Source organism: Zalophus californianus, chromosome 4 (genome assembly GCF_009762305.2).
Source record: "Zalophus californianus isolate mZalCal1 chromosome 4, mZalCal1.pri.v2, whole genome shotgun sequence".
Lineage (NCBI taxonomy): Eukaryota > Metazoa > Chordata > Mammalia > Carnivora > Otariidae > Zalophus > Zalophus californianus.
In genome coordinates, this window is record NC_045598.1 from 86,573,637 (window position 1) to 86,645,725 (window position 72,089).

The window sequence follows — 72,089 nt, forward strand, 5'->3', positions numbered from 1 at the left end:
GACCCCATGGCTGCATTAATTTAGATGCTGCTTTTAGTTCTAAGAGGTACATAGATAATGGTCCTTCTGCATCTGTAGGGAAGAGGAGCCTTACATCCATATAGACCTTTTCACTGAGATGACCCATTGCTCTAGCAAGGCCAGGTGTTATCACATTTACTTTTAGTAGTTAGTCCATGAGTTGAACTTTTTCACCTGTCACTGATCATATGCATCTAAGTTTGTGATTCTGAAACTCCATGTATGTATCCTTTTTTCTATTAAAATTTTTAAAATTTAAATGCAATTGATTCATCAGTCTTATATAACACCCATATATAACATCATGTGCCCTCCCTAATGTCTAGCACCCAGTTACCCCATTCCCCCACCCCCCTCCACTCCAGCACCCTCAGTTTGTTTCCTATGGTTAAGAGTCTTTTATGGTTTGTCTCCCTCTCTGTTTTTGTCTTATTTTATTTTTCCTTTGCCTCCCCTATGTTCATCTGTTTTGTTCCTTAAATTCCACATATGAGTGAAATCACATAATAATTGTCTAGCTGATTATTTCACTTAGTTAGCATAATACCCTCTTGTTTCATCCATGTTGTTGCAAATGGCAAGATTTCACTTTTTTGATGTTTGAGTAATATTCCATTGTATATATATATAACATCTTCTTTATCCATTCGTGTCCATCATGTGTCGTTGGACATCTGGGCTCTTTCCATAGTTTGGCTATTGTGAACATTGCTGCTATAAACATTGGGGTGCAGGTGCCCCTTTGGATCACTACATTTGTATCTTTGGGGTAAATACCTACTAGTGCAATTGCTGGGTTGTAGGGTAGCTCTATTTTCAACTTTTTGAGGAACCTCCATACTCTTTTCCAGAGTGGCTGCACTGGCTTGCATTCTTACCAACAGTGTAAGAGGGTTCCCTTTTCATCTTTTTTTCCTGACTTAATTTTAGACATTCTGACCGGTGTAAGATGGTATCTCATTGTGGTTTTGATTTGTATTTCCCTGATGCCGAATGATATGGAGCACTTTTTCATGTGTCTGTTGGACATTTGTATGTCTTCTTTGGAGAAATGCCTGTTCATGTCTTCTGCCCATTTCTTGATTGGATTATTTGTTCTTTGGGTGTTGAATTTGATAAGTTCTTTATAAATTTTTGATACTAGCCCTTTATCTGATAAGACATTTGCAAACATCTTCTCCCATTCTGTTGGTTGCCTTTTGGTTTTGAGGACTGTTTCCTTTGTTGTGTAAAAGCTTTTTATCTTGATGAAGTACCAATAGTTAATTTTTGCCTTTGTTTCCCTTGCCTTCGGAGACATGTCTAGCAGAAAGCTGATGTGGCCAAGGTCAAAGAGATTGCTGCCTGTGTTCTCCTCTAGGATTTTGATGGATTCCTATCTCACATTTAGGTCTTCAATCCATTTTGAGTCTATTTTTGTGTGTGGTGTAAGGAAATGGTCCAGTTTCATTCTTCTGCATGTGGCTGTCCAATTTTCCCAATCCATGTGTGTATCATTAATTTAAAAAATGAATCTTACAAAAAGAAAGCATTTTTTGGCAAGATTGATGTGCAACTCCAGTAAGATATTTGTAAAAGTTTTTAAACGTTTTGAAGCATGAGACCAGTTAGTACCATCCATACAACCAAGTCACTCTTCCTATCACAAAATTATTTAACTGTTTCCTTAAATAGAGAACTGAAGGCATTATATGTTTTAGACATTATGGAGAAACTAAAAATAATATCCCTGCCACTATTTCCTCATTACGGAATGCTAGCCATTTAGTCGCCATAGTAGAGATAGTAGTGTAAAAAGTAGAGTTAAATGATTTCTTTGAATGCACCAGCATGGTTAATTCTCCAAGATATTTTCAGATATCCTTTTTGCCACATATAAATAACATATTTTAAGGGAGAAAGAGTGAAACAAATAGATCATCGATTAAAAATGTAATTTCAATAGATGAATAAAAAGTAGAAAACCTTGATTATTTATAGCAATGGATACATTATTATTACCTGACTTGAAAATTATTGAATCAATTTTCAATTCAGACAGTATTTCCAAGGACAGTAGAAATCTGTAGGGAATTTTAGGAAAATCTGCAATAAACTATGTTTATACTAGAGAGATTTAATTAGAGATTTTTATCTAAAATCTATTGGAGTTTTACCAGTTAGTCATTAAATTTTATCCCTGTTTGGAAGCCATCCTAAAATGTAGTGCTATGATCCCCTGTAAGATACTGTGACATTCTAAATCTAGCATATTAAAGTGAGAAGCAAAAATTTCAAGCACACTTTTTAGATTTTGAGAACATTAAAAATTTCTCTGAATAATTAACACCCTGGCACCAAGAACACTAATTTTTAGTCCCTTTTTAAATAAAATTCATCCTTAGTTTATCATCTTATTCCTAGCAAAAGTGTCATTATATATTGCTAAAACAGGTCTCATCTATGTTTTGTGTTGACTCTTCATATGATTCCCATTACAGGATGAACTCGAGAAAACAGGAATCTTTCTTGAGGTGTCTTGCAAGAATTTTATGTCCCTAACCTAGAACTATTACATTATGATGTCTTAGGAAAGTCCCAAGACTCTTCAGTTTCAAAAACTTTCCCTGACTTTTCTACATTTTGATGGAGATTTAAACTTTCTTTTCCTTGAGTTTGCACTACGCTTTATGTTTGCACTATCAATTGCATAGCCATTATTTGTTTACAGGGCAATTATTTGTTTATGGCTTCCCTAGTAAGACTATGAGATCTTTGAAGAAGCAATTTTATTAATTTATGAATATTTGAAATATAGTAAATCCAGTGTGTAATACAAAGCATATGTCTGTGAAGACAATGAAATTATACAAATATAGATGTGCAAAGAATAACTTGGGAAAAATAGATTCATTTGAGGACCACAGCATATAAAACACTGCAGAAGTAGTTACAAGAATGACATAAAAATGATATGATAGGCAAAAAAACTGTATTGTATTAGAAATTCATCATTGAGAGAAGAGTGGGAAATATACTTGGGATGATGGGCTGAGGTGAATGGAAATGCAAAGAGCTTTGAATGAGAGCCTGGAGAATTTTAACTTTAACTCAAGCAGTGAGAAACTATTTACTAAGGGGGAAGTAATAGGTTGAAAATGGTATTATTAAAAAAATGGTTTTATAGAAAAAATCTAGTGTGGCAAAATATATCTAACATAATAGTGTGGGATAACCTGGACACAAGAAAATTTAGAAGCCACTCTAAGTATCATGAATAAGGAAATGGCAGAATAGTGAAATCAGCAACTTGGATGTTGTTTGTTCCATATACATATTTATATTTAGAAAAATATACATTTTTAAATTTTACATAAAATATAAGTATTTAAAAGAGCTAAATCAGTCACAGAAACAGAATACTTTTTTAACTGATAATCATTGTTTCATTTGTTTGAAACCTCTTATCTTAAAAGTATGATCTGAATGATAGCATTCAGTCATAGCTATAAAATTACATTATGATGTCTTTCCTAAATTTTGGGGTCCAAAAAATATATACCATAAGAGCACTTGAAACAAAAAAACTTTCAACTTTTAAAGAATAAAAGAAGAGAAATCCCAATCAATTATCAGACTTAAAGAAATGATTCATGGAGGGGATGTTGAAGGATTAGAAATATTTTAAACCTAATATTAGAATCACATTTTACCATTTGACTTATACATAAGAATTATGAAAACATTGGAAAATTTTTAAAAAGTGCTCTCTACAGTAAGAAACAAAGATAATCATCCATACTCTTGAGAAGTTGGCAGTGAAGATAAGGTTTTTATTTATTTGTGTTAGGTTGAAAAACTTGAACATTGTGTAATTGTATTTTCCAGAAAGAAAATGAGTACTGTCAGAAGGGGAAACTCTTTATGTTTATCCTCAGAGTTATAAAATGGATGGTTAGATATGAAAGAGGTTATAGTTCATGAAGAGACTAAGGATGTAAATTGAGAAGAAGGTGGACAATTGAAATAACAATGTCCTGGAGGAGATGGGATTAGATAGTTGCAGAAGTAAAAAGATGAGTAGAAGTAGAAGCAATTTTTCTTTATTTTATATGAAAGGAATAGGGCCTTTTTAATAGCTTTGGGTATGCTTTATTGAGATGAATGGTTAAGTAATCATATGAAAACAAAATAAGTGATAGACCAAGAGAAAAGATAAGAGTTAAGAGACAGGAGTACTTTTTGAAAACATTTTGGAAACAGATAATATCCTGATTTGAAATGTTGGATGTATAACAAATTCAGATGAATAGTAGGTCTCATGGGTTGTTCCACTATAACTGTCCTAAACTGGAAAGAATCTAGAGTTGAGGTTAAAGTAAGAGGCCAAGACATTAATGGTAGCACTTTACTTATCAAGTTACAGAAATTATACAACAGTCTTTTTATCATTTAACCTATTTTGGTGAATAGAATATTTTATCAGAGTTGAAAATTACTTTGAATATCACTTTGTCTGCCATACATACAAATTGGAATTGTCTTCTACTCACAAGATTTTCCCAGAGGCCAACCCGTGCAAATTTTCTGTCCAAGTGAGCATAACTGATTGATCTAGGGCTAGGGATCTCTGTCTTAAGAGGGGAGGGACAACCTCTTGAGAAATTAAGTCTTTAATGATGAAACACAAGAATTCAGTAGTATACAGCACTGAACAATTTTATGGCAATACTTGAGAAAGCCTATGAACACTGATAAAGCCGTTGTGTGTGTGTTTCTTGCAATCGAAAGAACTATAATTAATAATCATTTATATCTGAAGCTATCTAAGAATAAAATATGAAGAGACTTCCCCAATATCACACATTGCATGGGTGACAAAGCTACCAATTTACAATGTAAAATGGGCAAAGAAATTATTATAAATCATTTTACACAGGTGAATTTAGGAAAGTGCTAACAATAAGTAACAACTAGATTAGAGCTACTTCTTAGATTACTACCACTTTGTGAAACTTCAAATAATTCATCTAGATTTGGTCCCTCCTTTGGAATCCTAACCTAATTGGAATAATTATTATTCATTGAACAAAAATATCCATAAAGTATATAATCAATATTGATAATAAAATTTATATATTATCATTCTCTTTCGCAAGGGTATTGTCACTTCAAAAGTCAGGATGGAAATTAAAAATGTAAAAGTTTATATAGAAGAGAAGTAGAATTTATTAAGAGTTTGTTTTACAGTGAATAAGCAGATTGCCTATTATGTTTTAACAGTATCTGATCCTAAGCCTTTGTGCTTCCTTTGCACATTTCTTGAAAGGATTCAGGAAATTCATTTATCGTATTTTTTATCATCATTAAAAAATCCATTATTAGTTTTAGAATGACAAATATCACTCACTGAAAACAATGTTTCATTGCTTTAGGTTACACTATATGATGGTTACATTTTAAATAATGTACCTCTTGAGAAGTAAGCATATTTGATCTCATTGATATGAGGAATTCTTAATCTCAGGAAACAAACTGAGGGTTGCTGGAGTGGTGGGGGATGGGAGGGACAGGGTGGCTGTGTGATAGACATTGGGGAAGGTATGTGCTAATGGTGAGCGCTGTGAATACTGATGAATCACAGACCTGTACCTCTGAAACAAATAATACATTATATGTTAAAAAAAAAAAAGAGGATAGTAGGAAGGGAAAAACGAAGTGGGGGAAGCTGAGGGGGAGACGAACCATGAGAGACTATGGACTCTGGGAAACAAACTGAGGTTTCTAGAGGGGAGGCGGGTGGGGGGATGTGTTAGCCTGGTGATGGGTATTAAAGAGGGCACATATTGAATGGAGCACTGGGTGTTATATGCAAACAATGAATCATGGAACACTACATCAAAAACTAATGATGTAATGTATGGTGATTAACATAACATAATAAAATAAAATTAAAAAAACGTATTTGAGAAATGTATGTGGATGTGTGTGTGTGTGTGTGTGTGTGTGTGTGTGTATTTATCAATCTTTCTATTTATCTAGGTATAAATGCATACCATAATCTTGCACTGTGAAGAGAAAAGTAGAAATAAAATATATTTTTGAAGCTATCAGTATGGAAATGGTTGCATTAGTAGAAACTACCATACTGTCTGGTGGACTATTGACACACAGCTTGCTGGTTGGGACAAGGACATTTACAGCTCTGTTGGAGTAGAAGCTCCTTCACATGAATTCACTGAGCTAAATTTTCAACTGAAAAGGTGTTTAGAGTGTCATACAACCAGGAGAATACAAGGATTCAGTGAAAGATTTGCAGCTGTAAGAGACATAGGAGTCAGAATTCTGAGCACATAAAATGGGTACTAAATGAAACTCTGAGACATAGAGGTGTGTTAACTACTAGGATAAAGACTAAAGAAAATAAAAATACAAAACAAGAAGGACAGTTACATGAAGGAAAGTCAATTACTTCAGAAACATGATGTAAGATTTCCTTTTTGAGGAAATGGCCAAGAGCATCTCTATCTGAAGTACAGCCTAATGATTAAAACAATGGTCACTCAATGGGTGATGGGTTTTAAGGAGTGCACTTGTGATGAGCACTGGGTGTTACATATAAGTGATGAATCACTAAATTCTACTCCTGAAATCAAAATTACACTATATGTTAACTAACTAAAATTTAAATAAAAATTTGGAACTAAAAAACAAAAACAACAAAGACAACAAGTGGTCTCTGAAGCAAAGCAGCCTGAGTTTGAATTCTGCCTCCTGGGTAATCTAATTAACTTCCACATTGTGCCTCAGGGGGTTGTTATGAGAATTAAATGAAGTAATATGTGCAAATTTGTTGGCATATTAAATATTTTAAAATGTTAACTATCATCATCATAATCATTATTAGCTTTCTCATTTGTTTTCAATAGGTCATCTCTTGGTGGAACTTGGATAAAAGATATGACTTTTCAGTTATAATCTTTCTTAATTAAAATAATTGATGATATTTCTACCCATTTCTTTTCACACACTTAGCATTTTTCATGAGAAAATGAAAAAAAAGAGTGTTGGGCTAAAAGAACAAAACGAAAATTTGCCCTTTTTTTTTTTTTTAAGATTTTATTCATTTATTCATGAGAGAGACAGAGGGAGAGAGAGAGGGAGAGAGAAGCAGAGGGAGAAGCAGGCTCCCAAGGAGCAGGGAGCCCGATGCGGGACTCGATCCCAGGACCCTGGGATCATGACCTGAGCCGAAGGCAGACGCTTAACCATCTGAGCCACCCAGGCACCCAAAATTTGCCCTTTAAATTGAATGGCTAGCCTTGGCCTAAAGTCTGTGATTCTTTGATTACATTCAAGAGCAACAAAATGGACAATACTTAGATGCTTACAGGTTAACCTCTTACTGAAGGTTTCTCAAATGAAGATAGTGATTTGCTTTTCAAGGATCTCAACTATATTCTTTCTGTCAGTAACACTTAATTTCAGCCTTTAATTAAATGATGACATATGGCTTGTGGTATCTAAATGAAAAAACATTGAAATAAATACGTTGCTAAGTCAGTTGTTATTCTAAGAACCTCATTTATTGTAACACTACCTACAAACCTCTGCAAAAATAAATCAGTAAGTTTTCTATAAACAAAAGAGGATTTTTATCACACCACAGTTTAAAAATCTAGGGACAATATTCCATAGACTATTTTTTTTTCCTGTATGACTATGGGGATCAACAACACAAGAAAAGCAAAGCAAAGGAGTGTGGGGAATAATACAATTTTAAAAGTGATATGGATGAAATAATCAGGTGAATGTAAATATATGGTATTGCACTTTTCCTATATACCATGGCCTTTGATTGGAAATGAATGGTATGGGACTTGAATTTCTCAGCACTATCGAAACCAGCATTAAATAATACTGAATTTGGCAGTGTTTGCCTGTATTTCCTTGGATAGCCCCTTTAAGTTTACTTTTCTTCTTTCTTGTCTCATTTTGTCGTTATTGTGGTTTTAATGATTATCGACCACAACTCTCACCTCCAGTTTCTAGTTTATTAGTGCTAATGTGCAATTACATTAATTGTCCTATTTTACATATATTGGTATCCTTTATAAGTAATGTGTTGAGCACAAAGAGAAACTAATAGTGGGAATGTCAATTTCCATGAAAAATATTCACGTGAGGTTGTCTGTCTCATCACCCTTCAACCTACAGCATCTTGATAACTGCTGATCATTGCATCTCCATAACATTTTTCTCATCTATCATTTTGAACAGATAATAGACCTTTCTCAGATGGCCACAGATACCATAGATGTTGTTGTAAGATGCTGTTGATTTCATTTGCATCTATTTGTTGTAAGAATTCAGTATGTTCTAACATTTATCAACCGATTTGTCATCTACAACGTTGTAAATTTCCAGTGTTTGTAGTCTCCTTATTTTTCCTTATGTAGTGAAAATATAGTCAGTTTTGAAATGTGTGAATTTGTCCTACAATGCAAAATTTGGGGAAAACCATTTCAAACTGTTTGGTGGGGGAAAAACAATTAAGAGTAGCTCTTATTTAATGGTAAAAGAGATGAGTAAGAAACAGTAAATAATAAATGAATAAGTAAAAGAATAAGAAAATATTTGATAAGCTCACCATGGACACTGAGCTCCTAGTTTGCATTGCTTTTTAGAATACCGATTAGTTAGGAGATAAAAAGGGAACTGAACCAATAGACTCCATGCATTCTTTAGAGACATATATGATAAAGAGACACATATGCCTTCTCTTTGAAAGAAATTTATTACAGAACCGTCTCTAATTTATGAGTTTATGAAATCAAGTAAAAAGGTACCAATAGGGGAGCATAATTTTGCCTGCTGGAAGAGAAATGGAAGTTACCATTAAGAATAAGGAAAATGCAAGGGCAATGTTATTTCTGAAGTTACCATTGTCCTTCACTGAAATTTAAAAATATATGTAAAAGTGCAAAAGAAAACAGATTGACTTAGTAAACCATGGTCATCATTTTGAACAAGATTAACTTCCTCATTTCAGTTCTTCTAATCTCCAGTCTTGTTCTAGACAAGATGACATGACTTGATATACTGGGGTTGCAGCTGTGAAAGAATTTTCAGTAAAAAAGTAATTGGTTAAGTCCACAAATCTAGGATCAGAGATCTCTAACATGCATGCCATGGGGAATTCAAGTCTCCTGAGACTCATACTTACCTGGTCCTTCTCATTTAGACAGTTTTATTTGTCCCCTTTGAGTCCAAAATCCCCCTTGGGAACTCAACTGTTCTTTTTCTCAGTGAGCTTGACTTGACCCGCAGTGAATGGAGATGGGTTGGCATTCCAGTACAATAACATCATTGTTGGCCCCACCTGTATTCATCAGGATCGAAGCAGAAAATTATTAATATACACAAAATGGGTAATTTGGGGAAAGCTTAACAGAAGTATTATTTCTATATGGGTTATTTATAGTAAAACCAGGAAAGATAGTGCAATATCTTGAATCTAGTAAGGAGAAAAGGGGCCATAGTTATCCTCAGGCCAGAAGTGGCAATGGAGGGCCAAGGTCACCAAAACCTGGATTAAAGGAATTCAAGTGGAAAGGGAACCCTAAAGGGAAAGATGACCTTGGGATGAATTATGCAGTCAGCCAAGGGGGTCCCAGAAGGAAGGATCCAGAAAAATAAATAACTCAAACTTCTCCTTCTGCCCTGATATTTTCTTCTGGATGTCTCATTTTAAGGATTTAACCAAAAGCGGTATAATAGTGTCCATACAGATAAAGCTTTTGGGATCAAAAGTATAGTGGGGAAGGGTGAAGAATGAACCTATGGGAACAACTAAAAAATATCCTGTATCCTCTGGCCCAATACCCCAGCAGCATCAACCATGGAAGTGTCCCAAGCGTATCACCAACCCCTTCTACTGCCTGATGTTCTCTGAGCCTTTACTTTCTAATTACTGAAACTCTGCTTTTAACTTTTTCACCACTGCCATCTGAGTTCCATACTATTATCTCTGCTTTAGGTACTGTTGTGGGCTCCATTTGCCAATGTTCCAATGCTGCTTAATTATAGCCATTGATTATACAGGAGAATTTCCAGTGGCTATAGTGGAGTAGTACTAATCTGACTCCTCCTTTGCTGCCCAATGAATCAATTGCCAGCCACACTCTATGTGATTCCACTCCATTGGACTGCTGCCCCATGTTAGGCATACATACTGATTTATATTCTTGCTCCACTATCACTGCCTCTTCTTATTCCTGCTTCAATACTATCAAGTGTTTACACCTCAGTTGGGGCTGTCATTTCTGTACTTTCCCTCCAGTGCCCTCTGGCATGACTGCAAGAACACCACTGCAGAAATGGGCCCTCACTAGTGCCTCTGCTTCTGTTATTGATAATTCTTGTTTCATTTTCCTCCACTATTGCCTTTACGTTTTTAAAATCTCTAACAGTGATCACATCTGATCACAATCCTTCCTTGCAGTTGCTGTCACTATTTGCCCACTGAAATCCACCAAATACATAGCTTGATAGACTACTAAAATTTAGCTAGGGGAAACTCTTCAGGAAATTTCTCAAAACTGATTCTTATCAGGTTAATGGCTATAATCCCTTTTCATGTTTCATACTTCAATGCAATTTGACACATTAAGTATTATTTGAGGGTTTGTATTGTCTGTACTGGGCCATAGTATGATTTGTGAACAGGATAATCACATTCCTTGTCCTCTTGGAGATTATAGTCTAGTAGATGATACAGACAAGTGTGCACTTGTTATGGATTGAATTGTGTCCCCCTGCAAATTCATATGTTGCAGCTCTAACCTGTAATGTGACCATATTTAGAGATAAGGTCTTTAAGGAGGTAATTAAGATTAAATGAAACCATAAGAGAGGGTCATAAACCAATAAGAATGACATTCTTATAAAAAGAGGAAGAGACCCCAGAATTGTTCATACACAGAGGAAAGGTCATCTAAGGGCAGAGAGAAAGTGATCATCTGTAAGCCAAGAGGAAAGAGCTCATCAGAAACCAAACCTGATGGTCTTTTGATCTTAGGGTTCCAGAACTGTGAGAAAATAAATTTCTGTTGTTTAAGCCAACCAATCTGTGATATTTTGTTATGGCAGCCCAAGCACATTATCACAGATTTTGGTACCAAGAAGTGGGGCACTTCTGTAACAAATACATAAAAACAGGGAAGTGGTCTTGGAACTGAGTGATGAACAGAGTCTGGAAGAATTTCTGTGTTACTTGTTGGAAATAAACTAGATCACTTCAAGGAGACTGCTGATAAAAAACATGGATGTTAAAGATGCTTCTGGGTGAGATCTTAGATGGAAATGAAGAACATGTTACTGGAAACTGGAAGAAAGGTGGTCCTTGTTATAAAGTGGTGGAGAACTTAGCTGGATTACGTTCCAGTGTTTTGTGGAAGATAGACTTAGTGAGGGACCACCTTGGACATCCAGCAGAGGAGATTCCTAAGCAAAGTTTTGAAGGTATGTCTGGCTCCTCCTTACTGCTTATAGAAAAATATAAGAAGAAAGAGATGAACTGAAGATATTGTTAAGCAAAAAGGAACCATGAAGTTGTAGAGGGTTCTCAGATTATCCATTTTTCGAAAAATGAGGAAGTGTATTCTGGAGAGAGCATCAAGGGATGGCCAATCACTCCATAAGAGATGATCCATTGATTTAACCAGCCATCTCAGCTGAAGCCAGTAATAGAGATGGGGTTATACCACTGGAGGTTTGGATTAAAGGAGAAAAGACAGGAGAATATAAAAAGAAAGCTTTTGGAGTTTGGGGATTCTGCTGGACAGGACAATAGAGATGGTTGAGTGCAAATAAGTGTTAACCTTCAAGAAAAAAGAAGAATGATCCCAAGGGCTATGTAAACAAGGCTGCTATTGCCTCACTGATCTTTTTGGGGCAAGGATGTCTCCCCCTTGCTTTCACGAAGTGGGGCCTCCTCTGCATTTTCGATAGGACATGCCTCCTTCACTGAGATTTCAGGGCATGGCTGCATCCATGGTCAAGGAGGGCAAAGCCACCACCTTGTGGACTTGGAAGGCAAAAATCCAAACCAAAGAAGATTATTTTCAAGGCATAAAATCTAATGGAATTTGTCTTGCCAGGTTTGGAGTTTGCTTCTGACCTTTCCCCCTTTTCTTCCTTACATGCAGTTTCTCCCTTTTGGAATGAGAATGTCTAGACTGTGCTTGTCTCACCATTATATTTTGGAAGCAAATAACTTACCTGGTTTCACTACACAGCTAGAGAGGAATTTTGCCTCAAGATGAATCATATTTCGAGTCTCACCCATACCTAATTTAGATGCTATTTGGATGAGACTTTGGATTTGGAGTTGATACTAGAATAGGTTAAGAATTTTGAGGATGTTGGGATGAGGTGTTTTTATTTTGCATGCAAGAAGAACATGACTTGGTGAGGGTAGCAGGGGAAAATATACAAGCTGAATTATGTCTTCCCCAAATTCATATGCTGAAGCCCAAACCCCCAATGTGTCTATATTTAGAAATAAGGACTTTTAGGTTAAATAAAGTTGTAAGAGTGGAACCCCATCCTTACAACCCCATTATAAGCACTGATGTCCTTATAAGAAGAGACATCAGGAGTTTATGTGCAGAGAGAAAAGGCCATGTGAGGACACAGCCATAAGGCATCTCTCTGCAAGCCAGGAGGAAATGTCTCACCAGAAACTAACCCTGCTGGCACCTTACCTTGGACTTCTAATCTCCAAAACATGAGAAAAAAAAATTGCTATTATTTAAGCCACCCAGTCTGTGGTATTCTATTATGGAAGCCTGAATAGACAATAGTCAATTACAAAATAAAAATGTGGTAAGTGCTAGTGAAGGAAATGAAAATATAGCACACAATAGAAACATGGTAGGACAGAAGTCAGACTTGGCAGATCAAGATATGCTTCTTGTAGGAAATTTCCCTATGAGCTGAATCTTGAAAATTTTGTAGAAATTTTCCAGGCAAAAATATAGTGAGGAAGGGGGGTAGAAAACACTGTGAACAGTTGGAAGTTGGGCATGCTTCCTGGCAAATATATATGAATAATTCTAGCATTGGACAGATCATGGCACTGTGAAGAAATGGGAATCATTTAAATATGGGGATAATCTAGAATTGAGGATTGGCATCTGCCAAGAAAAAAATCTGTAGTGATTATTATACGTCACATCTTTGTAGTTGTAAACTCAAATATATAATTACATTACATATGCATGGTTACTCCAATTAAAAGGCAGAGATTGGTATCTCATTGAGGTTTTGATTTGGATTTCCCTGATGCCGAGCGATGTTGAGCACTTTTTCATGTGTCTGTTGGCCATTTGGATGTCTTCTTTGGAAAAATGTCTGTTCACGTCTTCTGCCCATTTCTTGATTGGATCATTTGTTTTTTGGGTGTTGAGTTTGATAAGTTCTTTAAAGATTTTGGATACTAGCCCTTTATCTGATATGTCATTTGCTAATATCTTCTCCCATTCTGTCTGTTGTCTTTTGGTTTTGTTGACTGTTTCTTTTGCTGTGCAAAAGCTTTTTATCTTGATGAAGTCCCAAGAGTTCATTTTTGCCCTTGCTTCCCTTGCCTTTGATGATGTTTCTAGGAAGAAGTTGCTGCGGCTGAGGTCGAAGAGGTTGTTGCCTGTGTTCTCCTTTAGGATTTTGATGGACTTTTGTCTCACATTATGTCTTTCAACTATTTGGAGTCTGTTTTTGTGTGTGGTGTAAGGAAATGGTCCAGTTTCATTCTTCTGCATGTGGCTGTCCAATTTTCCCAACACCTGAGGGTTGCTGGAGTAGGGGTGGGGTGGGAGGGATGAGGTGGCTGCGTGATAGACATTGGGGAGGGTATATGCTATGGTGAGTGCTGTGAATTGTGCAAGACTGTTGAATCACAGATCTGTACCTCTGAAACAAATAATGCAATATATGTTAAGAAGAGGAAAAAGATAGCAGGAGGGGAAGAATGAAGGGGGTAAATCGGAGTGGGAGACGAACCATGAGAGATGATGAACTCTGAAAAACAAACTGAGGGCTCTAGAGGGGAGGGGGGTGGGGGGATGGGTTAGCCTGGTGATGGGTATTAAAGAGGGCACGTTCTGCATGGAGCACTGGGTGTTATGCACAAACAATGAATCATGGAACACTATATCGAAAACTAATAATGTAATGTATGGTGATTAACATAACAATAAAAAATTTAAAAAAAGAAAATAAGCATGTATCTCATATTATCCTTCTCTTCAAAAAAAATAAATAAAAGGCAGAGATTGTCAGAATGGATAAAAGAATAAGACACAAACAAATGCTGCCCATAATATCTGACCTCTAAATAAAAAGACACAGATAAGTTAAAAGTAAGAAGAGAAAATTGTATTATGTAAATACTAATGATAAGAAAGGTGGCTATATTAACATCATACAGAATAGACTGCAGAACAAGAGACATTACCAGAAATAAAAAGGAGCATTTCTTAATGATAAAAGAGTCTATTCATCAAGAGCATATAACCATCTTAAATGTTTATATACTTAACAAAAGTGTTTTAAAATATGTAAAACAAAAAATGATAGGTATAAAGAGATAAATGAACAATTCAAAATTACAGCTTGAGATTTTAACATTTTTCTCTCAGAAACTGAAAGCACAGGTAGACAGAAAATCAATACAGATATAGAAGAATGGAACATCACACTCAACCAACTTAACCTAATTGACATTTATATAACACTATACCCAACAATGACAGAATATACATTCTTTTCAAGTGAACATGGAAACTTTATGAAGATGGGCCATAAAACAAGTCTCCATGAATTTAAAAGGATTGACATTATAGATAGTATATTTTCTCACTGAAATGGAATTCAATTTTAAGTCAATAAAAATAAGGTATTTGGATAAATCCCCAGAAATTGGAAAGTTAACAATTGCGGCACTACTCACTCAGGGATTATTATTTCTATTTTCTCTAACTTGATTTAGATATTCAACACTAGTTCCATCGAAACCCCCATGGGCAAGGCTGCACCCATGGTCAAGGAGAGCAGGACCACCACCTTGTGGACTTGGAAGGCAGAGTATCTAACCAAAGAGGATTTATTTTCAAGCCATAAGATCTAATGGAATTTGTCTTGCCAGATTTGGAGTTTGCTTGGGACCTTTCCCCCTTTTCTTCCTTACATCCAATTTCTCCCTTTTGGAATGAGAATGTCTTTTTTTTTGGTAGAAATTAATAAGTTGATTTTAAAATTCATATGGAACGCAAAGGATGTAGGCCAGCCAAAACAATTTTTATTATTATTTCAAGACTTAATTTGGAGCTATTATAATCCGTACAGTGTAATACCCACTGTATGGATAAGTAGACATATAAACCAACGTACCAACCAATGGAATAAACTCAAGAGTCAAAAAAATGATGTGTGTGTGTGTTTGACAATGCCAAAGAATTTCAATTTGAAATGATGATAGTTTCCCTCAATGACTGGAAAACTTGATATCCATAGGAGAAAAATGAACCTCAAAATTTACTTTACCCCATGCACAAAAATCATTTTGAAATGGATGGTAGACTTAAATGAAAAGCTCAAACTATATGTCACCTAAAAAAACGTAAAATTATTGTCATATTGGTTTAGCAAAGATTTCTCAGACCAGCACTAAACATAACTTTTTAAAAAATGATGAATTATGTATTGATTATTAAAAACTTACGTCTTCAAAGAAACCGATTAAAATGAGTAAGCAGTCTATAGATTGGGAGAAAGTATTTTTCAGTGTTTATATTTGACCAACAGTCACTGTTAGAGCGACCAACTTTCCTGGTTTGCCTGGGACTGGGGGCTCTGAAATGCTGCTATTTTCCTTTGGATGGCTCTCATTTTGTTGCTGATGCTGCTAGGTGTCACTTGGTTTGCTAGTCAAAAAATATCATTTGCCTCACATCTCCCACTGTAGCTTATTATACACATTGCAAACCTTACTACACTAACATAAAAACATTAACATAAAAAATGACACCATTCGGGATACTTCTGAATCAAAGCTTTTTGATAGAAAAGTCAATGTATAAATCAGGCCATCATAAAATTATAAACACAACACAATATTAATTTTTACTGAATATTGATTATGTGACCAACACAGTTATATGTACGCACACATACACACATATAGGCACATGTTGTCTCATTGGTTTAGCATTACCTCATGAGGAAAATACTGGTATTATCTCCATTTTATAGTTGAGGTAAACAAAGTAAGAAGATTGAGTGGAAAAGATGGAGTTTGAGTTTGTGTTTTGGCTCCACTACCAACTTGTTACAAACTTGATCTCTTTGACGAGGATTTCTCTTTTCCTGCCTTTTAGTACTTACTGAGTTAAAATCTATGCCAGATTTTTAATCAAAGCCCACATTTGTGTAAATTATCTAGGAAGCAAAGGAGTGCAATGTTAAAAAAATTTAACAGGACGTGTTTTAGAATTAGACTGAGCTGATTTTAAATTCTGGTTCTTTGACTAACTAGCTGTGAAATAGGAAGTAAATTATTCAACATTTGCAGGGATCAAATGGCCTCATCAACAAAATAGAAGTTTTTGAATATTAAATAATTGTACTTATACATGTATATTTTATATATATACACATACTTATATATATTTATTATCTATACATGTTTACGTGTGTAACTCAATATTATTCTAAATTCCAGACCAGCCTGTAAGATCTAGAAAGATTTAAATAATAATCTATGTGTAGTTTGGCAAATTGCTTGTATGCTATCAATTTCTTTTTGTTAAAAAACATGTAATTACATTCCCCCAAAGACTCATATAATTACATGAATTATTATAAATTTTAGAAAACATGAATTGCCAGTTGCACTTTAATTTTTAGTCTGAAATTTTATTAACTCAGCTATGTGTAAGAAATAGTAAGAGATATGATATTATATAAAAGATTCAAACATAATCCCTAAAGCAATAGCCTAAAAAGTAGTTTATTTTTTGTTAAAGAAAATATAAGAATCATTTCAGAGTCTTAATTTGTTGGCTCCAATTTAGTCTTCTAAGAGTGGCTCAATGTGTTGGGTCTAAGGGATATTTCTGTACCACTGGGGTGGATGAGACAGGAGCTGGTCAGGGAGACATGTTTAGATCTCAACCTTGGAATTTTCTGGTGATAAAGGAGGTTGGTTTCCTCTGATCTAACTCTCTTGAATCCTGCCAACCAATAAAAAGGCTTGTCCTTGGAAAACACCAAAATATAACATGAAATTGACTCCCTATCTCTACCCTAATAACCATGAATATGCAGTTATTGTTTTCTGTTGCATTTAAATTATTTTATTAGAATTATATTTAGTTGAACTTATTTTACAGTTCTTCTCATCATTTTTTTAATAATACCATTAACAATGAAGTTTTTAACCATGAGTCATGACATTAGGGAGCATCACCTTATTAACAGGTAATTTGTTGGAACTTGAAAAAAGTAAAAATCATAAATATTTTAAAGATTTAAAAATTCTAACTACTCTTTCCTCATTGTCTAATTTTCTCATTCTAAAAGTCACATTTTAATCTGCAGGATCATTTAAGCTGGCAGAACTAATTTAATCATGATCCAAACTCTATAGGACATATGTGATCTTACCTTTTGTCCTAAAAATAAAATGCTATGTGATTCCAATCATAAGTATATGAAGAAACTTCCTATATTGTAAATTGAAAAAAAGGAATAGTATTCATGACTAAGGGTGTAAAGAAGCCAGTTTCCAAATGATGCTCTTGAGTCTTGAAAAATTAAATCTCAAAACATTTAATTGATAAATGAAGATTGTACTTCAACATGCTGCATTCATTTATTAATAATGAGAAGAAAGGAAATGGAGGTTATGTAGGGTATGATTTCAATGTTATAGGAGTGAGACAGAGAAGATTTTTATTTATATAAGAAAGTTGGCATGAGCTTATTTAGATACACTGTAGAGAGGAAAGGTTAAGGTATTTTAGCAAATGTCATTGTAATATTTGAAAGCCTTAAAAAGAAAAAATGAGTTAGAATTTGTTAAACTATTGAGAGTGATGTTTTATATTCTGTAAAAAAGGTGTGGCTGTGGAGACATTGGGGAGGGTATGTGCTATGGTGAGCACTGTGAAGTGTGCAAGACTGTTGAATCATAGATCTGTACCTCTGAAGCAAATAATACATTATATGTAAAAAAAAAAAAAAGAAGAAGAAGAAGAAGAAGATAGCAGGAGGGGAAGAGTGAAGGGGGGGAAATCGGAGAGGGAGACGAACCGTGAGAGACTATGGACTCTGAAAAACAAACAGGGTTCTAGAGGGGAGGGGGTGGGGGATGTGTTAGCCTGGTGATGGGTATTAAAGAGGGCACGTTCTGCATGGAGCACTGGGTGTTATACCCAAACAATGAATCACGGAACACTACATCAAAAACTTATGATGTAATGTATGGTGATTAACATAACATAATAAAACAAAAACAAAAACAAAAAAACAAAAATATATTTTAAAACCAGACAGTAGTCTAGGGAATGACAAAATTTGCTTGGCTAAGAGACTCAGCTTAGAAGAACTTAAGTTGGTATTAGCAGATGTTTTAATTAGTTAATTAATAACTATCTTATATAAGAAAAACTCTAGACCTTAGAATATATATGCTCAGACTTGTTTCTTGAATTCTGATCTTATCTGCGTATATATCAAATCAGTCACAAAATTCTATTAATAGTATCTTTGCAATATAGTTTGATTCTTCTTGTTTCAATTTTGTTTACTTCTATTATATGCTTCTGAAATATTCTGATATGACAGGAATATGAAGAAGATTAAATATTTAAGAGAGGTAAATTAATTTATTGGAGAATATTTACCTTGTCACATCAATACACAATGCTTCAACTATTTTGTTATAGTGAGAGCTAACTGTAGACTGTAGAAACTACAGTCAGGATTTAACCTAATTTCAACTATGTGTTTTCAGTTTGAGTGTTTATACATTTTCTTTTCTTGTAAGAGGAATGAAGTACATGTCTGCTAGTTTCCTTCCACAATAAAATCCAGCAGATGCCACAGGAATACTGGTATAATTTGGGGGAGAATTTTTTGACTCGTTTTCATATTTCTTTCCTGTCCTGCCATCAGTGGGTCATTGCCTGGCCAGTTACCACTAAAAGGGAAAAAAAAAAAAAAGGAAAAGAAAAAGCATCCCTGGTCAGCACCAGCAGCTGGAGGCACTAGTATTCAGCTGGAACAGGGGTCAGATAATAAACAGATGCAACAACAGGTCCCTCCCCTAGCTCTCCGTTCACAGCCTATGTGCTTGGTGATTACAAACACCCATCAGGTTCCCTGAATGTGCAAGCTTCTTAAACTCGATGTGGAAGACCCAGCTGTTGTGTGGCCTATAGTTTACTATCTACCCTCCCTTCCCCTCTGCATTACAAACATCATCCTAGAGGACTATGTGTTCCCAGAAGATGTAAGAAAATACCTAAGCAGCATATAAAAGGCTATAAAAGGAAAATGACAAACTGGAACTCTATAACTGATTATGCTATGAATGGACCAGTAGTAGTAAAATTATACCATACCTTACAGAGTTTTCCCAATCAATACACAGACTTGCTCAATTTTCTTTTTTTTTTTTAACATTTAAGACAAATCATTCCTTCTTTCTAAGTCATAGGTGGTTAAAGAATAATTTACATAAGTTAACATTTAGATGTACATTTAGATGTACAACTCAATGAGTTTTGATAAGTGGATATAATTAGGACTCCATGACACAATCAAGAAAAAACATTCCCATCACCTCCATAATGTTCTTCCTGCTACTTGTAGTGAAACTCTTCCCTACTACTAGCTCTTGTCACCCACCGATCTGATTTTTGTTCCTCCAGTAGCATTGTTTCTTCCAGAATCTGATCCAAATGGAAATAAGCAGTATCTACTTTTTTAGTCTTCAACTACATAGCACAATGCTGCTGATATTCATTTATATTGTTGCATGAATCAGTAATCCAGTATTTTCATTGCTGAATAGTATTCCACCATATGGATATACCACCATTTGTTTATCTGTTCACAGTTTGACAGACATCTGGTTTGTTTCCAATAAATTATTATGAACAAAACTTCTATAAATATTTATGAATAAGTATTGGTGTGGATGTATGTTTTCATTTCTCTTAAGTAAACATCTGGAGTGGGGTAATTTGGTTAATTTACAAGTGTACAAGTGAACATTTAACTTTATAAGAAACTGCAAAACTGTTTTCCTAAATAGCTATACTCTTTCTACATTCCAATGAACAACAACAGTTCCAGTCACTTGTTTTTGCTTGTATTGTTTTAATTTAAGCCATCCTAGAGGTCTGTGATTATATCCCATTGTGGTTTTTAATTTGCATTATCTTAATGGCTAATGATGCTAAACATTCTTAAATGTGCCTATTTGCCTTTTATATCTATTCTTTGGTGAAGTGTCTGTGCAAATATTTTTCTACTTTCTTCTTGGTTTGTCTTCTTATTGTTGAGTTCTAAGAGTTTTTTAAATATTCTGTCTGCCAGAACCTTCTCAAATGTATGTTTTGTAAATACTTTTTTCCCAATCTGTGGCTTATCTGTCAATTTTTTTAAAGATATTTTGAAGAGCAGACTTTTTTATTTTGATGAAATCCAAGTGATCATTTTTTTTCCTCTTCTGATATGTGCTTTTGCGTCCGATTTTAAGAATATTTCTCTAACCCACTGTCACACAGATTTCCTCCTATTTTCTCAGAGGAGTTTTGTAGTTGTAGATTTTTACATTTAGGATGCCTTTCAAATAACTATTTGTATTTTTGCATACAGTGCAAGGTATGAGTTGCAGTATATTTCATTGTTTGCATAAAAGCACCCAATTTTTCCAGCACCATTTGTTAAAAAGACTACCCTTTTTCCATAGAGCTACCTTCACAACTTAGTTGGATATCAATTGAACATATAAAAATGGAAACAGCATATACTCTTTCTGTCTGGATTTTTTCAACTTAGCATATTATTAATATTCATCCATGTTGTTACATATATTATTACTTCAGTACCTTCATGTTGCTGAATAGTATTTCATTATATGGATGTGCCATCTGGTGGATTGCACCACACCGTGTACAATGGACGATTATACTTCTCAACTCTCCATTTCAGTTCCATTGATCTTTGTGTTAATTTTTATACCAGTGCCGCACGAGATTAATTTAACTGTATAATAAGTCTTGAAATCAGGGAGTGTGAGTTCTCTAAATGTGTTCCTCTTTTCTAAAATTGTTTTGGCTATTCTAGATCCTTTGCTTCTCCTTATAAATTTTGCAATCAGCTTGAATCTACAAAAAACTTTGCTGAGATTTTTACTGTTATTATATGTAAGGATCAATTTGAAGAGATCTGATATCTTAACAATACTGTTTTCCAATACTTTCGGTCACACTGTATCTCTCCATTTATTTAGGATGTCTTTAATTTCTGTCATTAATGTTATAAATTGTAGCACACAAATCCTGCACATACTTTTGGATTTGTCTTTATGATATCTTGTTTTTGGTACTAATGAAAATGATATTCCATTTTCATTTAAATTTCTGGTTGTCTATTACTAGCATATAATAATACATTTAATTGTAATATATTGACCTGTTATTCTGCAACCTGGCTAAGCTCATGTATTCATTTTAGCAGCTTTTTTGATTAGTTCTTTTGGTTTTTCTATAGACAATTTAGCATTTTCTTCCTTTTCATTCTCTGTGCCATCTGCTGTATTTTTTCTTTATCATATTACATTTCTAGTGTAATAATGTCATATCAACTATGTCTTTGCCCTATTATGCTGTCATACTATACTTTTCAGTAAGAGTTGAAAAGAAGTGGTGACATGTACGTTCTTGAAATGTTTCTGATTTTAGAAAGAAAGTCTTGTCTTTTACCATGAAGAATAATATTAGATGCTAATTTCCAACATTCACTTTATCAGTTTGAAGAAGTTTCCTTCTATTCCTAGTTTAGTGAAAATTTTGATCTGGAATGGATGTTAACTTCTGTCGAATTTTTTTTTTGCTTCTATTCAGGTAATTATATGGATTTCCTTTACAGTCTGTAAATATGGTGGGTTACTTTAATTGGTTTTTGAATACTGAACCAACTTCAGATAACTCAGATATACTGCACTTGGTTATGAGGTAGTGTTTTTTTTAATGCATGTCTTGCTGATATTTCATGAAAGAGCTTTGGTTTATGTTCATGAGGGCTATCGGTCTGCAATTTTCTCTTACTATTATTGTATCAGCTTTTGGTATTAAGATAATGCTAGCTTCAGAAGTATGAACTGGAAAGTATTTCCTCCTCTGCTATTTATTTGTTTGTTTGTTTGCTTATTTATTTACTTTTATTACAGTGTTTTCTTCTGTAACTCTTTTTTATAGATTGATAGATACTGAACTGCCTACCCAACAAAATTCATTAAGAGGTTTTTTTATCTGTTTTATCTATGAGAAACTGTCAAGCTGAATGATTTCCCAGCTGTCAGTGAGCCATTCTCTAATCTGATCATTAAGTTTTTATCCTACACTCCTCTGGAATGTGCTCCATGACCAATTGCACATCTTCTGACAATATATATCAAAATTATTGGTTTCGGTCTTTTGATATCTGTTTCCAAGACCTGTATTAACAAATATCTCATTAGGTTGAACGAATTTCCTAGGTATTTATAAATATCATTAGATATTTTCTGTTTGATATTTTTTGCATCCTTCATGTATCTTCATGACAAAAAGGAGATTGACAAATACTATAGCTATTACAAACATTTGTTTTTCCACATTTCTATATCATTAACTCTCATGTTTTGCCACTGTGGATTAGAATTAATACAATACCTTAGAATACCCAAACTTGATTCATTGCAACCAGATTCAAGGACTATCAACTATATAGTGAAAAACTTCTCTCAAATTTCCATTGTCCTTCCCAAGAGTAAGTGCAGATGTATTTGGTATAAAGTGTTCCAGTTCTTGTTAAGGCAGTTTTTATTCTGGGTTATGTGCCATCTTAATGTGTAAAACAATTGTTATACTAACAAAATAGGATTTTCACAGAATAGGGCTAAGCAAATACAAAGAACATTTAAAAATATGTTGAAACTGACATAAGTCTTCACTTTTAGAAAAGTGGAAATCTGAGTTCAATTCTCAAGTTAATGTTTTTTTTTAAGATTTTATTTATTTGAGAGAGAGAGAGACAGAGACAGAGAGAGCATGCATGAGCAGGGGAAGGGGCAGAGGGAGAAGGAGAAGCAAACTCCCTGCTGAGCAGGGAGCCCGATGCGGGGCTCCATCCCAGGACCCAGAGACCATGGCCCAAGCTGAAGGCAGACGCTCAAAAACTGAGCCACCCAGGTGCCCCTCAAGTTAATGTTTTAAACAAATAATGATTATTGACATTTAAGGTGGTAACAAAAACTCTGTCATTGTGACTAAAAGCAGAAGTAAACTTGGCAAAGTACAAAACCTATTACTGTGACTTTAATAATTCAGTTATTCATTTCCATATACTTTGCCTCTTTCTATGATTCTGATACCCCAAAGAATTGTGTCTAGTGCCTTATATTTCATCAGAATAGCTGGTATGCTTAGAAAAATCATAGAGAAATAGTAAAGCCCATTCTTGTTCAACAAAGACAATTTACTTTTATTAGATTTACTTGATATTTATTGTTTGGTATGTCAGCGACACGTACAGTGTGAAAAAGCTATACTTTACAACGGACAAATTAGTAGCAGATATTTCTCATAATTATAACACACCGAGGTAAAAGTAATAGTCATCTCCCCATGTTCTATTTTATGGCCAAGATGCACTTAGATCTCTGGCACTCCCAGAATCTTCATAAACAGGCTACTCTTGTAAAACAAATTATGTAAAGACATGAACAATATGTACTTTCATATCTACTTAGTAACAAGCAAAGCCACAACAAAATAATAAATTATATTTACCTTTATAGATTATGATACAATATGCAGAGTTCAGATTAAAAACTTCACTAGAATTGTGGCAAGTCTCTATTTTGCATTAATTATATGAATAATGGACACAATTTTCCGTTTGAACTGCCTAAAACTATCCACCAATGGGAATATATGAGCTTTCTTCCTCATTAATATCACATAGCTAGTGAAGGTGTTCCTTTCTATGCCTATTTAACAATATAGCACATCTGTCAACAATCTAACATGCTTGAATCACTACAGTTCTTGGAACATGTATACTCATTTCCTCATGGACATGGTGTATGAAATATATAGATCACTTACATACACACGCTTCCAACAGCTCACTACTGAAAGTGGCCTGCCTACAATAATATAGATGGTGACAGAGTGACGCAGTGCAAATTTGATTTCAGGCTTCTTGACTACAAGTCTAATGTTGTTACTACTATAGCTTGATTTTCAGAGGAAAATAATTCACGAAAACACTTCCATGTAGTATTTGCCAAAATGGAAGCAAACTGAATATGAAGTTCACCACAGGATATAAACTCACTTTAGGAGTTTGTGCTCTTAAATCCAAATGAGTTAATAGTTAACTGTGATAGATATAAAACTTACACACATTTAAATTCTTCCTCTTAGATAATTTATTTACACAAAATACTCCCAGCATTTCTGTAAAGCTCCCTAGTATATGGTAAAGGAAATTTAAAAATTATGTGACAAGAAAAAAATTCACACTTCAAGGAAATTATTCCTGTAAGTCACTCACCCTATGAGTCTGTTTTCAAATAATAGACTTCACATGCTAGGTGGGAAGGTCTTTGGGTTATTTAAATATTTTTCCAAGCATTATTTAGGATAGATAAAAGTATTCTTATCCAAGCTTCAGGAAGCCTTGTTTTTAAAAATAATACATCCTTTCTAAATTCTGAATTGAATTCAGAAATGAAACCATGGAGATGTGAATGAATATATGTAGGATTATGTGTTACTGTTGAGTAATATAATTAATGATCTGGGATGGAGTGCATATATCTGATGAAGCTTTGAGTGTTTGTGCAATACTGTAGATTCTGTGATGGCATTACTCTCTCCCATGTAGCCCTCTTCCACTGTCCTGTGTTTTTTTTTTTCTGGTTCTTTCTCTTCTTGCTTTTGCCACAGTGTTCCAAGGCTCCTCCCAAGACCCCTCATCAACCTCAATAATTTGTGTCTTGGCATCCTTAACCAGTTGTATAATTTTCACTAGTATATATATGTTGGTTATTTCAAAACTATATATCCCACCCTAACCTGTATCCCTGAACCGGACTTCAAGTCCGGTTTTCCCTCGTGTCACTTCTCAGATGTATTTATCGTGATGCCTCACAAATATGTCACATTTTGTGTGCCTGCAATTGTTTTATTCCTCTTCTAACCAAATCTGCTCTTGCTCTTTTCTTCCAAGCCTGCAATTTAGCTTCCAAATAAACCCCTCTCTTGACATTTATGATCACCAGAAGTCCTACTGATTGTACTGCCTTACTACTTAAGCTCATTCTACTTTTCTCTTCAAGTTTCAATTATTTCTTTTGGCTTTTTGTCATTTATTCACACTTTTTAGTCTTCTTTGTAAATCTCGGTTGGTTTCAGAGATTGTAGGTCAATGAAAGCAGATGCTGAATGATACATTCCTTCTGAAAGGTTTCACTGTAATGCTGGCACTTGGTGGAACATGGGCAGATCACCTTTTCCTGAGGAGGCTTGGATTTAGGCTATGTTAGGACTGGCTGATTTCAGATTTGCATAGCTCTTTTTCCTACAGTACAGTCACCACTCTTCAGGGGACTTCATAACCATTCTGAGATTTCAACTTTAAGTCCAGTGTATTTACTAAGGTTCATCTAACATGGAGGTCTGAAGTTTAACTTCTGTCTCACCAATCCAAAATAATTCTATAAATGGATACTCAGCTTCTTTGCCTCCAAGCTCTGTGGTATGTTGGATTTATCGGAATCTTGTCCTCACATACAAGGTTACATGTGACATACAACAGTGACATGAGGGAAATTAGACACACATGCTCAGGGTTATTTCTCTGCAATTTCCTCTTCTCTGAAATAAATGAACACATTTGCTCCCAAGCAAAAAGAGGATGGAACAGAGGGAATCTTCTCCCCCTATTCTCTTGAAATTCACCAATTGAATAAGTCACTCAACTTATCTTAAGGCAGAGAGATAAAGGGAAGAGAGAGGCTAATATATTATGTTAATTGAGTTCCCTCCATAGAAAAGGAATACCAGGAGATGAAATGTTCCTTTAAGCAGAGCTTACAATTATGACACAGACTGAGTAATGTTATGATGTATATATAGGCAAATTTCCATTTTAATATAAACCACATCTTTTTAGAGGGCTCTCAGTTGTTCATCAAACCTTATACCACCAAGAGCTTTCTAAATGGCAAAATTAAACATTTTTAATGAAATTATTAATTTTGGGAAATAATTTTTAAAAAATCTATGTCATGTTCCAAAGAAAAATTGTCAGTATAAAGTGTACTTTTGACATGATTGGAGCAGATAGGACACATGGATTTTATTCAACTCATGAGTCCAGATGCTTGAGAGATAGCTGAATACTAGACCTTGGATAGATACTAGATGCTTGGAGAGATGGCTGAAATAAAAAAAGGGGGAGAGGATATTTGCCAAAAGCATTTTCTTTAGGAAAACTAAACTGAAGTTATTTTTCTGGAATAAATTTGATATTCCAATGGAAGTCTTATCAGAAAATTTGTAAGAAACAATACTTGAGTAAAAACTAGGGGTGGGTTACACTCAGCAAGATGGCAGAATGAGACAATTTCCATTGTCTATATATATATGAAATATGTATGAAACTAAATATATATGAAACCATATATATCAAAATATAGGAAACTAAAATATATATGAAATATATATAGAACTAAAATATATATGGAAAATATGGAGCTAAAATATATATGAAGTATCTAAACTAAAAATGATTCTGTGGAAATAAGAAAAACTATCCGTATAATTGCTTAAAATTGGCTTGTTCATTCATTCAACGAATGTTTATTGAATACTTCTTTATGACAGTCACTAAGCCAGGTTCTTAGGAATGAGGAATAAATAAAATTTCTCCTTATCTGTGAAAAAAAATTTGCTTTTATAGTTACCAAATAAATGGTGATATTTAAAATAATTTAAGTAATTAAAAAATTCAATTGCATTAGAATTTTTAATTGTGATAATGGTAAAAATGAATTCAAAATATTAATAAATATTTGTTTTATGGTAGCAGAAATGGATTGGGGTGTAAAGGTAAAAGGTTGAGATAACGTGAAGAGTGATGCTTGGAAATGTATTAGAAGACAAATCTATCTACAGAAGTGACTATTGGAACTTCAATGTCATTCTAAAGGTTTATATGCCAGATTTCATCAGTAGTATATCATATTTGAGGCCAAAGGCATATTGGAGTCTAACCAATAGGTATATTTCATAAAGATCAAATATGGATATAAAAAGACACCAGATAGTCAACAAAAGATAACTGAGGACCTTTGTTAAAAGGTTTAAATAATAAACCTTGCACATATTATAAATAATAAACAAAACTAGTTAAGTCATCCTCAATCTCTATTTTCCTCCATATCTATTTTAATTTAAGGGTATTGTGTTGTATTTATATTTCACTCCATGGTGAGGAGAGCCACTTTCAGCTTAGTTAGATACTAATCCAGTAAGACTTTCAAATGTACTCTGCATTTACATAGTATCCTGAATTGGACAGAAAAAAGCTCTTAGATTAGAAAGATACCATTAGTTAAGTGAAATTATAGAAAGTGTTTTACATAATAAGAGATAACAAATCTCTATAGAAATCAATTGATAAAGATTTATTGCAATATATAGAATTTGATGCTTAAAGCAATATCTATAAATTTCAAATTCCAAAACTAAGTATCATGTCAAAATAGTTGTGAAAATATCCTGTAATTCAAGGATGAAGCATTAGATGGAGAAGTCACTTATAAGACACAGACAAAAGGATTATTAGAACCACGGAGAAAAATCAGCAATTTCAAGATAAAGGAAATCTATATTAGGGGATTGAATATTGTGTAGTTTTACCTTTCAAATTTTAGTTTTATTTAATTATTCATTCAACAAATATTTATTAATGTCCACTATGTGCCTAGTAGCAATTTAGAACCAAACCAAATGTTACCTTTAAGAAAATGTCAGTAGAGTAGAAGCTAAATATATTACACATTAAAAGACTACTATTAAATAAAAAAATATATAAATACATAATATCAAACTGCAATTTTACTTGAAACAAAAGTGTCAGGTATTATGAGAGGAAATGGCAGAGGATTTCATTTTCTCTGGAGCCTCAGAAAATGCCTTTGAAGGGAAGCAATGAGGTAAACATCAACATTATTGGTGGGATGGTACATTGTAGAGGTGGGCATTCACTGAAGCTAGAAAAAGGTTTCAGTTCATGAAAATCTTGATAGGCATGTAAAATATGGAGTTTATTCTTTCTCCTAAATGAAATAAGAATCCGTTTAGAGATTTTGGACAGAAAACTAGTATGCTCCAATTTATGTTTTAGATTCATTGTCACTACTCGGTGAAGAGAGTATTAAATGGAAGCAGGGAGACCAATTCAAGACTATACAGTCACACACACATTCAAGTTGATGGACCATGTAAGATTTAGTGGCAGTAATGTTGGAGAGATATGGATGAAATCAGGATATATCTTCTGGTGGAATCATTGGAAATTTTGATGGGTTAGTTAAGGAAGAGAGGAAAATGTTGAGAATAACCTCCAGGTCTCTAGCTTGAGTGAGGCAGTGTGATTTGGTCAGTTACAGTAGTTGGGAACAAAGAAGAAAAAGCAGTTTAGAGTAGGCAGAGTTGTTGAAGATTAATCACTATATTTTCACATTTAATTGAAGATACATGGAAAATAATCAGTGTAGATATATTCAGTAGGTAGTAGAGTACACAGACCTGACCCTCAAAGAGAGGAGTGTGTGGAGGATTGTAGAACTTGATAAATTGATCATGTACAGTAAAGACACTCAGGCCTGAACACAGAGAAAGTCCTATAAGACTGAACACAGAGAAAGTCCAGCTTGGGTAAGAAAGAGGCAGTAAAAATAATTTTATTTGTTGTTTTTTGTTTTTTGTTTTTTAAAGATTTTGTTTATTTATTTGACACAGAGAGAGACCGCGAGAGAGGGAGCACAAGCAGGGGGAGTGGGAGAGGGAGAGGCAGGCTTCCCGCTGGGCAGGGAGCCCAATGCGGGGTTCGATCCCAGGACTCTGGGATCATGACCTGAGCCGAAAGCAGACACTTAACGACTGAGCCACCCAGGTGCCCCAGTAAAAAGAATTTTAAGAAAGAACAAACCAAGATTGAGGATGAAAATCAGGTTAGCATGATTTCATAGAGAGGGGCACTTTTTGTGACTTATTTTCCTAAAGTTCTCAGCAGCTTTTGATATGGTTCCTTGTTTTTCACTAAAAGGGCCTTTTGTAAAGGTAGGAGGAGAAGGAATTGAGACTACAAATGGAGGGATTAGTTTTTAGGAGAATGAGACAATGTCTGTCTCTTGGGCTGCTATACCAAACTACCACAGTCTGAATGGCTTTCAAAAAACTAATTTATTTCTCACAGACTAGATGTTGAATTAGGGAGTGAGCGTGTCAGTGAGTGTGCTCTCTGGGTGGCAGAGCTCTTATATCATGACATGGCGGAAGATGCCAGACATCTCCTTGGGACTTCTTTTATAAGACACTAATCTTGTAATGGGGTTTCATGATTTAAACATCTCCTAAATACCCCACCCACTAGTGATACCATCAACTTGAAGGGTTCGGACTTTAACATATGAATTTTGGGAGTACACCAACATTCAGATCATAGCATTAGCCTCTCTGATAATAGGCAAAGTGAACGGGTGCTAATGTATGCATAGTGTAGCATCTTCCTCCTCTGACATCTGAGGCATGTGACTATATTTTATATGGTAATCAAATTACCATACACCCTGGCCATATTCATAATCCACATCTCTAAATCCAGTGTTTTGTTTTGTTGTTTTTTACTGGTTTTCAAGAAAAATGTGCAAGTTATTCACCAAATTTGGTGGAAATCCATGGCCAATCAAACTTTCTGCTCCAATATTCAGTCACTGTTCCTTCCCTTCTGTCTTCCTGCCTTCTGTTTCAATGTCTGCTCCTTCCTGCTACAGAAGCTCAAAGCCTAAACATGATGCCTTTCTTCTTGGGTCTCTCTAATCTTCCTCCCTGAGGAAGCAGTTCTTTGTTCAACAAATCTCATATATCTCACTATCACTCTGGATAACGAAGTCCCAGGAGGCCAGCACCCTCAAGAATCTAACAATAAATGAATCCAGAGAAAAATAAATGTAGGCCCATCCACCAAAATTTTGCTTATGTTAATTGCAGTCTTCAAAAACTATTAATCAGAGTCTGGGATTCAAGTTCTGTGACTGTTCATTAGTGGGCAAACACAATAATACCTTTATCTGATATAAGCAAGCCCAAATTACATTTTTTTCTACTCATACTTACTTAATGCAAGACAAGCATGGTGAATTGAATGCAGTGTGGTCAGAATGTAGCAAAGAAGAAATATGTCCTTTTCTATGAATCCAACATTTAGTTCTCACAACAATTTATGAGACGGGTTTTGCTAGTATCCTCTTTTATGGATGAGCAAAGGGAGACATTGAGAAGTTAAGTAATTTTTCCAAAGTTGTCCACCTATTCACTGAATCATGCTATTTTAAAACCACTCAATGATTAATTAATCAATCAGTTATATGGTTAATTACACGATGCTCAGAAAAAAATGGATTTAAACTTGGTGTATCTTAAGGCAGTAACCTGATATATTGGCTTATGTTCTGTTATCACAGTCCCAGTTATAAGAATACAGTAAGGATAAAATCATGAGACAGCTGAATTTAATAAAACATGGGATTTTACCACAAAACAGTCCTTCATAAGCACAATTTGGAGGAAAAAAAAAGACCTTTCTCTCTGCTTCACCAACTATTGATAGCCACCAGGAGGGTACTTACATTTGAATTATAGCATGTCAGATTTATTTTCTAAGTTGTAGCAAAACTGCACGTTTTAATTAAGTTTAAAGGGCCCACCAGGAACAATAATATTATATGAGACATAGCCAATAGCGTGTTAAGAAACATGGCATTTAGCCACTGTGGCCATTTTTATAGCTACTCAAAGGAAAAAAAAAAAAAGAGTAAAAACTATTATGTTGTAATATATCTCTCATTTGGTTATAGGTTAATTTCATCTTTGCATATGCCTTTAAACTGTAAAGAGCAATAGGCCAGATGTATTCACAACAAATATCTTTAAATTAAATGAGTAATAATATTATATCAGTAATAATAATTAGGATGACAATATTGATGATTATGATTTAATTTGAAGCAAATATAGGGACACTTAGGAAAAAAATTCCATGATTTTATTTATTGTTGTAGCCCAATTTTTTAACTTAAATACATAATTTTGAGTTCTATTCATATGTCATTAAAATAAATGTTGAAATCTTGGTATGTACAGATATTACAATACCAGTGTTTAAAGAATTTAGGTCTTCCTGACTCCAGATGGAGAAACAAAATATTTTCCTTCTCTAATTAAACACTGTAGAACATTTCAAACACTCTTATGATTTACAATAGAAAAAGGAAACCATTTAAAACAGTGAATCTTAAATAATTCAGTTATCATTTGATGACTTTCACATTCATTCATTTGGTTATTTATTGATTCAATCAAGAAATAATATTGTAACAAGCTACAAATAGATACATTATCTTTGACCTGAATAAAATCGAGTTTTGTTGGCAAAAATCAGACCTGTAGAGCAAAAATTTCAATCTGGTAGATAAACACTAGTATATGTAAGTACCAGGTAAAGGAATAATTCCAAGAAGAGAAAATCAATTCCTCCTTGAAAAATCAGAAAACCAAAGGTGATATTACAGTAGAAATACTTGCTCTGAGGATTAAAAAGTAAATAGGAGTTCAACACACAGTCTAATATAAAGCATGCAAGGAAGTCCAAGAAATCTCACAAATGCTTCACTTGGTTCAACACATAAATATTGAATAATTTAACTTCATAAGTATTTATGGAATTGTTATTATCAGCTATTGCAAAAAAAAATAAGTTCTTCCCTGTAAGAAACCCAATCTAGAAGCTTAATCAAAGTAACCAGATAATTAAAAATAATATGGAAAAATTACAATCCAGGACTAGGCATAGTATTAAAAGGAATATTAAAGGAGGAATAATAACAACTTCATGTGGCAAAAGTAAGAGAAAGTGAATGAAGGGTGAGTGTAGATCTTCCCTATGGTCTAGAGAGCATGCTCCAGGAGTGTGAATAGGAAAGTCATCCAGACTAGAAACAGCAGGGTCTGCGCAGCAGACAATTGCTTTTGTCTAAATTGCTAGAGCATAACATTTAAGAGAAAGGTGTTCAAAGACAACAAAAGTATGATAAAAACATATAAATGCTTGCTAAGAAACTCTGAATCACTAGCAACCTTCTCAGGAGCCTCAGAGCTTGAATGTGTCCCCCTAACAGATTGTGCAAGATAATTCACTGGAATGCCTGAAGAGAAATATTGCTTTCTAATTATATTTATCTCATCTTATTTTCTGTTTCTGTTTGTATTTTATAACTCTTGCAAGGTCATGTATATAGTTTATAAATAAGTATATGTAAATATTTCAAAGGTAGGTAAAGAGGATGGTAGTAGAAAGTGGAGGGTCATGCAAAATAAAAAGGTTATGAAATCAGATATTTGCTTTCGAATGATGCCTTGGAACATTTAAGGATGAGGAAAAGGAGACTAGTTTGTGAGACTAGTAGAATAATATAAGAGAACTAGTAAGAGCCTGAAGTAATTTGGTTTTAATAGAGAGAGAGAAAGACAAAGAATCAGATTGAAGAAATAATTAGGAGGGGAACGTAACACTCCTTGATTAATTTGATAATTGCTCATTTGTTGACCACATATTAGAGGCCACATGCTACACTATGTGCCTCAAATACCTTACTTAACCTTCATAGCAGTGAAGAGGTTGCCATTCTTCTTATTTGACTTAATAGAGAAAAATGAAGCTTAGGGAAGTTAAAAAATTAATCAAAGCATGCATAGCTGGAAAGTGGCAATGCTTGACTTTAAAGCCAAGTTAATAAGACTCCAGAGTCAAGCTGTTAACCACTTGCCTCTGAAGGAAGAAGCCAAGACTGAAGGGAAGGGGTAGGAAATTGATTCAGAGGACAGAAGTTAGTGAAAGATGGCAGTTTGCCCAACATTTCCCATTTGGTATCTTGAAGAATAGCTGAGTGGTAATGAAGTACATTGTCCAGTTGATAAACATTTTCACTCATTACATAGTGATTTTCACATGCATCAAACAACCCAGATCAGTTTAAAATTTTAATATGTTACATGCACATCACCAAATATTTAAGGGTAAATTCTGTACTTATGTGTATTACTTAGAACCATAAAATGGTCAAGAATTTTATTCAGACTTCAGGAAGGTAACAACAGTTGAATATCTGAAAGAAAAATGTACTTTGGAAAGCACAATCTCAATAAAAACAAATAATTAGAACATCATTTGATAAAAGTACAATTATATAATAACTTCCAGTTGGAGGGGAACTTTAATAATTAATTATAAACATAAAATAATAAAAATATACCACAGCCTTCCAAATTAGCCAACCATCATTTTCAAGTATCACACTATAGCTTTTTTACTGTCTGAACAAGAAGACTAAGCATAATATTGGAGTTGTTTCCATTTGCTTTTATTCTAGATCTTTTTCCTTTCACATCCAAGAAAAAATATTAAAAAGTATTCTGAGGTTAAAAAAAGACAACTCTAGTAAACTGAGCAATCACTCTTGTTTTCCTTCCTCAAGTAGGTATAATTTTCAAGCTGGGTTAAGACTAGGGAGGCTAACACTGGAGTTTTGTTAAGGAAGTGAGTTAGTGCTATTCAGTTATCTAATAATCACCCTTCTTCTGATTATCTTGGTGCATTTAGGCTCTTTCATGTTTCTATCTTCCTCGAAGGGGATGGGTGCTGCTGGACAGAGATAGGCAGATGTGGCTGGGCTAAAGGACAGAAATCACACTCAAGGGAAGCTGGGCAAAATGGTTTCCTTTTAAAAGTGGTTTGTGGTTTTTTGATGAGATTTTAGGAAACATCCGCACTATAAAAAGAAAATGGTGTTGGGAAAATTGGACAGCCACATGCCGAAGAATGAAACTGGACCATTTCCTTACACCACATACAAAAATAGACTCAAAATGGTTGAAAGACCTAAATGTGAGACAGGAGTCCATCAAAATCCTAAAGGAGAACACAGGCAGCAATCTCTTCGACCTCAGCCGCAGCAACTTCTTCCTAGAAACATCGCCAAAGGCAAGGGAAGCAAGGGCAAAAAGGAACTATTGGGACTTGATCAAGATAAAAAGCTTTTGCACAGCAAAAGAAACAGTCAACAAAACCAAAAACAACCGACAGAATGGGAGAAGATATTTGCAAATGGCATATCAGATAAAGGGCTAGTATCCAAAACCTATAAAGAACTTATTAAACTCAACACCCAAAGAACAGATGATCCAATCAAGAAATGGGCAGCAGACAGGAACAGACATTTTTCCAAAGAAGACATCCAAATGGCCAACAGACACATGAAAAAGTGCTCAGCATCGCTCGGTATCAGGGAAATCCAAATCAAAACCTCCATGAGATACCACCTCACACCAGTCAGAATGGCTGAAATTAACAAGTCAGGAAATGACAGATGTTGGCGGGGATGCGGAGAAAGGGGAACCCTCCTACACTGTTGGTAGGAATGCAACTGGTGCAACCACTCTGGAAAACAGTAGGGAAGTTCCTCAAAAAGTTGAAAATAGAGCTACCATATGATCCAGCAATTGCACTACTGGGTATTTATCCCAAAGATACAAATGTAGGGATCCAAAGGGATACATGCACCCCAATGTTTATAGCATCTCTGTGGAAAGAGCCAAGATGTCCATCGACAGATGAACAGATAAAGATGATGTGGTGTATACACACACACACACACACACACACACACACACACACACACACACACAATGGGATATTATGCAGCCATCAAAAGGAATGAAGTCTTGCCATTTGCAATGATGTGGATAGAAATGGAGGGCATTATGCTGAGCGAAATAAGTCAATCAGAGAAAGACATGTATCATATGACCTCACTGATATGAGGAACTCTTAATCTCAGGAAACAAACTGAGGGTTGCTGGAGTGGTGGGGGGTGGGAGGGATGGGGTGGCTGGGTGATAGACACTGGGGAGGGTATGTGCTATGGTGAGCGCTGTGAATTGTGTAAGACGGTTGAATCACAGACCTGTACCTCTGAAACAAATAATACATTATATGTTAAAGAAAAAAAAGAAGAAGAAGATAGCAGGAGGGGAAGAATGAAGGGGGGGAATCGGAGGAGGAGATGAACCATGAGAGACGATGGACTCTGAAAAACAAACTGAGGGTTCTAGAGGGGAGGGGGGTGGGGGGATGGGTTAGCCTGGTGATAGGTATTAAAGAGGGCACGTTCTGCATGGAGAACTGGATGTTATACTCAAACAATGAATCATGGAACACTACATCAAAAACTAATGATGTAATGTATGGTGATTAACATAATGTAATAATAAAAGTAAATTAAAAAAAGGAAAAAAAGTCAATTTACTCTTAGAGACAATTAGCAGTTAGGGTAAATTCTGACAAATAATGCTCTCTCTCTCTTTCTCTCTGTCTCTTTCACACACACACATACACACACATATACACACCACCTGTGTGTTCATGAACATCACTGATTGATTATTCTAAATACTTATTGATCATTGTAAAAGCAGGAATATGAAACCCATATTTCACTCCATGAAATGTTTATCCCGGAAGATGAAGATTACAGGTGATAAGAAAACCCATTTTTTTCTTATTTCACAGATATTAAGGGTAAAATTAAATTCCATTAAGCACAGTGTGGGTATATTTTATCACAACAGCAATAATATTCATGCTTATACTTCTTGATTACTTAATGATTCTTAGTTAAAAAGATATACTCTGCAATGTTTTTTTAATTTTTTTTCTTGAAAATTATCTATTTGTATTCTTCTTGATACCATTTCTTAAGATTATTTTATGTGATTAAATAGCAAGTAATTTGAATTTGCACTAAACTCACCAATAGTGACACCTATTGGTGAGATGTACTTGTAAAATTGTAAGCATTTTTTACTACACATACAGCTAAATACCACATAACAAAGAATTCACTTCATTCATAGATTAGAATTATCTTTAAAGTTTTGAAGTTTTTTATGTCATGATTAATGGCTGAAATACTATGGATACTCAGTAAGTATGTCAAAAAGGTCCAATTTAATTAGTTTAGATATGTTTCTAAGCTTTCGTTTAATCACAATAAAATAGTGTTTGTTTTCTATATTATGGATTAATTGGACAACAGCTCATTTGTTGACCACATATGCTATATGCCTCAGATACCTTACTTAATACTCATAACAATAAGATTATAACTTTTCTTATTTTGCTTATGGTGCAAAATTAGATTTGACAGATTTTTTTTCCAATTTTCCAATTTTGGGGGGATAAATAATTTCTAAATGAAACAAATTATTTTTTTAAAGATTTTATTTATTTATTTGAGAGAAAGAATGAGAGAGAGAGCACATGAGAGGGGGGCAAGTCAGAGGGAGAAGCAGACTCCCTGCTGAGCAGGGAGCCCGATGCGAGACTCAACTTCAGGATCATGACCTGAGCCGAAGGCAGTGGCTTAACCAACTAAGCCACCCAGGCGCCCCTAAATGAAACAAATTATTCTTTTATTTATTCAGTCTTGATAATTGAATGAAATGAACTCTCCCTCAGAGATGAAATGTTCAGAAAGAGGACAATTTTCTTTCATTTCTACTTCAATTTCAAATGAGTGTACTTTGTTTGCTATGCTTAGGTTTAAAACACAGATTCTTGTAAAACAATGCACTGAATGGAATCTACACAAAATGCTATAAAGAAGCGAGTGGTCTGTAGAGTATTCTTAGTTTTGTCACACCATCAAATTCACTTATGCACATTTCACCTCTTTGTTTCTTCAAACTATTATGACACAATATGTCAGGCTTGTGTAAAAGCAGGGATGGACATTTAGCTTCTACTCACAGTTTGTAAGCTTGGAATTTAGAGTTGTATATAGTAGATTTTTGGTATATATATATATATGCTTTTATTTATTTATATATTATTTATTTATTTAGCTTTGTTTTATAGGCATCTCTGGCGAGAATTGCATGAAACAAATACATACAGTTTTATCAATTGCTTTAGTGTATGCCTTTCACCTGTATTTTTAATTACATTTACAAGGCAAAATAAAATAGTGTCAGATTATTGTTTGTGCACAGACATTGTGACTATATCTTTTCATCCTCAACTATTAACTGCTGTCAACTTAAGCAATTTTATTAAAATCTAATTCAAAAGACACTTTCTGGGGTTGATAGAAATAATTGTAGAGAACAGTGAAATAAACAAGACAATGCATAGATTTTTTTTTTTTTTATGGGATTGAAGGTCACAATGTTGCACAAGTTTGCATTCCAGGCTTGATACCCATTTTCCCCCAGTTTATTCAATGATCTGTCTTGTTCCTTCAAAATGTTATTTTCTTAGAGTAAATTACCAAATCACCCATTAAATCTGATAGCTTTCTTCAATTTGACCTTTCTCTCACATGTGTTTTTTTCAGAACATATACTGTAACTTATCCAGCCACTATGCAAAAGTCTGTCAGAATATAGAGTACTTGGTTATTGACACCTTACAAACAAGAACATTGACCAGGATAGTTAAATAGCACCAAGCTGATCTAGACATTGATCTCCACCAGTATCTGTGGGGGTGTCTCAAGATTTTTATGAAGAGAGCTAAGTGATTACTGGAAAGTACTGAATCAACACAATAGGAGGAGGATTTATATATGTAGAAGCCCCTTCAGTTCAACTTTATACACTTTATATGAATAAGTATAAAATGTGCACAGCAGAATTCTGATTTAAATATCTCTCTTCTCAGAACAGCTTCTAATCTGATCTGGTCTAGATGCCTCTTGTCTCGTTCTTACATCTGTGTCCTACTTTGGCTTGAACCTGTTTTTTATCATTTACTATAGAGTCTTTCCCTCCCTCAGATAATCTGTAAAAAAATCTGATTACCTACTTTCCTTACTGTTGTACTTCATCAATTCAGGGTTCTTTGGACAAAAGACACTGAAAATAACTTTGGTAAATTTAAAGCTAAAGAGTTGCTCCCAGAGTCAAAAGATAATGTGATAGGTATTTTAGTGCTTTCATTTTCTGAATTGGTTTGGAGAAAAAAAAATCAGATCCTAATTAACCTCCCTCCAAAAAAAGTATAAACAACGAGAATTCCATTCTGAGATGGTGCTCAACCTTCTTTCCCCCATAAATGGAGATCTTGACTATTTTAACCTGTGTGTTAACCTCTTGACTATTTTAACCTCTGTGTGACACTGTTTCTAGTTAATTTGGAAGACTGATGCTCTTGTGGGTTGCACAGCCCTGTTCAGTGGCAGTAGAAGTAAGAGTGACAAACATCAATCTCACATCAAACCTTACAGAGAAGTAAAATTTTTTTAATGTGAGAGTTAAGTCAGTTTCATACTTAAGAACTACACTTTAGATTTTTTTTCTTATGTAATAATTGTGAAGACCCTGTGCTAATTTGTGCAGTATCACAGATGCCTATGTTGTAGACCAAATTACCAGGGTTTTCTTCCCTTCCAACTATATATTTGGTTGTTCAAATACTCTCAATTGTAAAGTTGTCTACCATAACATTAATTTCTGTAAAATGATTTCAGCTAGCTTCCTTACTTCATTTTCCCAACCAGTCCTACATATCTTTATTTACCAAATATCTTCTATACTCTATATGTCTACCAACTTGCTAATACTACACATAGAAAAATGAATAGTAAGCCATGATATCTGTCCATGATAGACTTAGAATTTGATGATGTAAATAAAAATAAAGAATTTGAAGTCAGTGTGCTTATGTCAGTTATATAGGCCTTTTGTCTTATTTGTCATTGTTTGGCCAGTTCACAGAAATTCTCTCTATCCCATTAGTTTTCAGTAAACATATTAATGAAAAATATAATACAAATATGGGGTCATGAGTATTGAAAAAGAAGTTCATCTTCAACATTATTAAAGGACTGAAGAGGAACAAATGAATTGCCTAAGGGTTTATGATGGTTTTCATATTTGGGTTGAGAGATGAATAGAAATATAAAACAATAATGCCAGATATGGGGAAATAATGAAACACTGGGTTTAGGGCACAAGTGTGTCCTAAATTGCTAGATCAAATCAACCTCAAGGCACAAATTTTGACACTATGCCAGAAATGCATTGTCTATCAGAGTGTAAGGAGAGTCTTGGCCAGGGAGTAAGCGAATTCATATCTGAACATTTTCTCTAGAGAAGCTAGTGGTTTCCGATACCCAGTGAGTAATTAGATTTTTGATGTGGTATGTGGCGAGAGAAAATTGAGTGGAGATGCCCAGAATAAAAGATTATAGTTATTATTTTGTAATGGGTTGAGTAGAAAATTAATTAACAATTTAAACTGCGGTTTGACATTTTTAAAAGTTTAGATTTTAAAAATATTTATCATGTACTTCTTCTTATCAAGAGTTTAATGTATATAAACAGTTCATAAATACATGGTAAGCTATAATGTTTAACTTCTTTGTTGAATCTGCTTTCTCAAAGTGAAGGAAAAATGATGATGGCCTTGTAAATTAAGGCCCATAAGTATGATTTATGGTTTGGGGTCACACTTTTCTTTATTAAAAATGGTAATGTTTTCTTTTATCTGAGTCATACAATCTAAATCTCAGGGTGAAAATCTATCTTAGTTACAAAAATGGAAAATAAAATGTATCTTGTGGGTTCATAAAATCCTTAGCATTGCTGACTTTCAGATATTTAATTTCACCAGTTCTAGTCAGCAAAAGGAGAATGAATAAAAAAACAAGGCATTATTATCTGTAAGGAAAATGTCAAAACAGAAGTGAAGACAAAATTAGAGAACTAAAGATTTGACCAATTCGTGTCTAAATGGCTTAGAATGATGGAGGGTTTTAATAGTAGCTAAATAGTTATTTCTTGAATAAATATCATCCATAAAAGAGTATAAGAAGACTGGGTGGGAAATGAAATGATTGAAGAGTCATGCCTCTTAAGGCACTAGGACTACTGAATATAGTTTTAACTCAACCACTGAATTAGAATTCCAGCTACATAACCAGTAATAGGTTTGAAATTATATAAATTGGTAGCCACGTTTTGGGATTTTCAAATTTTCTAACCATTTTTAGAATTATATAGACTGATTTATGATAATTGCCATACCCCATGGGGTTTCATATCGTCCCTGAGTGAAGCTGTGGGGGAATGCTGGGGACGAATGGGTCTGCCAGAGACAACATCTTGTATACAGTCAGGTGTGAAGGTAGCTACTGGGGAAAATGCTAGGTGAAATGATACTCTTCATTTAATTCATTGTCAATCGTGTCCTTCTTTTATCCCTTTAAACACTTAATATCACTTAAAACATGCATTTACATCTACAAGATCTTAAGAATAAATGAAAAATCAAGAAAAGATAAGAATACTAACAAAGAATTATGATGTTGGGATCAGAGAGGTTGCTATGTTAGTCCAATGTCCACATCATGGCATAAATTTGTCTCTGACCTTTTAGCAACCAGTGCAAAGGAGACTATGTTTACTCATATGATTCAACATTGTCATAGGATTTTTAATGCCATACTTATCAGAAGCAGCAAAAACATCCCTAACACTAGTACTTATAATTACATATTTTCATATGAGAAAGTCATTATGGAATATAGTGAAGATCCTCAAAATCTTTACATTTTCAATAAAAAGGAAGCAAGATGATGCATAGAAGCCAAGTGGCATATTGATAGATTGCTTAATAGGTGGCCTGGTATTGGTGTTTAAGAGAGCAACATATAAAATAGTTCATAGGCAATTAATACCATATATCTTACAGAATATGCCCAGGTCATTATAAATTTTATTCATACATGTATTGTCTAAAATGAGAAATAAGCTTTCTCAAAATATTTTTAAACTAATTAAAAATGCAGCTGTGGAAAAAATAAGCTGAGTTATGATCTAAGCTCAACAATAAAAATATTGGAATGGCATTCAAATCAATACACGTGGAAATATTCTTGATCTTACTTTAATAGATTGGTAACATTAATTTTTCAAAGCACTGTGCAAATCCACATATCTCCCACCAAAAAAAGAACAACGCTTTTTTGCTAAGTGTTTAGATCATTACTGCACACTCATTAATTTATTTAAAAAATGTTTATTAGTGTCTCTTATGGGCTAAGCACTGCTCTAAATGCTTGGGATATAGTCATGGACAAAATGGAAAAATCCATACCTCCGTGGATCTCACATTACAGCAAGGACAGATATTCAATAAACAAGAAATAAAATAAATAATTATAAGAAGATTTTTGATAAAAATTATGGAAAAACAAAAAAGTAGAGCAGGTTGTAGGGTAGGAATGCAATTGTGAATAGCACAGACAGAAAAGGTCTCACACCAAGAAGGTGATGGAGCAGAGATTAGAAGAAAGTAAAAGTGGATTCTGGTAAAGAACATTCAGTGTATAGGAAATAGTGACAGGGCTTTAAGGTAAATGTGCCTTTGAGACCACCTTGCTCTTCATAACTAGCATGGTGATCTTTAGTAGGTGTTCTTAATTTCATGTGCTTCATTTACTAACCCTGCTCGTATACTTATAAATCTGACATTTCTTCTTAGGAGGAGAATAGAAAGCCCTCGTGCATCACAGAACAGGAATGAGACCTCTTGCATAACTTTCAAGCCCTGAAAACTCAATAGGCACTACTAAATCTACACAGAACGAGGAAATGTTATAAGCCACTCTGCCCCCTCACTAACAATGCCCGGTGCTTTTAGAACTGGCTTGACTAGGCAGAAAACTTGGAGTTGGCTTTTGGACAAGAGTCTATCTTCTCCCCAGGTGGCCAGCCTCCTGAATAAAGCTTAAATTCCTTTTCAATCAACACTCATCTCTGAGTATTGGTCTTTTGAGTGACAGGCAGCCGAACTAGAGATTCAGTAACACCTGTGATCCTTAAGGAACAGCTCATGGTCCAATGTACCTGGAGTTGAGTTGAGCCTAGAGTAGAGCTTATACTACGTATATGCCCCAAACATTGTAGAGACACAACTATATGTTTTTTAAGATGTATTTATCTAATACTTCTAATAGGCTGCTTTACCATGTTTTATTTTTCTGAAATAGCTAATGAGTCCTGGGGGGGGGGTGGAAAAGACATTCTAACAAGGATCTTAGGTGGCCAAAAAAATTTTAAAAAAGCTTGTGTAGATTAGTTATAAAGTTAAAGGAAATGAGCATTAAAAATTTATTTTAAAATTTCTGCTGGGCTAACTAGTAGTAAAACTTTAAAAGAAGGAAAATATGAGACATATGATTTTATGGGATATATTTGTATAAGCAGTATTAAAAGGACTTAAAATTTTGAAGTGACCTTATACTTATGTAAAAATGGCACAAAATCATAATGAACACATCATATTTTTAGTTTAAATCAGTAAATTCATTAAACTGAACATGTGATTACCAGCAAAATGCTTAATAGGTCTCATATAGAGTAGACTCATATAACAATATACATATTTTTTATGATGAAAACAGAAACAATCCCAATGACATACCCCTTAGCATTGTAGCTATAACTGGCCCAAATCCACTAGTCCATCCCCTTGGAAACCCAAAAGTTCTCTGTCAATTTTCCTTCTTCTCTCCTGGTACCGTGTGTACTTTCCTATCTCTGTATCCTGTTCTCTCTTTCATACACTCCATCTCTTCGGTTAAAATTAAAACCAAAACCAAACGAAATACCCAGATTACATTTCAGAGCAAAGTAAAGAGAAGTGAACAGTATCATAAGCTTATAGAGTTAATTTTCTAGAACTACCCAGCGACTGCTGCATACATTTTGCAGGATGTTCGCTGCACAGTTAAATCTGGCTGATGGAGTAAATGGAAGCTAAAATCCACCCTACACTCTGCTAACCAAGCTGGAACCTGCAGGTGTAAAACATGTATCTTGTAGAGAATTTGTATGCAAAGTATATAAAGAATGCTTGTAACTTATTAATAAGATGAAAAACAACCCACTAAGAATTGAGGGGTCAGTAGGTTTGCACGGAAACTTTATCAAAGAAGAGATGTAGGTGGCAAATAACTACAAGAAAAGGTATTCAACGTCACTAGTCTTTAGGTAAAAGCAAATTAAGACCACAACCAGAGGTACCGCACTCTTATAAAAATGGTTAAAAATTTTAAAAACAAGAGCAACCAAAGAGCACAAAATGCTGGTAAGGAAGCGTATCAGCTGAAGAGCTCAACTCACATGCTGATGGGAGTGCAAAAGGGTATAACAACTTCAGAAAACTTCTTGGCAGTTTCTTATAAAGTTAAACATACACTTACCATATGGTACAAGAGAAAGAAAGCATATGTCCACATGGATGTTTATAGAAGCTTTATACATAATATCTCAAAACTGCAAACAACTCAAACGTTCACTAACCGATGAATGGACATATAATTTGTTGTATTTTCGTACAATAGAATACTATTGAGCATTATAGAGGAAAAAAATTCAGATACATGCATCATGCTCACTAGAAGAAGCTGGGCACCAAAGACTACATGCTGTATGAGTTTACTTACCATGACATTCTGGAAAAGGCAAAATTATAGAATAGAACTCAGGTCAGTGGTTATCGTGGGCTAGGAATGAGGAGTGGGGTTAACCATAGTGTTACAAAATTTTTTCATTTGTTGGAAAAATTTTATATCTTTTTCTAATAAATATTTTATTTATTCATTTGAGAGAGAGAAAGCACAAGCAAGAGAGGCAAAGGGAGAGGGAGACTCAGACTCCCCAATAAGCTAGGAGCCCAACATGAGGCTCGATCCCAGGACCTTGAGATCATGACCTGAGACAAGGCAGACACTTGACCATCTGAGCCACCCAGGTGCCCCAGAAATATTCTGTATCTTAACTGGACTAGTTATTACACAATTGTATACATTTGTCAAAACTCATTAAAGGGAATAACTAAAAAGGGTGAATTTTTCTGTCTATAAATTGTACCTCAATAAACAGGGGTTTAAAAGCATTACTTGCAAAATAAAAAAAAAAAGATCAAATACCTATGAATATGTATAATAAAAGATATGCCAGGGGGAAAATTAAGGATACCTAACTGATGTTTTGGGTGGTTTAGAATTATTAAATGGCTAATTCTTCTCAAACTGATCTTGAATTCAATGCAATCACAATCATGATACCAGAAAATTGTTCTTTTTGTTTTTCCTATGTGTGGGAATGGGGTGTTGGGAATAAGATAATTCTAGAATTTACAAAAAAATAGAAAATTTGAAGAAGCTTTGAAAATTCTAAAGACAATGAAGAACAACAGTGAAGGACTTGCACCTGAAAATATTAATAATTACTATAAAGCTGTAGCAATTAAAACAATATGGCATTCATTCAAGGATAAATAGACTACATGCACAGAATTGAAAATCAAGAAAACACCCCCACATAGGCCATCTGACTACAAAATAGATGCAAATGCAGTGAACTTGGAAAATGATGGTGTTTTCAACAAATCACACTGCATCCCTGGGTATATCCATATGAGAAAAAAATCCATTTTAATCATTACTTCACACTATACAAAAAAAAAAAAAAATCCAGATAGTTCATAGAACTAAATGTGAAAATAAAATATATAGCTTCCATAAAAATTATAGGAAAATAGCTTCATATATGTGCATATTTTTTAAAAAGATTAATTTATTTATTTTAGAGAGAGAAAGAAAGTGCAGTAGGGAGGGGCAAAAGGAAGAGAGAGAGAGAAGTCCAAGCGGACTTGATGCTGAGCACAGAGCCTGAGGTGGGGCCTAATCTCAGGACATTGAAATCACGACCTGAGCTGAAACGAAGAACCAGCTACTCAACCAACTGTACCACCCAGGTGCCCCTATGCAGATTTTTCTTCAACGTGGAGCAAGAAGCACAAACAATAAAAGATACAATGATAAATCAGTACAAAAACTATAAAGGTCTGTCCATTAAAAGGCCTGAGTAAGAAACTGAAAAGGTAAATCACTGACAGTGAGAAAATATTTTCACTATACATTTCTTGTTTTAAAAGAAGAAAAACCTGCATTGAGTAAATCTATAAATCTATTTAAAAAATAGACAATGGAGGATCCAAATTAAAGCCAAAAGAATACAAAATGTTTCTCAACACCATTATCATTTACAAAATTCAAATCATAACCCAAAGGTGACAAAACAAACTCACCAATCTGGATTAAATTAGAAGAACTGCAGCAAGTGCCACCAATGATAGGAAGGAGCTAGAACTCTCATAACTTGCTGGTGGAAGAGTAAATTGGTGCAAAGAATTAGTGTCTCTTCTTGAGATCAGTAATAGGATGATCTTAAACATCAAGGGAATCCCAAAATGGGGCAAATCTATTCCAATTAGTAGAGAAAACCAAGAACATTAGTGTATGCATTCATTTATGTGCCTAATACATTTATAACTATAAATGAAAACAACTCATCTGAACAAGACTAAGCAAAATTATATCTGGGGTCCTTGGTGGTGTAGTCGGTTGATACCCAACTCTTGCTCTCAGCTCAGGTCGTGATCTCAGGGTGGTGAGCTCAAGCCCGGCATCCGGCTTTCTGCTCAATGGGGAGTCTACTTGAGATTCTCTCTCCCTCTCCCTCTGCCTCTCTCCGCCATGCTCTCTCTCTCTCATTCTCTCAAACAAATAAATAAATCTTCTAAAAAGTATATCTAATTAATAACATATATCTATATAGTATATCTAATATATATATAGTATATATATATACTAATCATATAGTATATCTAATAATAACTAATAACATACTAATTTAGCTAAAAAAACTTAAAACATTAAATGTATCGAGATTCAGTTAGTAAAAATGAACACTGGCATAGCACCAATTAATTTCTGGGACACTTACCCTTTAGTAGAAGTTTACCTTTAAAGTCTTCAGTCATAAACCCAAACTAAAAGCTAAGAAAATCACACTACCAGTGGTTCTTCTGGCAATAATTTAAAATACTTTGGCTGAAACTGCAGAGTTAGAAATGACCATGTGTTATCCATTCAGGAAACCAAAGAATTGTCTCAGTAGTTTGTGAATAATAGGGGGATTTACTAGACTGGCCAACGGCCCATGAGCAATGCTCTGCATGTCACTGTGTAGAGTTACACTCCCCAAGCATGCCTAGACACAAGTCAGTACTTTATGCTTATGAAGCTCAAAGCGTTATACATCAAATGATTGATAGACAAATTCTTCAATTCCGAGGGACAGATCTCAGGAGAAAACCAAAAATGTGATTAGAGAAAGTTTCAGTCTAGATGGCCATAATCATCATAACTCTTAAATGACCACTGACTGCAGTGACTGTCATTTTTAGCTACATGAAGAAAAGCTTTGTATTTTATTTCCAAAGCTTTTATTGGCTTGTTTTTAGAAAGTGTATCCATTAAAAAAATGTGATCATAGAATCAAGGCCCTGCATCTTACAGAAGGAAAGAAAAACTTCTTTGAATTGAGTATCTAAAAATAATAAAGGCTTCTTTCTTTATGTATTTCATGTAGCAAGTGACAGCTGTCTTTCACTTTCTAAAAATACTGATTAAATACAGTAATAGCAAAATCAATCTTTTCCTATTTAAGTCCCTTCAATAAAGGACAAGGAAACACCATATTATAAATCACTGTGAAACTAGCACCTGGGAACCACCCCTAACATTTTATATAATATTCTTCTCTATCAGCAGGAGTTATAAATTACCAACGTTATCCTTCTACAGCTTGGTGAAGGGATTAAAATTGCACTTAGAGATTCATATTTAACAAAGAATGTAAAATAATGTGTGGATATTGTTTGTAGTTCAGGCCAGGTGAATTTGCTTATTCAGGATTTCTGTTGTGAAATCATCTATGAAGTAATAGCAAAAGTCACCAGAGAATTGAGAAATAAATGCGAATCTAAAACAGACTAAATTGAAGCATTTCATGGTACATGAACAAAAATGAGTATTGTGAATCATATAAACAACTTATTAGTAGTAGAAATGTAAAGAATACATCCCTCATTGGTCTTTTATATAAAATGTTTAAAATTTTTAAAGATTCTCTATGGAAAGTAAGAGATAACCACAAGTGTTTTGGTTTTAAAGGTGGACATATGTCGTACATCAAATGTAATTTTATGTTGTAATTTTATTTACAGATTGATCAAGGATGACTTAAAAGAAATTGTGCTTATATAGCTCACATATTGTATAATCATTTGTGATAAATAAGAAAATGTTGATTTGGAACCAGATTGAAAGTATTCAATGCTTAGTACTATATGTTGGCTAATTGAACATAATAAAAAAAAAGAAATTTTTTTTATAGTGAGGCCATCAAACCATCACCCCCACCCCCACTTCAACAGGTTGAAGCAACAAGCTGTTCTATGTCCTATTTTACAGATTTATCTCTTTCTAAGCCAAACTTTCATATTAATAGTTCTGGAAATAATAGTTGTATATCTATCTTTTTCCAATTAAAAAGCCTATTGTACAATGAAAATTAAAATGAGATACCAATTTCACATAGCAAGCTGAAAAGAATATTTTAAAATGCAATAACTAGTGTAAGGAGATGGAATAGATTCAGATACTCCCGACTGAAGGGCAAGTTAGTATATTATTATTAGGAGAAATTTCACAATATTTAGCTAAAGAATTAAGTGTATATATGATCTGACTGAATATGCCTATATCAAGAAAAATTTTAAGGAAAACACTAAGGTGCACTAAATTATGTCGAACTGGATGTTGGGAGTAGTGTTTTTTGTGCTATTAAGCATATTGAGTCTCAGCTTCAAAAAGCTAAGAGCTGATTAAACAGGAAATGGCATGTTTATATTCTAGAAAAAAAAGGTGTTACTATAAATTAAGTTGTAAGAGAATATTTACTGTTGTGCAAGTGTTTTGAAAATTAGACGTAACTAAGAGTATACAAATGAATAAAGAATAAAATTTTTCTTTAAAGATTCTCATAAAAACATCTGATAAAATTTAAGTCATCCTTATCATCATCATCTTCACTGTAATAAAAACTCAGCAATCTGGAGTGGTTGGGGGTGGGAGGGACGGGGTGGCTGGGTGATAAACATTGGGGAGGGTATGTGCTACGGTGAGCACTGTGAATTGTGCAAGACTGTTGAATCACAGATCCGTACTTCTGAAACAAATAACGCAACATATTTTAAGAAAAAAGAAAAAGAAGAAGATAACAGGAGAGGAAGAATGAAGGGGAGTAAGTCAGAGGGGGAGAGGAACCATGAGAGATGATGGACTCTGAAAAACAAACTGAGGGTTCTAGAGGGGAGGAGGGTAGGGGGATGGGTTAGCCTGGTGATGGGTATGAAAGAGGGCACATTCTGCATGGAGCACTGGGTGTTATGAACAAACAATGAATCATGGAACACTGCATCAAAAACTAATGATGTAATATATGGTGATTAACATAACAATAAGAAAATTAAAAAAAAAAGAAGATAAAAAAACTCAGCAATCTAGGAAAGAAAGCACCTTTCTTAACCTATAAAGGATATTTTTAAAATAACAATGAGACAAGGAATTTCATAATGGTAAAATGTTAAAAGCTTTCCTCTGTCATCAGGAAATAAGACAAGAATGGGTACTTTCACACTTCGATTCATCATTAAGTAGGTTGTTATAGCCAGTACAATAAGTCAGGAAGAGGAAAAGAAGGGGGGGCATGTGTAATATAAGGAATAAAATCAAAGACCTAGATTAAATGCTGTATGTACCATAATAATAAATTGAAAGGGTTGACAGCTTAAAAACATCATCTCTCCCTAAACTAGCCAAATATTTATTGAATAAATAGCTTTATTCCAGTATCACTCAAAATTCCAAACGTTTTTCAGGGAAAATGACAAGCTAATTATAAATATAAAGAAAAAAAAGAGTCAAAATAATCCTGAAGGAGGGCAAATTAGGAAGACTTGCTCAATTGAACAGATATCAAAATGATCACAATAGTTATTGATACAGCATGATTTTTTGCAAAAAATTAAAAAGTGGCAAATAGAACAGACTAGTGAGTCCAGAAAGAGATTCACAGATAGATGGACACTTGGTTTACGACTGAGATGCAGCTCCAGAGGAAGTGGAAGGGATATTCTTTTTAAAAAGATAGTAAAATAACTGAATAACAAGGGGAAAATGTTTCTTAACATCTACCTTGCATCTATTTGAATGATTACAATAAAGCTTCTGAAAGATGACATGGAAAATTATCTTCATGCTAAGGAAAAAAATATTCCCTCAATAGGTTATAAAAAGCACGAGTTGCAAAGTAAATAAATCACTATTAACTCAGATTACATTAAAACTATAAACTCTCCATTAAGAGACAAAATTAAGAGAATGAAAGGCAAGGGAGGATATATTGGCCATACATATAATTCCCAAGGGCGCAAATCCAGAGCATAAAGTTAACACAAAGACAGAATAGACAATCCATTAGACAACAGACTTTAACAAACAGTCTATGCAAAAGAGAATATCTAAATACAAAGAAAAAAATATATGAAGGGATTCATCCATTGCCAGGCAAAAGCACATTAAAATAAAAATGATACCATCTACACTCTGTTCAGAATTAAACAGAATGAAAATTCCAAGTGTCAAGGAAACATGGTGCAATTGGAACTCTCTAAACTAGTGGTGTGAGGTTAAGTACAGGCACTTTCAATTAACATTTGCCAATTATTTCATAAATTTGAAAAAATTGCAAGTCCTATGGCTTAGTAACTCTATTCCTAAACACAAACTCAACAGAAATGTAAACACATATGGACCAAAATAAAAGAGAATCTTCGTAGCTGTTTTAATTAATTGTTAAAATACCAAATAGTTTATGAACACTAGAATGGATAACTTTTATTTATACAATGGAAAACACAACAGTGAAAATGTACCAAATCTGCTGCATGAAACTTTGTGGGTGAATCTTACAAATATAATGTTAAGCTAAAGACAGACACAAACTAATACATACTGTATGATTCCATTTATATACTGTTCAAAAACAGGCAAAGTAAATTTTTTTTATTAGAAATTAGGGTGGTGTTACCTTTGGGGAAAGGGAGAATAAGGGTTAAGAGAGGTCATAGGGGAGTCTTCTGGGACTGTTTTAACATTTTGTTTATTGCTCTGGATGCAAATGAACACATGTTTTCATTTTGTAATAATTCATCAAATTTCTGTCTTATAATTTGTATGACTTTGTGTAAGTATATATTTTAAGAAAAGTATTTGTGAAACAACATCCAAAATTGTAGTTGTTTTCCACGACTAGACTATACTTTGGTGGTTGTAATCACAAGATATAAATAAATATATAGATATTTTGTAGTGTGTGTGTGTGTGTGTGTGTGTGTGTGTGTGTGTGTGTGTTGGATGAGAGAGAAAATAATTGATTGTAAATTGTTGATCCAGTGAGGGCATCCAGTCCCCAAGGTCTATTAACTCACTTGGAATGCTGATGGATATGTTTTTCTCTTAATTTTTTATTTAAACAAAAACAACAAAAACCAAGGTTGAGGGTTTTTATTATTATTATTATTATTATGTTATGTTAGTCACCATACAGTACATCATTAGTTTCTGATGTAGTGTTCAACGATTCATTAGTTGCGTATAACACCCAGTGCTCATCACAATACGTGCCCTCCTTAATATCCATCCCCTGGTTACCCCCTCCCCCCCACTCCCCTCCCCTCTGTAACCCTCAGTTTGTTTCCCGGACTCCATAGTCTCTCATGGTTCATCTCTCCCTCCGATCTCCCCCGCTTCAGTTTCCCCTTCCTTCTCCCAATGTCCTCCATGTTATTACTTATGTTCCACAAATAAGTGAAACCATATGATAATTGACTTTCTCTGCTTGACTTATTTCACTTAGCACAACCCCCTCCAGTTCCATCCGAGTCGATGCAAACGGTGGGTATTCATCAAGGATGAGTTTTTAACCAAGCAACCTTTCAGCAGAGGTTTTACAGACAGAACATACTCTTCTCACCAACTCCAGGGTCTTATTTTTGGGAAGGGGCACATAGATCTTGGCTTCCTTGCCTTAAAAAAACCAAAAAACCAAAAAACCAAAAAAAAAAAAAAAACAGAAAGTTATTGATAGTCTATTTTTTTCAAGTTTGTATTTAAATGCCAGAGAGTTAACAGACAGTGCAATAGTAGTCTCAGGTTTTGACAGTTCATTAATCTCATTTGTGTCCCATGAGAAGGAACATCCTTATAAATACCCGTGAAAATATATTTATCTTAAAAAACATATTCATGTATTCGGAGTATTAAGAAAACACTCATAAAATATATTCTTAAAGGCATCTTTGTGTTGGGGTTGGTCTGTTTGCAGGCTTGGGCAGTATGCACAGTAGGAGCATAGCGTTTTTGTGTCAGTTACACAATCTACAGATTTGAGAGAGCATGTCTTCTGATTGCTGCTTTCTTCAACCAGAGAGATTCAAGGATTGGGAGTGTCTGAAGTAACAAGTGAAAGCCCTCAGGTCTTGAACACACGTTGGACACATAATGAAGTATTAATCTAGACTTTGTGTTTTAGACTTTGAATATAATGAATTTTGGAAAAAGGTTTTATTTCATTTCATTTCATTTTCTTAAATTCTTGAGGAAAATGTAACTTACAACTGAGAATCATTTGTCTTTTTTTTTACTAATTTTAGTGCTTCTTTGTTTAATAAATACTTCCCACAATACAAAAAAAGGAAATTCTGTTTTCTAATATGCCAACAATTTTATACTGAAATGTGAATATAATCATTGAATTATAAAAATCTAAAAAAAGAGAAATATATAAAAAAATCTACAGTTGTAGTAGCTCCAGTCCGGAAACTGAGTTTTAAAAAGATAGATTGCTAACATATCTATATATCAATCATCTGTATATCAATATTTATATCTATATATAGGTTGCTTTCATTTTTCCTAATTGATTAAAGGTAATAAAGGTGAGCTATTTGATAAGAAAATGCCACTGTGTCCTCATTTAGATTCCTCCTTAGTGTTAGAGACTCATTACTGATAATTTTGATTCTTTCTCATTACATGTGAAAATAATTAAAACTACACCCACAAATTTCCATCACTTTTAGGATATGTTTTTCCAACATATTAAAATGTATTTGGATACATTGGCTTGTTTTGTTTTGTTACTTAGTAAACAAGTCACATTTATTCTCAGGAAAGATTTATCATTTCTGAAAGTCACCCCAGTACTCAAGTCATGGGCTTAAAGCAGTTTTAGAAATGTAACTAAAGATAGACTGTGACCTTTTAGAAGGTGAAAAGACTTATTTTTGAGCCATATGGTCAGCCGCAGGCTTAAGACATTAAAATTGAGGCTGGAGGGAGTTCAAACAATGACACTGATTAGTGCATATGTCCCTCCATTAGATGCACCAAAAGACAGCAAGAAAATCCTTTATGACAACTTGCTTGTTGCCATTAATGCAATCCTTGAAAAAGGTAAGGAATCATTCTTGGATATGTCAATGCCTGAGTTGGTTAGAACCACAACAAATTGCATGAAATTATTAATACAATTTTAGGCAATATTTAAAGGGCCAAAAAACTGAACAGATCACAGTTTGGGGGATTGGTTTATCCCCAAAGTAACTGAATTATTGCATTTCTCCTCCCCTGATATTCCTTCCTGGGGTATTTTCTATAGGACAAAAATAAACTGACGTCTGAATCCTTGTCCTAAAGTCATGATTCTCATAGTAAATTACTTAGGATAAATATCTAGACACTGATTTAGTAAGCCTATTCAATTAGTTAATTTTTAGAAACTTATTTTACTCTCAGCTAAACACAAAATAATCATTTTCTCCTTTAATTTTCATATTATAGCAGTAAGGCAGAGAATTCTTCCTTCTAAATAATATTTGCTTTTTTCAGGCTGAAGGGTATTTATAAAGATGGAGAATGGCAAATTGATGTGACAGCTTGTAAAATTCCATATTTACTCTTTCTTTTTCCATGATGTAAAGTTAGAATCATGATGCAAATTCTTTAACACTATTACTTCACCATATCACTCCAGTCTAGGGGATTCTCACATGCTTAATGGCAGGAAGAAGAATCCAATACATATCATATTTTCAGGTTTTAGTATGAAACAAATATGCTTGGTAAGACTCTTGTGGTCTCCTTATTAAATAGGTCATATCAAAGTGATATTGTTCATGAATACCATACAATTTTGGTTTTTTCAATTATTATCTTTATCCTCATCTATCTTCAAATCCAAGATAAAATAATTTATTTAAATGGGCCTTGGATACCTACTTTTTTTTTAAGATTTTTTTTTTTTATTTATTTGACACCGAGAGCACAAGCAGAGGGAGAGAGGGGGAGAAGCAGGCTCCCTGCTGAGCAAGGAGCCTGATGTGCAGCTCGATCCCAGGACCCTGGAATCATGACCCGGGCCAAAGGCAGCTGCTTAACCGACTGAGCCACCCAGGCGTCCCTAGGTACCTACTTTTTCAGGGTGATTGTTTAGCATTAGAGTGGGCTAGTCTTCTCTGGTATTGGTGTGAGCCTACTTTATTGACAATGCAGTTGAGTGCTCGTATAGTATCAGGTTCAAAAGTATATCTATCACCACACCTCAGCATTGCTAATATAATACGATGTTACACTGATGATGAGTACTGACTTATGAAAATGGAACATTAAAAAATATATACAGAGAGGGCGTTTTCCTTAAGGAAATTAATAAATTTTAAAAGATACATGCTAATTTTACAGGAGCGTTGAATAATAATCATCAGAAGGGAAATCTTTGTATGAAGAGAAGGAAATATTTTAATTTTGGTAAATAAGAAATGTAGTACATCAGATCAGTGGTCTCAGGAGATATTGTGGAAAAGAAGATGAGATAATGAGGGCTGCTCAGGATTTACCTTCTTACAACCACAGGAGTGAGATGAGGCAAGGGCACAGTTTGGCGTGATTGATGAGCAGAGCCAGCTCTGAGCCAACTGAGAACAAACTCATATACTACTATTGGTTAGATCGGTTTGGCGTTTACTTATGAAATTTTAATGCAAAAAGCTACATGTAAACAGTAATTAGATGTAGATCCAAATGTTATTTAGCAAGTTCCATCTTAGGAAAGGCTTTAGGGAACTTTTTGAAAAGTTGTGTTCTCCACTAACTTAGTCATTGCCATTGTGAATACGCTAAATATACATGACTTCATATTGTCTCACTTGTCCTATCTCAGGCCTTCAGGACTTAAAAGGACATCTTAGGAAAAACAAAATAAATTCATCTATGTATACCAGTGCTAATCTGCACTTACTTTTCCCCCAAATCCAAGTCTATTGCTGGTCTTGCCTGATTATTTTGACTATGTAACTCATCTCTACTTCACAGAGTTTTTCTCGAGCTCACAATAAACTAAACTTAAAGCTAGTCATATTAAATTAACCAATAATTTTTATAATATAACCCCCCACAGTAGCTGTATTTGTACCAAGTGAATCTGCCTTCCAACCAGAGAAAGACACTTGTCCCAAGTGGTACATCAGGTTGTCTCTACTGTGAACTTACAGTTTGGATTTTAATGTTTCAGGTTAAATCATTCTCTTGGTTGGAGAAGGTATGAAACTGAGGAGCTGTGGCATGGCCCTCATGGGTGCGTCAAAGAAGCTGATGAAATCCCTTTGCTAAATTCTGAACCACCTGAGAGACAGATAAAAGAGATAAATAGGTGGAAATCAAAATACCAATTGTTATACCAATAAAATCTAGATTGGAGAACGTGCCTTAATTTTGATACTACTATGGTGTTTCTAATTCAGCACACTGCTGCACCACTTCATAGTACAGCACTGAAAACCAGAGTTTTCCCCATGAGGACATAGGTTTTTTGTTTTAAATAGGCAGATCTTCTTTTCCTCCAACCAAAAATTTGAAATTTACCAATAAGACTAGCCAGTCTTCTCATGGAACAAAGAAGTGGTCAGAAAGAAGACAAGAATATTATTCAAATCAGGAATCTTTCCCATGGAAGGAGACCTCAGGAGTAGAAAGTTGGCTGATTAACAGAGAGGAAAGAATGAGGAGGATATTCATCAAATACCAGTGACCACCTAGATTCGTCACCTAAAACTGAATTTATTTCCATTTCTACTTGCCCCATCTAATCAGTCACACATCATCATTTTTAAGTGTTTATATCCTTGTCATTGAAATTCGAAGTTGTGGATCTTTATCTTGTCCTCAATAAACCAATCAATAATCCTATCACACTTTTCGTCACCAAAAGGAATATTCCTAAATTCTTTTCTTTTCTTATTCCTATGGTTCTCCAACATCTATAATCAAACAAACATTTTTCAGAGCATTTGAGAACACTGGCCCTCTGAAAGTCTGTTCAAGAAAAAGGACTTTCTGTGATGTTTACAAACATTTCAAAAATGCCATATGTTTTATGCCATTGTAAAGATTTATTTATTTTTATTTATTTTTTTTAAGATTTTATTTATTTATTTGAGAGACAGAATAAGAGAGAGAGAGAGCACATGAGAGGGGGGAGGGTCAGAGGGAGAAGCAGACTCCCCACCGAGCAGGGAGCCCAATGCGGGACTCGATCCCAGGACTCCAGGATCATGACCTGAGCCGAAGGCAGTCACTTAACCAACTGAGCCACCCAGGTGCCCTCATTGTAAAGATTTAAATGCTCTTGAGCAGAGATGCCTTCCAGTAAAGAAACCTCATTGACTTGTTCAGTATGAAAATTCCCAATCTTATTTGAACACAGCAACTTAAATAAATAATAATAGCTCTTAGAACCTCTAAGAACTAGTATTCTGTGAAACACACTTTGAGAAATGCTTTCCCAAAATATTGGGGGGTGGGAGGGATGGGGTGGCTGGGTGATAGACATTGGGGAGGGTATGTGCTATGGTGAGCACTGTGAATTGTGCAAGACTGTTGAATCACAGATCTGTACCTCTGAAACAAATAATGCAATATATGTTAAGAAAAAAAAAAGAAGATAGCAGGAGGGGAAGAATGAAGGGGAGTAAGTCGGAGGGGGAGACGAACCATGAGAGATGATGGACTCTGAAAAACAAACTGAGGGTTCTAGAGGGGAGAGGGGTGGGGGGATGGGTTAGCCTGGTGATGGGTATTAAGGAGGGCACATTCTGCGTGGAGCACTGGGTGTTATGCACAAACAATGAATCATGGAACACTACATCAAAAGCTAATGATGTAATGTATGGTGATTAACATAACAAAAAATGAAAAAAAAAAAAAGAAATGCTTTCCCAAAATATTTTTAATAACTTTCTAACTAGTTCCTGGTCTCAAAGGTAGTCATACCAAACTAACCACCACATGTTATAATATACCTTCCTTGTTTAAAAACATTCTATGTACCATCACTGCCTCTTTGGCAAAAATAAGTTCAAACTACTCCAGATAATTTTCAAAGTCAGGTACAATTTTTACTCAAGCTATCTTTTTAGATGAAACTACCGCTATTTCCTAAAACAAAATTCTTGCGAAAGTCCAACAGTCTCTTATTACTTCTTCAAAGGACAAGTAACCTAAGTTCTCTAAGCTTCAGGTCCTTCCAATCTTACCTCATAGCTAAAATTACATATCAAGTCTTTCCTGACTCACACTTCCCTATTTGCACATAAAACTCATTACATTCTGTGCACTTGGACTTATCCTGTTTTTTATATATTTTACATATGTTTGATATATTTTATATATGGGCCCAGAGAAAATATAAGGTAATGATTAAGGGCTGTGGATCCACATCCTAGCCAAGATCACGTCATAGATATGTGATTTCAAGTGAGTTATTTGTTCTTTTGTGTGTCTTTTTCCTTATGTCAAAAATGCAAATAAATATTAGTTGGCAGGATTTTCATGAATATTAAATGAGAGTGTGTATGTACAGATAACAGAGTTTCTTAATATGTAAGTATTATGATTAATATTAGATTGCAAATTTCTTCATATCAATATCAAGCTTTTATGTTTCTTTGTAGTGTCCCATTTTTTTTGTTTTTTTTTTAAAGATATATGTATTTGAGAGAGAGAGAGAGTGAGATGGAAAGTGTGTCTGCACAGGTGCACACACACACACAAGCTGGGGTGAGGGGGGATATGGGGGGGGAGAGTGGCCCAAGTAGACTCCCTGCTGAGTGCAGAGCCCTATGCAGGGCTCCATCTAATGTCCCTGAGATCAGGACCTGAGCAGGAAATAGAGTTCCATGCTTAGCCAACTGAGCCACTCAGGTGCACCTGTAGTGTCTCATTTTGTAAACAAGGGGATTTACTTATGGGAAATATTTATGAAATATTTTCTGGAGTAAAAAAATATCAGAACTTTAAGGATTCATAAGGGACATAATATCTAGTATCCTCGTTTCATAAATTGGAAGCTGATACACTGAACATGTAGTTTATTTGCCCAGTGTAACACAATTGATTGATAATATATACAGGAATAGTCTTATGAGCCAAGACCTATCAGATCCAGATTTTAATTAATGACTTACCTAAGAAAAATCTGGCAAGCTACAGATAACTCAATATTTTAGTTTACTGCCAAAGTAAGCACTCTTCATGTAGTACAGGGGTAAAATGCAAAAAAAAAAAAAAAATGGCCCCCAAATTCGTCCTGTGTCCACATCCTCTGAGTAACTTTTTGTGGTCTCCCACAATCTTCCACTGGCCCTGTGATTTTCTTTGAAAATTAAGATGTTATTAAGTACAAAGAGAAGTTTGAAAAACATTTGTGAGTAGAGCTTTTCTTTCCTCAAAGCTCTTGGAACCCTCTGGGCACCATGTGAAAATGTTCACACAAGCTTGCTGAGATACAAGAGATCACTGAAAGCAGAAATGAAATGTTCCAGTGCAGCCCCCTACCTGCATCCCAGACAACCTGCCCCAGCCAACCTGTCGACTGACCGTAGAGCATGAGTGAGTCAGACAGAAGATTCATCATTTGAGCCCAGCCCAAATTCCTGACCCACAGAATCATGAGGTAAATGAAAGGTTGTTTGAAGCCACTAAGTTTGGGGGTGGAGTGTTACATGGCAAAAGTAATCCAGTAGAAACTACTTTGTGGATTGGTTATTAATTAAATGTTTTATGAAAAATAGGCAGATAGTTGCTCAGTTCAATTCCCCTCATATACAAAAGGAGGTTATTTTCCTCTAAACAAAATTATTTAGTTAATAAGAAATACCATAGGCCCAGATATCATAAAATTGAGTGTTTTTGTCCTCAACACTTGTCAGTTTTTTGTTACATCAGAAGATTTATTATCTTAGCAGCTGGGTCTCTTTGTTGGTGTTCTCTGCTTGTGACTAATTTTTCAGCTCACCTATTGACTCTGGCACATTGTGTGCCTCAAAGGAAGTATTCCATGACATAAGATACACTTTGACAATTGCCATGAAAAATAACTGTGGTATCTGAAAGCCATCCAGCACAGTCAAAGAGTTTGACAATATAACATCCTACCTAGATATCTGAGAAAAATAATCAGCAATTTCTCCCATTCCTTAAATAATAAAAAACTCACACCCATATTGTCAAGTAAAGCACCAAAATTTACATCATAGTTTCACACAGACATTTACATAGATTTTCATAGTGCTCCTGGTAGTAAGATAGAGAAATATGATATGGAGCAGATAGGGGATTATGTGATTTTTCCATTTAGCTCAGATCTCCATGAAAGCCCAAGAAACACTTCTTTAAAATTAACATGGATGGTATTGATGAATGTTTACCAAGGACTCTCTCTCTTTATTTTTTAATTTAGCCAATGGTTTATTTTTTCTTTCTTCTTCTTTCTTTTCTTTTTCAGTGATTCATCAGTCTTAATACCCAGTGCTCATTACATCCCGTGCCTTCCTTAATGTCCATCACCCAGTTACCCCATCCCTCCACCCCCCTCACCTGCAGCAACCCTCAGTTTGTTTCCTGTGCTTAAGAGTCCTGTGGTTTGTCTCCCTCTCTGATTTCATCTTGTTTACCCAGGACTCATAAGGTATTTTTGAGTATGTAAATTATTCTTGAAATACATATATCACAGATGGTATCTAATCTGTATTTTGCATATTGTTCAAAATACATATATATATCAGGAAAATAAATGTTTCTATTTTCTCATGAATTTTAGACACCCTTATTCTTTCCCCATGAAATTTGTTAAACTATATATACGGATATAGGGTGATATATATTTTTCATTGTACCCAATGACAGTATACAGTTTAATTTTGATGGTGGTCAGAGTTTGTAAAATCACTCTTTTTTTTTTTTTTTTTAAGATTTTATTTATTTATCTGAGAGAGAGAATGAGAGAGAGAGAGAAGAGGGTCAGAGGGAGAGGCAGACTCCCCGCTGAGCAGGGAGCCCGATGCGGGACTCGATCCCAGGACTCCAGGATCATGACCTGAGCCGAAGGCAGTCGCTTAACCAACTGAGCCACCCAGGCGCCCGTAAAATCACTCTTAATAATTTCTATGAGCCTCATGGCTGTGGATAGCATCGGGTAATAGAGGACTGAAGAACCAAAGCTACAAATAATAGACAGGAGCATTTTTTAGCTTTTGGATAAGCAATTAAAAACAAAGAATATACGGAGAGCAGAGATACACTGTACAATGGGTTCCAATTACACAAGTAGTCATGAAGCAGGAGGGTATATAGTCTCCAAAGCAAGTAAGTAAATGTCAGAGAGACAAAAAGGGAACAAGCAATCATCAGGTGAGGAACACTAAAGTTAATATGTATGAGACACTAGTACCAAGATGATTTTGATTTAGAGGTAAGTTTCTGTCTACTCTTGAATTTGTATTTTGAATGATGTACTTCATCAGGAGGAGAAGCCAATCTTCAAATTGCAGCCATTACAGGAAAATTACAGGATATGATACTAAACATTTGGACTACACTTGGGCTATGTGGGTAAAAGTATGAAACAGGAATACAGAAATAAATGACCAACAATAATTTTAGTCAGTCAACACATCTTTATGGAGAGCCTATCATGTTCAGGGACATCACCTCATTGACTAGTGGAGGACTATTGCAGACAATCTATAATGGGAAAGGAATTAGTTAAGATACAGTAAATAAAAGTAAAAAAATTCCTTTTTAGCTTTTACAGTTTATGTAGTTATTTTCCTATATGTAATTGTTCATATTATGTTGGTCAATTACTTTTTCTAATTTGGTAGACCTGTTCAATATTGACTACTAAATTCCTCAATTGAGATTTCTTGGTTCATAAATTGCATATGAACATCCATCAGCCTCATAGCATTTTTCCCCCACCATCTATGGAATCCAAGAACCTAAAAACGAATAGATTCATTTTGTCTTCACAACTTGGGCAAGTTTCCTTCACTGTACCAAAGTCATGAGTTCATATTCTAAGGTTTACCATTAGAGTAGACACTTTTTTTTTTTTTCCAGGAAAAAAAAAAAAGCCAAAACAGAATCCTTTTCTTTGGGTCATAGAAAACTCTTAAAGTTGGAAGTTAGACTAGGTAGTTTGTATATTTAAAATGTTGATTTAAATCAATCAATCAATCAGTCAATCAATGGCTGATTCTCTGGTGGAATTTGAGCTACAGGGAACAGAAACAATGTCATTTAATTTCTGTACCTCCAGAGTCTATGCTAATGTCTAAAACACATCGAATGTTCTAAAATTTGGTGGAATAATTAATCATGGATAAATGAACCATGAGGCTAGCTCTGAGTACTCCCTATTTTGATAATACTATCAACTCCAAAAAAATGGACAAGGATAAACCAAAAGGAGGAAAGGGAAAAAATTAAATTGACTTTACTCAATATTTTTTTTGGCTCGAGTTAAATACATTTGGCTATAGTATCAGGATGGTACAGTGACAAACACAAAGCTAAATAAAACCATATCACATGGTAGAGAAAACAATCAGCTGATTGATTATCCAGAATACTCAATTTAAGAAAAAATAAGTATCTTCACCTAATATAAAAAAAATTATTTTGGGGGGTGCAGTGTACATCTGTCAGAGTTATTTTATTTAATTACTTTTTTAAAGATTTTATTTTTAAGTAATCTGTACACCCAACATGGGGCTTGAAACCACAACCCTGAGAGCAAGAGTCGCATGCTCCACCTACTGAGCCAGCCAGGCGTCGGAATTATTTTAATTTAAACTCCCATAAATTCACTAGCTTGAAAGTTGAATGTCCTTATTTTGCCATGAAAACTAACAAAAGTTCTAACTTTAAGTCAAGGTTGATTGGCAAAAATGGTTGGCAACAGTTGATGTACCTATAAAACGGAATTAAGCTTCAGTATTTTCATCTTGTTAATGATATATGTTTGCAATGCGAAGTATTTAGCAGTATTGGTTAATCAGGGAATCCATTGTGAATGATTAAAGGCACATTAAATATGTAATTTGTAAGGCAGGCTCAGGGTTACTATTGCATTTTTGCTTTAATGGGTTAATGTGTTTAAAGAAATGATGATGTTAGCCTAAAGTTGTTTTAACTTTCAAAGAAAAGGGTTTTTTAATGGAAATAATCATAGACTCTCCTTGAAAAACTCATTGTCTTTGTAAGGAGAATTAAAGAATTGCATTTTGTCCTGCAATTAAGTTTTCAAAGTACTAATGAAAAATGGGACAGAAATGACCAGTATGGTCACAGAAAAAGGCCTGATTTCATTATAGCTGATCTGGAATCTGTTCAAATTGGAGAACAAGAGGGGTGGCAGGAAATAAACATCCTTAGAAGTCATGGACAAGCTGAAATAACATTCGGCAGAGTGTCACACAAATGAACTAATGCCTATATGAGGAGATTATTTTAGCTTCTTGCATTCAATTCAAATAGGGAAAGACTGTGTCACCTTATAAATTGAAGTGCATCCAACACATAAATCTATTTTAGGGGAAAACCTACTCCTTTTAAAATTTCCAATATCATCAGTAAACCCAGACAGAGGTAGCTGTCAAGATCTGACTTGTGTTTAAGATAGTCTGATATGTGAAATCCTGTGAGTTAACACTTCAGGATTGTTATTATTTTTTTTTTTACGCATTCTTTGCTGTAGGAAAGCTACCTGAAGATAAAGAAGTAAACATTATCTCTCTCGTCTGAACCAGTGATTTTCAATACCTTGCAACATGGTATTTTTTAAGCTTCTTTATAAATGATAGGTCAAGGGCTTTGTACAGAAGGTAGATCATAGTTTAAAAATGAGCCCTCATTGAATAGTGATGCTATTTCTGACAAAAAGAAAAGGACACATTAAGAGAGAAGATTTTATCTTTATTATTGTCTTTATTACCATCATCATGACAATCATCCAAAGTATTTTTCACCATAATTGTCCTAGAGTTTATACTCAGTGCCTGTGAGTGTAGGGCCCTCTTCTAAGCATTGTCATAAACAAGATAATAAAGGTGTTATTTCTCTTTCATTCAGTCTAAGAGTTGTCATTCCCATTTAGCTTTAAAATACAGTAAATGGGGATGATAATCCTGAGAAGAAACTAGAGAATAAAATATTAGATTATAGCTTAATTTCCCCTTCAACATTGACAATTCACCCCTTTGTGTAGATATGAATAAAACTAGTACTTCTTCAAATTTGAATAATAGCATTCAGAGGAAACAAGGCATTCCATAACACTTGTTACACTTTTTAGAAGTATGATTTACAGTAGATATTTATTACCATCTCATCTAATTTCAACCTGAAAAGTTATAGAGAAAATCATTAGGAAGTGCATTTTATATTTAATTTTTAAACCATGTAAATGAAAATTCAAATAAGATGATAAAATACAGACTTTATATATCTGGAAAAGCAAATATATTTGGTTTTGATATTGTAATTAAAGAGGTATTTCTCACACACCTAACTGATAAGAGCCAGTTGGCAAAGGTGAAGGAAGGCACAGGGGGGTTGTTTGTGTGTTCGATTCCTGTAAAGGCAATGATGCCAAGGGGCAGCAAATGTCATTCTTTCTTATGCTTATTAACTGGAGCTCTGACTGAGCTAAGAAGACCATGAATTCCTGGGGTTGTAAAAAAGCAGAACAGCCATTCTCTATCCTATTGAGCTCCTTTTCTAGGAATTCACGTGATGGGGTATGTTTTCATCATTCTTATATGTTATATAATATTATAATGCCTCATAATAGGAAACCAGGATCTTTGAAACTATGGACATTTTATTTATTTATTTATTTATTTATTTATTTTTAAAGTTTATTTTTTTAAAGATTTTATTTATTTATTTGAGAGAGAGCAGAGAGAGAGAGAGAGAGAGAGAGAGAGCGGGCACATGAGCAGGGGAGAGGGGCAGAGGGAGAGGGAAAAGCAGGCTCCCAGCTGAGCAGGGAGCCCTGACACAGAGGGCTTGATCCCAGAACCCCGGGATCATGACCTAAGCCGAAGGCAGATGTTTAACCGACTGAGCTACCCCAGTGCCCCAAAACTATGGACATTTTAAATGTTCTCTAGGACCCACTCAATTAATTAGCAAACAGAATGTCTCAGTTAGTTCACTTGAAAAATTCAAGTCTACAAAGTTTTAAAACCAGCAACAAAATGTTCAATATGACCACATAATACGAAATAAAAGGGAGAAATCGTAAGCTGAATGACTTAGAGGCATGAAAGGCAGATTTGGTGAAGCGCTGAGCAATGATGTGAGCAATGATCACTGAGCAAACAATGAGATATAGATTAATTTAGCTAGATAAACAGAGGCTTGTGGTAGATAAAAATGAAAATAATAATCTGCAGATTATTTTTCTATTCAGTGTCTACAATAAACAAGTAAATATGAGTATTATCAATTACAACAATAAAGAAACATCAAAATATTCATAACTAGCTTTGCCACTTGGTAGTCTAAAAGAAAATGAAAGAGGTACTAGAAAATAAGGAATTGCAAAAAAAAAAAACAAACAGTAGTAAGGCACCATTATTAGCAAATGTATGATCCTCAGATGGAAGGTCATGGTGGACCTTTGAAAAGGAAACAAAATTTAAATCAGGAACACTCTTATAAAGAAAAAAATCAGAGTGAAAGGTTTCATTATAATTTAGGGACTTCAGACAATGCAAACAATAAAGTTCTTTGCCTGGGAATCACATTTTATTTTTCTGCTTGCCAAGTTGATTTTTAAATTTCTATTCTGTGGGTCTTAGTGAACATCATAATCATAACATGCCAATAATTTTGGCAATGCCTATATATCTATAAATAAATATATTCATCTTGTTTGAGAATTTAAGTTTGATAATGGATAAACTACTTTAGTACAGTTTCTCAAGAATGTCAGGACTTTTTAAATTGATTCAGAAAGACTTTCTACTGAACTCATAAAGCAAGATTTTTTTTGCTTCATAGACACACAATTTCATTATATATTTATTTGTGAATCGTTAATTCAGGTATTTTTAAAACTTTCATCCAAGAGAAATCTTCACCTAAAGACATTATTTTTGATAAAACTTAAAAAATATTGTGTACTTCACTTCTCCAATTAATATACCTATTTTTCATCAGAAATACTTGTGTGGCCTATGGGAAATCACACATCTATGGTACTATTTTATCTTTTTAATTTTTATTGCATTATTTATTGTTTCTCTGAGATGAGTAGCAAGACACGAAAGTCACACATCCAGAGAGGAAGAGGCAGATTTAAGAAGAAAAGATTCAGTGTTATAGATGAAGACCATTTCACTCCTGGTTTCCATGGAGCAAATGGAGGCAGGGGTAGGTGCTAGGTATTAATTAATTAAAAAGAGCAAGAAGCAATAGCTTTAAAAACCTGAGCTACTGTTGGCTGCAAATTCCAGCCTTCTATGGACTAAGACACTGACTTCATATGCTTGTCAGACCATCATTCAAGGATGCTGGCCAGAAGGTAGTTCTCTCTCTCTGAATGTTCCAGATGGATGTGAATGATGTCTGCCTCGTTCCCAAGATCCACTGTCTGTACCGAGGGTCAGGTGTTATCCAGGGGCAGCCAACAAGGTTGTTCACAGCTAAAGAAATTCACACTCAAGGGATTCCAGAAGTTTAAAAATCAAAAGGAGGCTGAACTGGATGGAGTCATTCAGGCTTGGTGAATACAGGGGTTCTCCTTTTGCCCTGATCATCCCTAGATCATCCCTAATATATTACCTGGCATGTCATAGGTACTATACACACACACACACACACACACACACACACACACACACACACACACACACACACATATATATATGTGCTATATATATATATCATAGGTACTATATATATATATGTATATATATATGTATATATATGAATGAGTGAACGATCCTGGCCCTGAGGTTTTCCCCCAGGCTACCCCTCAGCTCTATTCTTAATTTTCATTTGTTTATAATTATTGAAAACTGTTGTTTACTTACCATTTTTATTTCCTCTTGTATAAATATTTCATGACTCTTATTTGCTAAACCTCATTTCTTAAGAAAAAACAACTTAGAATTCTTTATTGGAATTTAACATTCACATCATTTTATTTTATTTTTCTTCAAATAATCGTAAAAGAGGCATAACACTCCTTTTTCACATGGTGCTTATTTGACTCTCCTTGTGTAATTTCATAAATGTATGTCTGATTACTTAGGGAGACTGAGTTCCCTCTTGAAAATGTGACAAGACCTCTTTCACCATTTCCATTCAACATCATACTGGAAGTCCTTGCTAATGCAAACAAGAAGGCAAGAAAAGGAAATAAAATGTATACAGATTAAGAAGGAAGACATAAAACTGTCTTTGTTCACAGAAGACGATGATCATCTATGTAGAACATCTAAAAGAATTTCCAAAAATAAAGACTTCCTGAAACTAGTAAGTGATTAGAGCAAGGTTCTAAGATACAAAGTTAATATACAAGTCAGTTGCTTTCCTATATACTAATAATGACAAAGTGAAATGTGAAATTAAAATAACATTTATACTAGCATTCCCCCTCCCCAAAAATAAAATAGTTAAGTATAAATCTAACAAAATATGTACAAGATCTATTTGAGGGAAACTACAAAAGTGGAGAGAGATTTCATGCTCATGGATTAGAAAACTCAATATTGTCAAAATGTTACTTCTTCCCAACTTGATCTATAGATCCAGTCCTAATCAAAATCCTAGCAAGTTATTTTGTGGATATCAACAAATTGGTTCTAAAGTTTATATGAAGAGGCAAAAGACTCAGAGAATCACCAAAAAAGTATTGAAAAACAACAAAGTTGCGGAACTATTACTACCTGACTTCACAACTTACTCTAAAGCTACAATAATCAAGAGAGTATGGTATTAGTAAAAAAAACTAGGTAAACAGATCAGTGGAATAGAATAGAATCCAAAAATAGAGCCCCATAAATATAGTGACCTGATCTTTGACAAAGGAGCAAAGACAATACAATGGAACAAAGATAGTCTCTTCAACAAATGGTGCTAGAACAACTGGATGTCCACAGGCAAAAAAAAAAAAAAAAGAATCTAGACAAATGCACCTTCACAAAAATTAACTCAAAATGGATGATAGATTTAAATGTAAAATCCAGAATTATGAAAATCATAGAATATAGCATAGGAATAGCCTGGATCACCTTAGGTGTGGTGATGCCTTTTTAGATACAACAACAAAGGCATGATCCATAAAAGAAATAGTTAAACTGGACTTCACTGAAATTAAAAACTTCTGCTCTACAGAAGACAATATCAAGAGAATTAGAAGACAAGCCATAGCCTGGAAGAAAATATTTGCAAAAACACATCTGATAAAGGACTCTTATCCAAAACATACAAAGAACTCTTAAACCCAATAATAAGAAAACAATTAATTAATTAATTAATGGGCCAAATAATTTAACAGATACCTAAGCAAAGAAGATATACAGATGGTAAATAAGCATATGGAAGGATCAGATGTCACCAAGGAAGTGCAAATCAAGACAACTAGGAGATACCACTGCACAACTATTAGAAAGGCCCAAATCTGGAACCCTGGCAACACCAAATGCTGATGAGAATGTGGAGCAGTAAGAATTCTCATACATTGCTGGTAAGGATACAAAATTGGTCTCTCTAGAAGACAGTTTGACAGTTTGTTACAAAACTATACATACTCTTAGTATGCAATCCAGCAATCACTCTCCTAGCTATTTAACCAAGGTGTTGAATACTTACGCCCACATAAAAACCTGCACACAGATGTTTATAGCAGCTTTAGGCATAATTGCCATATATTGGAAGCAACCAAATGTCTTTTAGTAGGTGAATGGATAAATAAACTGTGTTATATCCAGATAATGGAATATTATTCACTGCTAAAAAGAAATGAACTATCAAGCCATGAAAAAATATGGAGGAATCGCAAATGCATGTTTTTTTTAAAGATTTTATTTATTTATTTGACAGAGGCATAGCGAGAGAGGGAACACAAGCAAGGGAGTGGGAGAGGGAGAAGCAGACTCCCTGCTGAGCAAGGAGCCTGATGCAGGGCTCCATCCCAGGACCCTGGGATCATGAACTGAGCTGAAGGCAGACGCTTAATGACCGAACCACCAGGCGCCCTCAAACGCATATTACTAAATGAAAGAAGCCAATCTGAAAAGGCTACATATTCTATGATTCCAACTACATAACAGTCTAGAAAAAAGCAAAACCATGGAGACAATAGAAAGATCTGTGGTGGCAAAGGATGGGAGAGGGGGTTAAATAGAACACAGAGATTTTTTTAAGGCAGTGCAAATACTCTATGATTACAGTGAGGGATATATGTCACTATACTTTTTGTCCAAACTCACAGACTGCATAGTATCAAGAGTGAACACTAAGGTAAACCGTAGACTTTGGGTGATTATGATGTGGCAATATAGTTAGTTCATCCTTGGTTAAACAACAACAACAACAACAAAAAACCTGGTGAGTAATGTTGATAACTGGGGAGGCTATGCACAGGTGAGGGCAAGGGAAAAATGAAATATCTCTATGCCTTCCTCTAAAATTTGTTGTAAGCCTAAAACTGCTGTAATAAAACCCAAAATCTTAAAAAATAAGATTCACTGTAGAGAACAAAGAGTGTTGCTGGAGGGGAGGTGGTGGTGGGGGATGGGTTACATGGGTGACGGGGATTAAGGACACTTGTGATGAGCACTGGGCGTTGTATGGAAGTGATGAATCACTAAATTCTACTCCTGAAACTAATATTACACCATATGTTAACTAACTGGAGTCAAAATAAAATTTTGAAACAAAACAAACAAACAAATCTCCAGATACCTTAACCAAGACTTGCTTTTTAGCTTTCATTTCCCCTCATTATTATAACGTTTTTATTATCTAAAATACCAAGGGTGTTTTCTTCAAGGCTGCTTTTCTTTAAGGATATCTAAAATTTGCCTTTTTGAGATATTTTGAGATGCTGTTTTAAAATACAATTAAGACCCAGGAAATTGATTAATATTTCAGGAGCCATTTGGTTACATGAATTATGTTTAGAGGGGTTGTAAATCAAAATAGGATTTGTTGTAATAAAGAAGGAGGAAATTGTTGATTCGGCTCTCAATTTTACTCATTAAGGCAGATCTTCCAGAGAATGTTCATGCAAAGACAGGATTTCAATGCCCCTGCAAAACTTTGAATTTGATTCAGAGAACTGGGATTGATATGGGACATGAAACAAGTGTGAAATATTTGTTTTAATAAATATAATTTTCCATTATTTCCCTAGATATAGGTCAATCCATTATATGGAAATAGAATGCAGTCTTTTAAATTCCATTGCCCTCAAAAAAATAATTCCATTACCCTCAAATTTCATCATCTTACAATTTTGAATTTTGATTGTTTTTTTTTCCTTACCAAATTAAGCGAGATGCCATCAGCTGCAGCTTGCATCGAATCTCCCTCTCACCCTGGAGATCTTGATTCCCCCAACCTGCTTCTCTTTTTCCTTTTCCAATCCCACTTACCATTTCCTAGTATCTAATATAATTTAACTGATTTTATTTATTACTTCCTGTTTTTTTTTTCCTATTAGAATGTAGGCTACTCGTGATCCCGGTGTCCTGGGATCGAGCCCCGCGTCGGGCTCCCTGCTCCGCGGGAAGCCTGCTTCTCCCTCTCCCGCTTCCCCTGCTGGTGTTCCGTCTCTCGCTGTGTCTCTCGCTGCCAAATAACTAAATAAAATCTTAAAAAAAGAAAAAAGAATGTAGGCTACTTGAAGGCAGTGATTGTGTGTGTGTGTGTGTGTGTGTGTGTGTGTGTGTGTGTGTGTGTTTGGTAATTAATGTATCTGGAGTACCTAGGGACCCTCTGGCCAAAGTAGAAACATATTTAATAAAACTATGTTTAGACAGTGATCAGAGTAAAACTAATAATATTTTCTATTTCCATAGGATGAACAGTTTCAGTGTGGTATCAAGGATCGGGATACATTTGCCGCCTACTCAGCACAACTTAAATTATGTGTCAAAAAGCCTTTAGCTTTTTTATTGATTTTGTTGTTACTATTGTTACCATTTCAGTGATGATTGCAATTTACATCTCATCTATGTTTGCAATAAAATTCCACCTTCTGGCCGCATTCCTAAATCTGTATTACATGTTTGGATAGCATAAAATTGGTTGTAGTATAATCTGAAAAAAATCAATATCATAGGTTCTTAGAATTAGAAATGGTAACTGAAATCATACAGTCTCAACTCACTCTTATTTACCTGTGGAAAAACTGTGTTCAGATAGCAAGTTAGGGACAGATAACAAGGAATAAAACTTAAATATATTTTCTGTCTGTATAAAATATGTATTTGGATGTATTGTTTCACTGTAAGTATGGGTTTCTATAATCTGTGTGGCATGTGTGTAGCTTGCCTCATACAAAGGAATTATGCTCGATGATTTCCCAAGGTCATGTTGAACTTTAAAACTGAAATTTGTGATTTCTTATAGATTCTTTCAGTAGTTACAATTTATAAACTATTTCTACAAATTGTAAATTCAGCTTATTAATAACTCCATACCACACATTAATAGAGCAGATCATCTTTTTATAGACCCCTCTTTAAAAATCACAGTATCATTTTGTAAAGAGAATTGTTAAGATGATTTTGACATTATTTCTCCCATCATTGCAAATCTATAGAACATTAACTTATGGATCGGTAGCAAGAAAAACAACTTAAAAGTAATTCTCGTTTTTAGTCACTTAGTCAATTTTATCCAATTAAAAATAGTCATGAAAGGAGTCTAGTGAGTATAGAAAAAATGCACTAAAACTTACTTTGCTGAATAGAGAAGTCTATATAGTCTATGTATTTAATTTATTTGCCAATAAATAAATAAATAGTAATTACCTTGTCCTGGGCTTTCCCACCTTTCTGAGGGAGAAGTGGTTTAGATGTTTTACTAAGAGACATTCCTACTTCTGACAGATTCATGGTCAGAATAGTGATGAGAGTAGAATGTGAGTCATTATTTAATGTTCCAGACTTGTTTATTCTTTACATGAGAGAGAGAATATATGATTGAGGGGCGGGAGTGTGGACTTGTGGTTGTTCCTGAATCATTTCAGGTTAAACTTTCATCAGGAGAACTGTGCATTCTTTGAAAAATAAATAGAGACCAAGGAAACAAAGGAAGAACCTTAGTTTGGAAAACGAAAAAGTTGTCAAAGAAAGGCAGAAAAAGAAGCAGGGAGTTAGAAGCAGAATCGAGAAGTGCTTATAGCAAAAAGTAGAAAGTGTACCACTCAGATGTACCATGAAATTAAATAAGCAATCATGGCATTGAGTCTCTATGTGACTGATTTTTGTACAGTCTAGTTTATAGTTGACATTACTAAGTATTATGAAAGAAATAAGCACTATATAATGTAGCAGGCTCACTAAACATTTGTATTATGAAGAAACTTTGATTCTGATTCAAACTTACAAACACGTAAAACAAAAATAAAACAAAAAGGAGAATTCTAATACCCACCTTATTTCTATCAATGTGAAGATAGTTTGATATATGCCATTCAAAATCTGGCATTTGTTGAAATATTTTTAGCTTTGAAATGTTTTTTGCAGGTTTTGCAGTAAACTACTTTTAATATTTTTGAATTTTTTTCTGAGAAACATGACTCCTAGCTGAATTGCTAGGTATTACTTTTCTGTAAATTATCTGCTGGAAAGTGCATAAATTAAATTTTGAGGCCTTTTAAGATTGTTAGATTATTTCTTTCTCCACATACTACTTGTGCCTAAATTTAATGGTCTGACAAAATTCAAAGGTGATGTTGAACACTTTGCTAGAGAGGAAATGGAAATGCATGTCT